The sequence below is a fragment of the Leuciscus leuciscus genome (genome assembly GCF_965113295.1).
Source record: "Leuciscus leuciscus genome assembly, chromosome: 11".
Lineage (NCBI taxonomy): Eukaryota > Metazoa > Chordata > Actinopteri > Cypriniformes > Leuciscidae > Leuciscus > Leuciscus leuciscus.
In genome coordinates, this window is record NC_138735.1 from 22475746 (window position 1) to 22547834 (window position 72089).

At 37.5% G+C, this 72089-nt stretch overlaps 3 protein-coding genes and 1 long non-coding RNA gene across 7 annotated transcripts; all 4 read right to left on the minus strand.

The window, feature by feature from the left end:
• Nucleotides 1–7742: 7742 nt before the first annotated feature.
• LOC309509993 (adhesion G-protein coupled receptor G6-like) lies at nt 7743–23153 on the minus strand. Of its 2 annotated transcripts, XR_014210144.1 has the most exons (5): nt 22862–23153; nt 19682–19782; nt 11297–11884; nt 8331–9405; nt 7743–8160 (listed from the first exon to the last, which is right to left on the minus strand). XR_014210144.1 is itself a non-coding variant. In XM_082185013.1 (4 exons), the coding sequence occupies exons 2-4, from the start codon at nt 19779–19781 to the stop codon at nt 9317–9319; spliced, it is 777 nt and encodes a 258-aa protein (XP_082041139.1). In that variant the 5' UTR covers nt 19782; nt 22862–23153; the 3' UTR covers nt 7743–9316. The 2 variants fall into 2 exon arrangements, 1 of the variants encoding a protein (XP_082041139.1); XM_082185013.1 differs by having other exon boundaries at nt 7743–9405.
• Nucleotides 12027–14119, minus strand: LOC309509994. Its single transcript, XR_014210145.1, has 2 exons — nt 13808–14119; nt 12027–13715 (listed from the first exon to the last, which is right to left on the minus strand). It is a non-coding gene; the product is annotated as an uncharacterized lncRNA (long non-coding RNA).
• Nucleotides 23154–26859: 3706 nt separating the features above from the next.
• Nucleotides 26860–38756, minus strand: ptchd1 (patched domain containing 1). Of its 3 annotated transcripts, XM_082183335.1 has the most exons (5): nt 38212–38756; nt 37071–37548; nt 34717–34974; nt 34311–34548; nt 26860–31305 (listed from the first exon to the last, which is right to left on the minus strand). In XM_082183335.1, exons 2-5 carry the CDS (start codon nt 37416–37418, stop codon nt 29654–29656), a joined length of 2496 nt encoding a protein of 831 aa, XP_082039461.1. In that variant the 5' UTR covers nt 37419–37548; nt 38212–38756; the 3' UTR covers nt 26860–29653. The 3 variants fall into 3 exon arrangements, with proteins under 3 accessions (XP_082039461.1, XP_082039460.1, XP_082039459.1); XM_082183334.1 differs by having other exon boundaries at nt 34311–34974; nt 37071–37545; XM_082183333.1 differs by having other exon boundaries at nt 34311–34974.
• A 20643-nt stretch (nt 38757–59399) lies between these two features.
• Nucleotides 59400–71841, minus strand: phex (phosphate regulating endopeptidase homolog, X-linked). Its single transcript, XM_082183348.1, has 22 exons — nt 71251–71841; nt 69394–69450; nt 69004–69165; nt 68838–68921; nt 67614–67840; nt 67442–67510; nt 67211–67327; nt 67009–67092; nt 65673–65815; nt 65363–65456; nt 65145–65273; nt 64668–64769; nt 64509–64586; nt 64294–64397; nt 64149–64207; nt 63409–63463; nt 63232–63299; nt 63017–63147; nt 62847–62912; nt 61833–61934; nt 60655–60731; nt 59400–60561 (listed from the first exon to the last, which is right to left on the minus strand). Exons 1-22 carry the CDS (start codon nt 71372–71374, stop codon nt 60459–60461), a joined length of 2235 nt encoding a protein of 744 aa, XP_082039474.1. The 5' UTR covers nt 71375–71841; the 3' UTR covers nt 59400–60458.
• Between the last annotated feature and the right edge of the window lie 248 nt (nt 71842–72089).

The window sequence follows — 72089 nt, forward strand, 5'->3', positions numbered from 1 at the left end:
TGAAGTTGTTATAGTGTGTGTTGTATCTGTTGCACTGACTAGTGAGGTTGTAATATCTTGTGTTGTATCTGTTGTACTGACTGGTGAAGTTGTTATAGTGTGTGTTGTATCTGTTGTACTGACTGGTGAAGTTGTTATAGAGTGTGTTGTATCTGTTGTACTGACTGGTGAAGTTGTTATATTGTGTGTTGTATCTGTTGTACTGACTGGTGAAGTTGTCATATCTTGTGTTGTATCTGTTGTACTGACTGGTGAATTTGTTATAGTGTGTGTTGTATCTGTTGTACTGACCGGTGAAGTTGTTATAGTGTGTGTTGTATCTGTTGTACTGACCGGTGAAGTTGTTATAGTGTGTGTTGTATCTGTTGTACTGACTGGTGAAGTTGTTATATTTTGTGTTGTATCTGTTGTACTGACCAGTGAGGTTGTTATATTTTGTGTTGTATCTGTTGTACTGATTGGTGAAGTTGTTATAGTGTGTGTTGTATCTGTTGTACTGACCAGTGAGGTTGTTATATTTTGTGTTGTATCTGTTGTACTGACCGGTGAAGTTGTTATAGTGTGTGTTGTATCTGTTGTACTGACCGGTGAAGTTGTTATAGTGTGTGTTGTATCTGTTGTACTGACTAGTGAGGTTGTCATATCTTGTGTTGTATCTGTTGTACTGACAGGTGAGGTTATTATATTGTGTGTTGTATCTATTGTATGGACCAGTGAAGTTATATTGTGTGATGTATCTGTTATACTGACTGGTGAGGTTATTATATTATGTGTGGTATCTCTTGTACTGACCAGTATGTTTGTTATATTGGGTGTCATTTCTGTTGTTTTGACTTGCAAGTTTGTCATATTGTCTGTTGTACCAACCATTGAAATTGTTATACTGTGTGGTGTAACTGCTGTATTGACCGGAGAGCTTGTTATATTGTGTGTTGTATCTGTTGTACTGACCAGTGAGGTTGTTATTTTGTGTGATGGACCTGCTGTACTGACCGGTGAGGTTGTTATATCAGGTGTTGTATCTGTTGTACTGACCGGAGATGATGTTACATTGTTTTGAGTACCTGTTGTATGGATCTGTGAAGTTGTTATATTATTTGGTGTATCTGTTGTAGCAACCGGTGAGGTTATTATATCCAGTGTTGTATCTATTGTACTGATTGGTGAGGTCGTTATATTGTGTGATGGACCTGCTGTACTGACCAGTGAGGTTGTTATTTTGTGTGATGGACCTGCTGTACTGACCAGTGAGGTTGTTATTTTGTGTGATGGACCTGCTGTACTGACCGGTGAGGTTGTTATATCGGGTGTTGTATCTGTTGTACTGACCGGAGATGATGTTACATTGTTTTGAGTACCTGTTGTATGGATCTGTGAAGTTGTTATATTATTTGGTGTATCTGTTGTAGCAACCGGTGAGGTTATTATATCCAGTGTTGTATCTATTGTACTGATTGGTGAGGTCGTTATATTGTGTGATGGACCTGCTGTACTGACCAGTGAGGTTGTTATTTTGTGTGATGGACCTGCTGTACTGACCGGTGAGGTTGTTATATCGGGTGTTGTATCTGTTGTACTGACCGGAGATGATGTTACATTGTTTTGAGTACCTGTTGTATGGATCTGTGAAGTTGTTATATTATTTGGTGTATCTGTTGTAGCAACCGGTGAGGTTATTATATCCAGTGTTGTATCTATTGTACTGATTGGTGAGGTCGTTATATTGTGTGTTGTACCAGCTGTATTGACCGTTTGAGTTGTTACATCATGTGTTGTATGTGTTGTACTGACTATTGAGGTTGTTATATTGTTTGGTGTACCTGCTGTATTGACTGGTTGGGTTGTTATATCAAGTGTTGGACTGAGTGGCAGGCTTGTCGTATTATGTGAAACAGTGTTTGATTGAGTGGCAGTACTGTTGATGGATGTATTAGATATTAGGACTGTAGGTGTATCAGAAGTGTTGATGATATTTCTGGACGGTGTGACTGCAGGGTGGGTTTGGTTGGTCAGTGACCAGTCTGTAGTTACTGATGGAGAAGAAGTCTCTGGAAATGTAGCACTGCTCTGAGAGATTGTTTTTGGAGTTGTGTAGGATACAGAAGGTGAGATCCCACAGCTCTCATTTAAAAGAACAGCAAACGTCTGACCCTGTGCACTGGAAAACAGAGCAGGATTGGAAAGTTTGTTTGGAAAGTGCTCTTGTTAGTAATGGGACAATATTCTTGTAAAACAAAAAATCCTAACCATTAAATACTGCTAAAATAAGGACGAAATGATAGGGTGATAAGAATGTTCAATTCACAAATCTAAGACCAACAAGGATGTTGATCTAGACACACCTACAGTACTTGGTGAAATCATGTTAAGTGGCTGTGTTCACACCGCCAACAATTCTTTCTTTTTTATTATTTTGAATAATTCTGTTTGGAATGTGATTTGAATGTTTAAGCATACAATTTGGTTTAAATTTGATATTCCGAAATTTAGTTTTACAGTGTGATTATAGCCCATTAGACATATACAGTATAATCAAATAATTGAAATTTTACACAAATGTGCACAGTGTAAAATCTGGACTGAATACAAGATTTACCATCTCAATTGATCTTTGATATCCTCGTTCTGGCTGGCACTGAGATTTACAGCAACCCATATAAATGTTGAGTTCAAAGGAATGGTTTCTGAAGCAGTGGGCGAACGACATATGGCTATATAGTAGAGAGATAGAAAAAAATAATTGTATGTTTAGTGTTTACACCACTTGGATAAGCTGTAAATGTGAAATACCAGTACATACAGTTCAACACTCACCTATTCTACTTAGAGGTCCATCGAAACTAATGTTGGTACTGTCCTTCATAAGAACGCCAATAGCAGTACTAACAGTACACACATCCAGCTGTTTTGACAGCTGCAGAATCAACATACATGTGTAGAGCCTGAGGAATAATAGATGTGTTAATCTGACATAAATGCATGCTGAGTCAAACACTCAAAAACACACACATGATAGCACAACTTACCTTGTTCCTTCTCCAAAACATTCCAAGTGTATTCCCTGTAAAGCATCAAACATAGCCTTTCAGAGCAGATACAGAAAACATGATGTGATGTAACAAGATTATTTTGATAAAGATGGAAAACAAATGGATGTTTACCTGATACAAATCAGATACTTCAGAAAAATTACACAGAGACCTATGAACATGGAACATCACCAACAATAAAGAAATTATATTCACCAACATATAATATTCATGAACTAATTCTAACATAATTCTAATATGCTGATTTGGTGCTCAAGAAACATTTCTCATTATTATCAATGTTGAAAACAGCTGTGCACCGTAATATTTTTGTGGAAAAATTCTTTATTGAATAGAAAGATCAACAGGACAAATATTTTGTAATATTATGAATGTCTTTACTGTCACTTTTGATCAATTTAATGCATCCCTGTACACACACACACACAATCACACGTATGTGTTATATTTGGAAATTGCAGACATACCTTGGCATTCTGGATTCGTTGCAGGGAATGCTCAACTGTACAACCTATTAGATGGAGCAAGAGAACTAATAAGACAATATCTATATTGTCACTTACTGTAAGTCACTTATGGTAAGCCATAGATGTACCTTGAAAATCTTTTCTAGATAGCAATGTTTTTAAACTTTCTATAGCCATTTTACCTGTTCACTAAAACCTTTTCTTTGAGACACTCACCAAGTTCTGTACGTCGGTGAAATTCACATCTGGGCTTGTAATATTTAGACGAACAGCATAATATGTCTCTAAAAGAGAGGTAGGGGAGAGAGCTTGGAGTCTGATTGGTCCACAACACATACTTGAACATACTCATACATGGATTCATTGTGTTTCACTCACCATTGTTGTTAGAGACGTGACACTCACAATGTTGTTGGTTCTCAACTAAAAAAGAACAACATTTCAGTTTTGAACATCATACTGGTATTAGTCAGAAAATGATGACCAAGAGTCCAAAGAGTTATAACACTCACCATTGCAGGACTGATTAGCAACCAAGTCTTTAGGAACAAAGCCATTCTCCGTATAAGAGCTAATGCAAGAAAGAGGGAACTTTAGGAAATTAATAATGCAATTTCAAATTTAAACAAATTGCACTATTATAGTCTATAATCAGTAGCATATTGTACCATGTGACATTTACAGGTCCCTGGTTCTTGCAGATACCATCGTAAGACATTGGAGATGTGCAGTACACAAAATCATCTCTAGGGGGCGTAGTACTGTTCTCTGGGCACAGGCCTATTCCTATGAACACAAGCCATTTTGTGAGATTTAAAAAATGATCAATTAATCTTGCATTATCTTTTAAACTGCTGTTTTTAGTTGTCACATTGACCACGTTTATGATGCTTTTAAGGTTATTTTTGAAATTTTGAAGCCTAACAGACCCATAACAGAATTCTTTGTTCTATATAGAAGTCACTATTTATGTCTATATTTTGATATATATTATATATTTTGTTTCACTCACCCACTCTTTCTACATCTCCCAGCAGCTGGATCTGGATTGATTGGTCCATAGTCCTGTTTTCCACCCGCTTGCGGAGGATGCATGTATTCACAGGCTGGCTCAGCTGTAAAAGCACAGTGCAGATTGTCCACCTGTAAGAAAGGGGGCAGTAGTTACTTGTTACTTAATGTTGAATTACAATGAGATCATGTTTTTCGTGTAGCTTAGAGATTTGGGATTGACTTACTGGATGTTCTGCTTCTCTTCACATCTAACCTCAGCAGTCTATATTAATGAAAAATACATTTTATAATGATGCAATGTTGGACAACATAAAAGTTCAGCCCTGGCCTTTGAATACAAATAATACTACTTACCACAAAGATTATGTCATTTTGACATGATGAAGTATTGATTTCTTTTGTTGACACTCCAGCAGAGCAGATGCTCATGTTAAAACGATCTGAAAACTGATTAAAATGGGGGGAAGCATCAGAAATACACACACACACACAAAATATTATTGTTATTATTTCTTAAATGGTTCCTTATGATACTAATACCTATTATTATTATTATTGATAGTACACATGAAATGTTTTTTAATAACTTTTATTATTATTTCTATGAAAGTATTATTAATTTAAAAAAAAACTGTTCATACCCAAATTTGAATATCTCCTTCAGTCATATTAGAGCCATCTACCTTCACAAGCATCCAGTAGTACGATGCTGTGATGTAAGAAGAGAGATATTATTACACATTCTCAGGAATCACCATATTGGATCTTAATTATGTCTTCAGAGAATAAAATAGGCTTCGTCTAAACATTCTTACATTCATTAGCGCAGTATTGGGAAAAGTTACACTGTACCACCAATGGCGCTGAAACAAATGAAAAGGCACATCAAAGAATTGAAACATTAAGAGTAATTTTATAATGTATAAATTATGTAATATGTGGCAGAATGAGAGAATGAGGGTAAGGAATTTGATTTAATATCCTGTAATTATCACCGAAATAGAAGCCATCTGTCTTTTTCCAAAAAAAAAAAAAAAAAAAGACAATCAGAACGCAGTGATAATAGCTGTACCTGTGAATAATGCATTGGACGTCGTTGTTCGTAGAACTGCTGTCTGATTGGTTACTTGAGTCATGACAGTTGGTTCAGTGGGAGAGCTTGCTGTCGTGTTATTGGCTGTTGTTTCAGACGTGCTGAAGCCACTGACTGGATGGCTAATGTGATTGCTTGAAAGTGTCTGGGCAGATATTGACGTGCTCTGGGTCGTTTGAGTGGTTACGTAAGACAAAGGTGAGGCCGGTGTTGAAGGCAATGTGTTTAAGCCATCAGTTTTTGACATAGTAGTTGTGTTATTAAGAGCTGATCCAGTCAGAGCTTGAGTGGGGGGTGTAACAGCGGTGTTTGATGTGGTAGTTGATGTGAGAGGAATTTGTGTTGGTATAGTTGTTGTAGCGAGTCCTGCAGGATTCGATGTGGTTCTGCCTTGAGAGGTTGAAGCAGAAACCTCACTCGAAGTTGGCAGGTTCTGTCCTGTGGGAAAGAAATTAAATGAATTAGTTTTGAGTAAGAGGAATGTTCAAAGGTAATGTAGCGGAAGTACCCACTTTTGGGCATTTTTTTAGCTAATTAATAATTAATAATTTAGTTATAGGAATGCCTTTTGGGGGAACTAAATTAGCTCCTACTTTAGAGTAGGGTCTAACCCAGGAACTACCAGTGACATATGCCATACGAAACACAGACACCACACAATTTACATATACTGTACTTGTACATATAGTTTATACTGTATCTACATAATGCGACCAGGAAAATAGAAAAAACTACCCAGTGCGAAAGCCCCTGTAATACTACAGATTATGCATAAAATTTTGAACATTGTGATTTTGAAATCCGACAAGTCTAATTGTCTTGAAATGTATTGTTGAAGGTGGTAAATGTAACACATTTTTTTGAGTTTTGATGACTGTAGCATTAGTACTTTAACAGGAATGAATTAATGCACATTTAAAACACGTGAAACCCCTCTCAGAGAATATCCATTTCTAGATTCATCCCCTTTTAGCATTATTGATAAAATCTGTGAACTAGTCAACCTCACTAATCTTGTTGGATGAATAGTCAACCATCCAACAGTAAATGGGTCACTGACTGAAGGCGCGTTGGCACTCTGATGCACACTCCAGCTTTTGATATTTAGCAGCATCTTCTAACATCTTTTTACTGACCTTGGGTTGTGGTTCTCTGTGCGCTGGTAAATATTGAATCCAAAACTGTGTAGAGCGGACCTTAGAGGGAGGAAGAGACAAACTGTCATTCAACGCAGCACCAAACAAATTCCATGTAAATCCAAAATGCAAACATACACAAAGTACAATGTTATTTATAAACTCTGGCGGTCAACAATAATTAAGGAATAATTAACTAATTGGAATAATTAAGACTTTTTATTGTTTTTGAAACAATTATATTCTACTCACCAAGGCTGAATGTATTTGATCATATGTATTAATATTGTGAAATATTACTACATTAAAAAATATATATTTTCTATTTTAATATATTATAAAATGTAATTTATTCCAGTGATGGCAAAGCAGAATTTTCAGCATCATTACTTCAGTCTTCAGTTTCACATCATCCTTCAGAAATCAATATGCTGATTTGGCGATCAATTATTATTGGTGATCAATTATTAATAATGGTTCTTATTATCAATGTTGAAAACAGTTTCTGCTGCTTACTATTTGTGTGTAAAACATTGTAATAATAATAATAAATATGTATTGAGCAGCAAATCAGTATTACAATATCAGATTTACTGTATTTTTCATCAAATGAATGCAGCCTTGGTGAGCATAAAATAATTTTTTTCAGCTAAAAAGTATTTTATGCAACAACAACAAAAAACAGTAAAAAAACCGTAATTATTCCAAACTTTTGACATCCAGTGTATATAATTCTTAAAATATTAATAATAATAAAAAATTTAATTATATGAAACACTGTGTGTGTGTGTGTGTGTGTGTGTGTGTGTGTGTGTGTGTATTATGATTAATCAGATACATAGGTCTATGTACAGTATGAATGAATTGAATGAAGTGAATTTTTTATATTATAATTAATCAAATGTATATGTGTGTATGGAACACTTACTTTGAGAAGTTGAACTAAACTCTCGGCCAGTGGCTGCACTTTGGGATGCTGTAAGGTGAAATATATATACATATATAATTATATATAATTTATATATATAATTTAACCTTTAAACCTTAAAATTCAGAATTGGTTCTAGGGTTTCTCAAAAGCACCTATGCATTTTATTCACTAGTGAAAGAAGAGGACACAAAAAACAAAGTTTAATTATAACCTATATACCTATATTTTTTTGTTGTTACACTTTGTAATTATTAAGCACTTTTTTCACAAAAGTTGTGTTTTTTAAATGTTTATTTTATAGGACTCTACATGACTACACATTTCAGTTCACTACATGTGCATGTGTCAGTTCATTTAATTTGAAAAAGTGAAATTGTGATTCTTTTCAGATGGACGTGTTTCCTAATCTTTGATGATTAAAAGATATTGATGTGCAGATCCAGTTGATTTACACTCAACAAAACCCTACCTTTCCAGTAGCTCAGTGGTAAGAGCATTGTGTTAACAATGCAAGGTTGTGGGTTCGATCTCAGGAGATTGCACATACCTATGTATAAATGTATAGGATAATGCAATGTAAGTCGCTTTGGATAAAAGCGTCTGCCAAATGCATAAATGTAAATGTAAATGTAAATGTACCTAACCCGCCTACTGTTCAAAACATTAGTTGGCGTCATGCATGCCTGGAACATGCGTGTCTATTTAGTGCAGCATTCCAATGAGATCGAGGACAAAGGAAGAGCTGCCTTTGCAGAGCAATGGAAATGACATATGACGTTAAGGATAAGCACCGTCATACATTCACTAGAAGTATTGCTTCCTGGAAACTATCCTAATTATGTCAATTTACTTGTAAACTATCAGCTTAATGATGCCTTCTAAATCTAAATATATAATACAGGTTTGGTTAATAACTTTCTGTTTAGAGATTTTTTTATTATTATAAATATTTCACAGTCATTCAGATATTTCATTCATTTTGTTTCTATGTGCCCTGTCTAGCTTATCCAAGCTGTTTTCTAAAGATGGAAATGTATGACGAATTACTGTTAAGCTCCAAGCACTTTTAAGGTAGTTCTCTTTGACTCGTGCTATATTCCAGATCTTATAAAGCTGTATAAATCCTTTGCGTGTGGACAATCCTGCAAATGTTCTCAAATCTCCACACATTCAGTGTGCAAATGAGGGGGAGCCCCAGGAAGGAACCATTTGTAAACCCCTGATGTAAATGAACTGATTCACTGTCTGATTCTTTTTCTTAGAAATTTTAAGTTAAATATGTTTTTCTAAGTCATATAATTAAAGGTGTATAATTTTTTTAATGGAATATGTACAGTATCTGTTAAGTTTTAGAGGCCCTGATACACTTCAAGCTAAATCATATAACGAATTACTGTGACGTCATTTCGAACTAAATCAGGCCAAAGTTCTTTTGGAGTTTGTCAGATGTCCGCAAATAAAAACATGAACATAAACTGGAGTGCTGCTTTATATTAAGTTGTAATTCTAATTGAGATTGGCACTGTTTTTGTGTTAGAAAATAGGCAACTTTAAATTATAAATAGCTTATAGCTTGGGAAGTAACTTACCCAAGACAGCTACCCACCACCAAACTACAATAGTACTCAGTGAAGTGAATTCACACTTGCACTGCACTTACTGATGTATACGGTTGCAGGATTTACATCACGTTTCATACGTAGATGCCTTAGGCCTAGAAGATGAAATATAGAAATAGAATTGGCATGCACAGATGATAGACAGTCAAAACTGAGCGAGTGTCGTTACTACAGTCTTTCTTGTACCCTGCATCAAAATCGGATCCAATCATTTCAATCAAGACATCCAAGGTTTTCAATCTAACCTTGGCATCTGGATGTGTTTTGAAATGTTTCAAATATCCTGTAGGATATTTGAAATTGATTTGACATCATAATTTCCTGTGGAGGAGAAAAGGCCTGTGTCTTACATGGTGAGCTCATTCACTTCTAGAACAGAGAAGCCAGATTTGATCTGATGTATATCGTTTTTTATTGATTTGGAAGTTGACCAAAGGCAAGTATAAATTCTTTATTCCAATGATACTTCTTTGAGAGATTGTTTACTGCAGTTAAAAAAAAAAACACACAATAAAATTAAGGAAGATTTCCTGTATGCATTATGCAGATTTCACACGAAAAATGGATACCTTCTGATGCAGGGAACAGGCAAGGCTTTTGATTCCCCTGTTGTGAAATCCATTCTTAAGCCAGTAACTGTGTTTCAGAACATGATAACTGGTTTCTAGCTGGTTCAATATGGTCATTAAGCTAGTCATTAGGTGGTCTAAATTGGTCATTAACTGGTCCAAGATGGTAATAAGCTGGGCTTGCTCATCCATTGCTGGTTCTCTTTAGCTGATCCTATAGTTATTGAGGATGTTCAAGACTATTCGACTAAACAATACTGCTGCTACTAGTCGCCATTGGAAATACTAGTCATTTAAAAAAAAATTTGCACAGTTATGTTTTGTTTAATATTTTTTACACATTTATTTGAGGAAATCTGTTTATAATATTGAGTTTGTACTTATTGGTCATGTATTGCCTATTAATTCAGTTGATTTTAATAGATATGTCTACATTGACTAATTAAACAATGGTCAATATAGTCATTATTGTCAAATTACAGTCAATATAATTGTTGACAGTAGCTATATGACCTGTTTTTCAGCGGCATTCAGTATGGAATTTGACTGTTTGATTCATAGATGAAGTAGCCTATTTGAAATGAATCACTTATACATATATTATATGTTTTTTGACCATTTTCTTGTGGTTTCTGGGACTAGTCGACAAGCCAGTTACAAAATTTCAGTTTAAACATTATAGAAATTAGTTGTGGTGCACATCTCTAGATGTTAGGGCGTCCAAAGTGGTAATTAAGTAGTCCTAGCTAGTCATTACTTGGTCATAAGCTGGTCATGGCTAGTTATTCTTCAAGTTTGTCATTAGCTACTAGTACAAGCTGGTACGTAGATCATCATGGACCAGCAACAAACTGGTTACCAGCTTTTCAAGCTGGTTTTTGGAACATTGCTAGTCAATCAGCTAATGACCACTTTAGACCAGCTAGAAACCAGCTACCATGTTCTAAAATACAACTACCAGCTAACGCTGGATTTTCCAACAAGATCATTATTTTATCTATAAATAATACTATACATGCATGAAAGTGAGTTTTCTTGAGGGGTTAAAGTAGTGAAATCATCATGCAACATCAAAGGATCATGCATCATTTTCATCATGCATGTATATGATGACACTACACAACCAAACATGTCCCAACTAATCCTCATGCTGTTCGTTACAAGCAAGACATTTGTTTGGATAGTTCAACATTAAGGCTTTAAATAGTTAAAGATGTTATACACACACAAAAAATAATACTGTGCATACTTTCATTTCAGAGAGAGAATGTGCTTCAGGCTGTTTACAGTTTGCCTAGTTGATCTAACGCTGGCTTTTACACAGTCATTAAGCAAATTTTCACTGCTATTTTCAACCCGCCTCTCGTATCCTTTACCGGTTAAACTGGCTCCCATCTTGCCAATCCCCTGTACTCACCACATTGAAGCGTATTATCTTGGACTCTGGCCTGGGCTCGTGTGAAGCCCCAATTTCGCGAGTCCCAGCCAATCACAGTCCCGTCCTCACATGTCCTGTGCTCTCCTACGTCGTCCCATATGCGGAAAAGGTAGAGCTCCACCGTAGCCATTTTTACCTTAGGTGAGGCCTCATTTGGTTGGCAACCCAGCAGAAGACGTCCAGAAGGGGGAATTGCTCGGGCAATGGCGGTCCGCTGATATACTTCCGAGCTCCCACCTATTGTCAGGCTGAAGATTTTCTGAGGGGCGTCCCACCGTAGACATATGTGGTACCAGCGACGAGCGGTCAGCTGGACAGTGAACTGGTGGCGGACGCCTAACAGCCAGGCGTACAGGTTGTTTTCATCACCTTGCAGGGCCAGTTCATAGCGGGGTGCGGGGGCCGAGACATAGCTAAATGCAGTCCACCCGCCTGGGGAAAGGACCTTTACGTCCACGCATACAGTCGTTTGAAAGAGCACAGGTATACGACCCTGCCCTTGGAAAGTCCAGTGGTCATCACATGCTTGCAGGACAGCCTTAGCATCCGACATAAAGAAGCCATTTACTTGGGAGAGAGAGAGAGAGATATTTTTTTTTGTAAATATTAGTCATTTTATGTTATTGGTATCAGGCCAATAAGTAAACAGGCTGATGTATTCAATAAATTATAAATTCTAGCCTACCTAATGTTAAATATAAATAAAATAAAATGTTTCTCTGAGCCACTAAGATTTTTTGGTAACACTTTACAATAAGGTTCATTAGTTAACATTAGTTAACTTCATTAGTTAGCATGAACTAATAATGAACTGACCTTATACAGCATTTATAAATCTTTCTTAATATTAATTTCAACATTTACTAATACTTTATTAAAATCCTGTTTACATTAGTTAATGCACTGTGAACTAACATGAACAAACAATGAACAGCTGTATTTTTTATTAACTAACAAAGATACAAATACAGTAACAAATGTACTGCTCATGGTTAGTTCATGTTAATACATTATGTTAACTATTGAACCTTATTGTAAAGTGTTACCGATTTTTTTAATCCATTGCACACATGCAGTTTCCAGTATACATGATGTTTGGTGTCATTTTATCTTCTAATCAGATTCACAAAATATTGACTGATACTGGCCGATATTATATTAATATAATTATTAATCATTGGTTATTGTGTTTGCCAAAATGTTCGTTTCGTGGATCCCTAGAAAATAACAATGTCCATAAGATAAAATTTAGATTTACATTTTATTTAAAATAAATGCAGCTGAGGATAATAAGAGTTATTGATGATATCCCTTAAAAAAAAAAAAAAGACTGATTTTGATTAAAAGACTTCTTTGGAAAAAAGGTGGAGTCATATTTACCATTGTACTGATGTTTGTAGGCAAAATCCAGTCATATAAATAGGCAATAGACAATGGACCTATTTTGCCAGCAAATTTTCGCTGGAATTTTGCTAATGCGACTGCACATTACCATGCACTACACATTGTTCACATTAAGACCTGGAACATGTACTAAGAAAGTAAATGGGGTCAATTGAGTTTAACTTGGTTATTTTTTAAGAGAAAAGGCTGTATGGCCACTAACATTTATATAACCTATTAAGACTCTGCTGCAAATTTATAAAGACAATGTAACCTTTGGTCTTTTCAAGACACTGAAAATATTCTGCTCTGTTAAATCTTCACAAAACTTGCACACCTTCACATAAACTTTTAACTCTAAATCCCTCAGGCCTGTCCAGTTTACTCATCACTTCCCATGTCAGTTTCACAATGCTTGTGTTTGGTGCTTTGACAAGCAAACAACCAGTTAAAACAGGCTGGCCCAGATTTGGCCTGAAAGAAACACCTTTAGCTCCACTGTGTCTTTTCAGTAACACTGAGAGTCACATGTTGATAATGTGTGTGTGCGCATTCCATGAATACTTTTAAAGGTGTGAGGTGCATCAAAATAATACTAGCTGTAGCTGATAACTCTGACTCTATTTAATTATATAGCCTAGATCTACATTCTGTTCTATATTTGTCTTAGGTCACATCTAAATTGTTTGTCTACTGTCAACTTTTTGTAAATCCTTATTTTCAGTGTTATTTCATCAACAAAAAAACGAAACAGATTATACTTAAAACCCTCTCATTTTTGTGTGTCAAATATGGCGTCTAACCTGTTCAGTCTTTACAATACTAAGCTTCTTTTATTCTGACAATGTTTTATCTTATCAGCATCAGTGCTGAGGAATAGCTAGCTAAAAGTACTGACGAAACTAACTAAACAACATTTTTTCATTGTATAGAATAGTTATTAGTAGGGTTTCTCTTTTTTTTATGGTCCCTTTAACACATTCTGTTGACTATAAGTAACGTTGCACCTACATGTCTACTAACTCTCATTAGAATGTTAGTAGATTATTGGTAGGGTTAGGGTTAGAATGAGTTAACATGTACAGTGCAAACTTACTTATAGTCAACACAGAATATTCAAAAGGACAATTAAAGTATACCATTAGTATAGTATGGCCTTTCCAGTCAACATACTTTTTCCAAACAAGCAGTGTAGTGTGAACACCATTACTGTTTTTAATGCTATAGCTAACCGCTTAGTGATGTGAAGGGGTGGAAAAAGCCTTCTATAGGGGAGAGCAGGGTACAACCTAACACTTTTTGACTTTCTCAATTTGTGTAAATTCACTTAGGGCTCAAGAGTATTTATTTCTTCCCACATTAATTTCACACGTCTAGTACATTTATGTAGTTTTGTGTCATTAATACTTTGCGTATACTTTTTTCACCTCATAAAACCTTTCTATGGAACAACTCTAATAAGGATTAGGAATAAATCTGTTTTTCTCTCTACATGGTTTAACAGGAATATAATTGGAATTCTCTAATTTTTTTATAAATCTGGTAATTTTTTATCTTATGAAGAATATGTCCATAATTTCCCTTTACCATTTAAAGAATATAATGCAGTGCTTAAAGCAATTCCTTCTGGTCTAAGTCAATTTGTTAAATGTCATCTAACCTTTCGTAAGAGTGTCACCAAAGAACATGCTTTGATCTTAGATGGTATAAATATATTTAGTAAGAAATGTAATAATAAGCATATTAGACACATTTTTCAGAGTAAAAAATATAATGTTGCTAAAGGCAAATTTTATTGGGCCTCTTTTATTGAACTTATAGACTGGGAGGAAGCCTGGTTGTTACCTCATAAGTATTGTATTTCAAATAAGACTAAGGAAGTTCATTTTAAGATCTTACATAAAATATACCCAGTGAATGATACTTTTGGAAAATATATAGATGTTGACAGTTCTTGCTCATTTTGTGGGAATAAGGATGAAACACTGATCCATTTATTTTTCCAACGTGAAAAAACTCAAAACTTCTGGAATAGGTTATATCTTCATATTGGCAAGCACCTTTATTCTTCCAAATCCTTTCAATTAAAGGATATAATCTGTTACTATAAAGAAGATAAAGCTAGTACTAATTTTTTTCATTTTGTTTGGAAAAATTTTTATTCACAAGCAAAAATTCTCTAAATCGCAGCCTACTTTTCTGCATTTCTTAATTGAAACTGATACATTTCTGAAGTCTCTGAGGTTGATTAAAAACAAGAAAAGTGACAGATTCTTGAAATATTATGATGATATTTTTGATAAAACACTGATGCATAATGTTTCCTCTGTGTATGTCTTTTTTTTTATGTGAAGCTTTACATATACTTGATATAATTTAATTCCAGTAGAAGTTCTATTTGTTCTGTCCTTTATATCTGCTTGTTATCTGATACATATTCAATAAAAATTTTGTATTTTTTTATTTATTTATTTATTTACCAAGCTGTGGCTTGGTGATGCTCACAAGGAAGGTAAATAAAACACCTGTAATGATGGTGATACATTATTTGTTATTAAACATTCACAAACCACTGTTAATTTAACAAGCAAGCATAGATTACTACGTGCATGGTTTGGCCTGACAGAAATAGCGCAAAGTGCGCTCCCTTAATAGTTCTTAAAAAGCTGACATCTCAGTTCATCGCGATCTCACAAAGCTCCATTATTATCAATGAAGCTGACTGCACAATACATCTTTCATAATGTCAACACTTCGTTTTTTATAATCAGGATTTGCCAGCATGCAGAATTCAGCACTGAACAAAAACTCAGTTTTCAGCGGTGAGTGGATTCTATCTTAAATGCATCTCATTGGCCAATGCGTTCAAGAAATCAACACATATGTCTGTGATTGGCTACATTGCTCATCGCTGCAAAAAAGTTATAAATAGAAACTCGTTCTGGCCTGTAAATCGTTTTTATTTAGTTTTGGTTATTCTTGTTGCTTTTGTTCATGCAACATATGAATAACAATTTTATTTTTATTTTTTAGATGTTTTATTTTTTAGGTATTTCTATTTTGCGGGAGTCCCGCGAATCGTTTTATTCTCCCGCAACCCGCACACACACGAGTAGCCTACCTTACGCAAACACATACAACTGTCATGAGATGAGGGGTAAGAGGAAGGAGAGGGGAGAAAGGACAGAGAAGGGAATAGAGAAATCTGGAATGAAGACCATACACCTCTCCTGTAACCTTCCTCTTCTATGCCTGTTTCTCTCGTACGTCTGACACATTAAATAATAAATAAGAGATCTCTTGGCAAAATAACTGTTGTTGCTTCCGTGATTCAACAATAACGGGGAAAAGCGTAATTTTCTAATCTACAGGCTGAATAACCATTAGAAATTATAAGTAGCTTCACTCAAATTCAAAAAGTTAGCTTGACAAGCAGTTTTTAGCTTGACAATCTAGTTTTAAAGTTGCTTCTCCAACTCTGTCATCCATTTCTGACTAAACATTTTGCAGCCTTTCTGTTTTTTCAGCCATTCTCTGTTTTCTCCCAGATGTCTGCTTATACAGTGTAACCGTGGAGGTTCTTCCCCATTTAGCACACTTCTGCACTATTCTGTATCTTGTAGTATATGCAGTGTAGTCATGCAGTGAGTGCACTGCGGCTACCAGCATGATCAACCTGATCTCACGACCAATTCGTAACAATTCAACAAGGTGGTTAATTCGTACAAATTCATACGACCTCACTCGTACGAATTAGTAGGATTTTTGCTAAATCGTACATATTTTACGAATTGCCCAATTCGTATGAATTCATACGAATGACCTACCCCTGACCCCGCCCCTAATCCTACCCATCACGTGGGTTTAGACAAATCGTACAAATTCGTACGAGTGAGGTCGTACGAATTCATACGAATTAGCCACATTTTTATCACTCGTACAAATTCGTACGAATTGGTCGTGAGATAGTGTTGGCATGATGCACGTTTTGAACCGGAAAAAAAAGGATGGAATGTTGCACTTTATTATTATAGCAGAAAGTGGAGTGACTAAACAAAACATACCATTGTGGCGTTACCATGTCATTGTGGGGGGTACAGAGAGCCAAGATAAATATGACATCAAATTCCATTCATAACATGCATTTGAAACTTAATTTCCTGGAAACAGTAAATGTGTGTATGTAATAAAAAAGACCTTCGAAAGAACAGCATTTATTTTGAAAAATAAATATTTTGTAACTTTTTTAGTGTCTTTACTGTCGCTTTTGATCATTTGAATGTGTCCTTGCTGAATAAAAGTATTAATTTCTTAATCTTACTGACATCAAACCTTTAAAAGGTAGTGTATCATTAGGGATTAGGCACTTTTCACCCTCTGGTCTGTGTTGTGTTGGTGGTTTCGCTAGTCTAGAGGAATGAGGCGTGAAATGCTCTAAATCCCTTTGTCTTCACTGTGAACGCTAATAATTAATGCATTAAGGTTAGGACCATCATGCTGTGGGCATCTGGACTCCTCCAAATTATTTCAACCAGTCTTTCTCTTGCTCTCCTTCAGCTAGACGCCCTCTGGGTGTGTGAATTCTCCTGGTAATATTAGTGATCAGATTTCATAATGTGATTAAAATACGCTGCCCCCTAAAAATGTTGCGAGTTTGTCTTCTGCATTGATTGACTCTACTACACAGCTGACTCAGTACTTCCCGTTCACAGTTTACAGCCTCTTTCCATTCTTATTAATCTTTACTGCTTGAAGCAGTTTTATAGACCTGTACGCGAGTGCTGGCAAGCAATTAAGCAAATGCTGTCTTAGGAGGATATTTGGACTTGATGCTCAGCCAAATTTTAGACTCTCTCTATCTCTGTACTTTGCTCATGTATACTGCCCTACAAAGGCAAAACGCCGTAACATCATGTTTGGTCAAAAATGAGTTAGTGTCATTTTTGTGGTATTTGAGACCTCCTTTATCATGTGAATAAATATCGTGAGTCAATTTGATTGTTTTAACGAGAAAATAAAGGGCCATGACAACCGTAACTTCCAAAACCATACGAGAAACCACAGCAGAACGCCGTAACAGTTGTTACGGCTCTTTGCCTTTGTTCCAGCACGCTGAAGTTGAGTTACGGTGTTCTGACTTTGTTTAGCCTGGCATCAAGAGAGATGTTACGGTGCCGCTGTGATGTTACTGTACTCTGGCTTTGTCATACTGTCAAAGTTTGCCGCTCTTTAATCGTCACCAAACCACGTAACATGCACACAATATATCTTTGGCCAGACAAACTGCTCCAAGTATGCAATCAGAAACAAAGCAAGGTGAACAAGCCATACTTAGATGGTATGCAAGCTAATAGGTTGTCATAAATGTTGTTATTTTCGTTCAGGGCGATATTTCAGATCTGTCAGTGACAGCCCGGAGCTAGCTAAATTTAATCTGTGTCACGTAACGTTAAGTTAGCGCTAACGTTGACGCTGACACTCGCCTCACATCAGACGCCGAAAACCAATTATTAAATACACAGGCATCCTACCTTTTCCATGCAATCCGATATAATCCATGGAAGATGCATAATCCATAATCCATAGCAATGCACGTCATCTGCTGTATCCACAACAATCCATACGTGTTTGAGGCTTTGAGCCATATTTCCTTCTTGCAGGTGTTCATGTCAGATCTCACACAAATCCATATAGCACTAAGCTAGTTATCGCTAACGTCCGTACAAAGTAGGCTAACCTAATGGTAAACGTAATTCCGACTTTTTTTCGGTTGACTCTGTCTATATTATCTCAGAATTAAAAAGCAGTAATCCAAGTCGAGTTCGTTGACTGTGCATCTTGAGCAGTTTGGTGGCCCTTAACCCTTTAACTAGCTGTCACCGTCATTTTAATTCAACCTCTAATAAACGCATAAAAAGAGCGCATATGTGCGTTATAGCTGGCAGCCGCATCACAAATCGAGAATCCATAATATTTTTGTTTATATATATTTTTTTTTAAATCTGACTTTTTTTTTTTAGATAATTTAATTGGTGTTTTTTTTTAACTCTTGGTATAAAAACAAACTGAGCTTTCTACCAATCTTTCATTATTTTTCATGTTTATTGCTATTTCAAAATAAAGGCCTAAACACGCCTAATGAATATGAAATATTATTGTTGCAAATTGATAAATTACTGCTCCTCTGTAATTTATTAAAAAAACAAACATTTGTATTCAATTATAATTAAATTATCTTTATTGTGAAAATATTTCTTGCATTTATTCATACTGTACTGTACTGCAAAGTAACTTATCTGTTTACGTTTTACTTATCTGTTTATCTGTAACTGTCATACTGTTTAACGTTGTTAGTGTTGCCGCACTATCCTGATCATTATAGCATTAAATAGGAACAACCAAAGGTCTTCTATATAATTTAAAACACATACCATGATGACTAGACCTTGCTTAGGTGTTCTTATAATGGATGTAAGTATGGGGGACAGCAAGAAAATATTGATTATATGTCAGTTACTGCCTTTTGCCTTTGCACGACTCCTTATTTTTGGCATATGATACAAAGGCAGAGTACAGTAACAGCCAAACAAGGGTCAAAGGTCAAGTTTGAGCTCAAGATTTTTTGCATACAAACATTTCTTCATTATAGCAACTAGTTGTTAAATTTTGGGAGTCCTACCTATAATACTTTTGTCTGGACAAAACACAAACTTTAAAGTCATTTTTCTCAGTTTCACACTCTAGCGAGTTAAGGTCTTTTGCCTTTGCAGGGCAGTATAAATACGGAAACAATACAAACAGCTTAGTATATGTTTACATCACCTGTCAAGATGAAATATAATAATTTTCATATCACCTTTTTCCATTTGTCTCTCCCCTAAATAGCATTTTTTGACTTTCGTAGCCTCATAAGTCCTGTTTTTCTATGTGTTTTCTAACAAATAAAGATTGGAAAAATTGCAGTAGCTATATTGTACTAACCTTGAGGCAGGAGTTGAACCCAAAGACAGAGAAGCCAGATAAAGTGATGTGCAGACTTCTTGTATCGTCCACTCAGGTGCTTGTTGTGCTTGTAAAGCATCCTTCAAAGTAAAACAAAGAAATGCTTTTGTTCAAAGAAAGAAAGGAAAAAGTGTTTTCATCTAACACAATAACAGGGTGTAACTGAGTGAAGCTTATTACTGCTATAAAGCTCTTCCAGTGTGTCAGTGGGCATTGAAATTAAAATGACCCTTATGTTCTGAACACACATTTACGTCATTAAAAGACTCAGAGTCTTTTATTAAAATAATAACAATTTATATATTAGGTTTTGCCGTTTTGTTTAGTTAAATATCCTGTTTCACAGAAGTTCAATGATTTTCACAGACATTCAATGATTTCACTTTTGTTGTGATATGTTTTGACATGTTGACTTTTTAATGCTTTATTTTGAACTTTAACAAGTTGTAATGTATATTATATAAAATCTGAAAGTTTTTGTGTTTGTATATGTTCTGTGTATCCAATATAGATTTTTTTATTTTTTAGTAACATCGGTATTTTAGGTTTATTCTTCATGAAAAAAGCAATGCTGGCTGTATCTTCTGCATTGTAAAAAAATAAATAAATAGGGTAACAGATATATTATATTGTATATTTCTTTAAAGGTCAGTCACAAAAAGATATTCAGGTTGGTAATTAAAGGTGCACTCATGCCCTGTCTAAAATGGTACTTCGGGTAGAAGTTCCCAAAAGTCTGTGGTGATTCACATCTCTATAAAAGGAGATAAAAGCCCAACTTGATTTAAAGATAGAAAAGACAGGAAACGGTAAATGTCTGCGGCTGGTTTACAGTAATAAGACAGACTGAGATATACTGAGAGTGATTGAATGGCTGTGTGGGGATGTTTGAATAAGACGGATGAAATACTCCTGGTTTACTGTCTGGACAAAAGCAGACAGGCATCACTATCTGTGTGCGAGAGGCAGTAATTCTGTCTAATGTAAAGTGGCAGTCAACTTTCAGCAGTCCCTTTCATCAAATCTGTCTGGCTGCTTATTCATTCAGCCACTCTCTTTCTCATGTCCTCTACCTCTATTTTCATTTTTTCTCTCTCTAAACATTAGCATTATAGTAGGCGTAATTTCCAATTTCCAGGTCTAATATACCTGGTTATGCATTAGCTTTCCCATTTACAGTATCTTAATGCAATTGCTCTGTTGCTGTATGCACACATGGAATTATTATGCACTTAGACATGGCTACTTTTGAATAACCGTCAATCAATGATTAAACATCTTTTTTGCCAACATAATGGTATAGTTATGGCGTTCCAGCAGTGACTAACCAGCAAAACCGATGATTTTGGCTTTGTTTAAACTTGTTTCGACACAAACTGTGAATTCGTTTAACATTTTGTGATACAATTCTATGTAGTTAAAAAAGGCAGAGGTTAAGAGGTTGTACCGTGTGCTCATTTAGTAAGCACTTGCATTCAGTAATTGTGATAACATCACAACCTGAGCTCAAATAAAAAAAAACATTTCTCAACATGAAAACAATAAACAGATCAAGTGTTCCCACTCCAATTAGAATCTCAGGATGTATAAAAGGGCCACAGATGAGGTAATTTGCAGTGGAACAATGAAACTGAACAACAAAGAAGAGAGTTGATCAAAGTTCAAGTTATATTCTTTATATACTAATCAGTTTTTGCCTCAGGGTTTTTTTTACACAAATATGTGGTGTGGAATGTTGCAACATTTATTCTATGCATTGCTGTTCATGAGTATCAGGATTTAGAGTTGTTAAAGTGTTAACGTTTGCTGATTTGTGATGGCCAAAGACCCTAAATTGCAAGCTTTTAAGCAGGTTTTTCACAGTCCTGGAAAACCTGGAAATAACAAATAAACATAAATGTGTCTGGATAAGATACAATCTGAAGCGTGTTATTGACATGAACTTCCTTGAAACTCACATGGATGTGTTATTTATTTGCATAAATTTGTTATTCAACATTAAGAAACATCTCTTTGTTTAGACGAGTAATAATAGGAGGGGAAATAACATGATCTATATGCTGTTTTGCCCGTGAAACATTTTGGTTATTGCAAGAGCTCTATGAAAAGCAATGCAAACGAGTAATTTTGAAAACCAGTACGCTTCATGCATAATGGTTCATGTTTATTGTGGATCAGAGAAGGACATTATTAATCAACAGGTTTAGACATTCTTTTATATTTTAAAATCTAGAAGTAAAACAAATCAGATTAAGGAGTCTGTTGGCCAAAGAAGTCAAATTAATACAGTGTGTTATTGTAATTTTTTTGGAATGCAAGCAGGTTAGACAGGATTTAAACGTGCTGATAATCTCCAGATATGTATTTGTTTCTTCAAAGGCAGTGGAAAGAAAATCTGGCCCAGACTTTTGATAATTTCCTGCCAATCTGGGGGGGTGTAGAGCCAAGATAAATATGACATCAAATTCCATTCATAGCTGAAAGAATAGTCTGGAATGCTTCACACCTGTCCCATAACCTCAGAAAAACCCACACATCATATCTATCCATCTATCTATTTATCCGTCTAAGCAAACTATTTGTCTGTCTGTCCAAAACAAAACAGTATAGTGCGGTTGAACTGTATGTAGGCTATAACTGTAGATTTATATAAACTCAGTAATGTCTAAAAGTCTAATTGTTGTCCATTGTCTCATTACCTGTACCAAAGTGACCCTCAATCTCTGCACCGTCAGCTAGCATATCCATTGACCATTTGATATTTAAATTTATACTGATGTATAAGGGACACTGTACAGTATATCTTAAGTAATCTGACGACCATTTTCCAATTTCATTTAATTTCCAATAGTAGAATTGAACAATTGAACTATTCATTCATTTAGTCTCCCAATTAATACGAGTTTATAGAGGATAGTAAATATAAATGTAAAAAAAAAAGCTAAACATTGTTTAAGATAATTTCAGACTGAGTAGCCTACTGACCAGAACATCACTGAACCCGTCAATCAATCACAAAGCGCATGGCTTTCTCCTTCTGACTTTGTTTTACTTCTTTTTGAGCTTAATTTATGAAATAGCATCTAAATACATTCATTTTTTATAGTCTGACTTGTGTAAGACAGCTGCCATGATTTGCTCATGAAGTCTCGCGCTCACCTGGTATTGTCACGCGTGATGCGCCTCGAGACATCCTAAATTCGCGGCACTTTTCCCGCTCTTAACTCCATCCAACCGTATCCGAGTGAATCAAATCCCACTGTTGGTCGACGTGGGCTTCTGTTGTCGAGAAACGAACAGGTAACAAAAAAATAACAAAGCAACGCAGTTTCAAGTGAAGAGAAAGTTAAAAAGACAGCTTCTTTGGTTGAACAAAAAATCTTGTGACACTCCCATTACTGAGAACTTAATGTTTCCAAAAAGAGGACGACACGCCTTCCTCTATTCTACACTGAGTGACTTTTCAGTCACCAACTTCAATACTGACGCTTTTCTATAGTTATGATGACATTATCTGACTTTTCTGTTATTATTATCTGACATTGTTGCTTAAGTAAATTATCTCATTATTACGGTTTTAAATCAACAATTCTAGGTTGTTTTCTCAATTCCATGATCAAATTAATTATGGCTATGAATGAAATTACTTGTATGAGTTAAATAATGTGAGATGATTTGTCTGTTTTTAAAAAGCACTCTTATTGTCTTTTACCATGGTTACTCCAGAAAAGTGATCTGGTGGCAACTGGTTCTTCTTTTAGGCACAGCGGGGACCAGGATGTGGACTCAGACATTTCCTGGACCATCGGCAGCCTGTCAGTGGAGGTAAAACATGACCATCTGTGCATGCCTTGTGTCGGCCCATCAGGGTTCTTCTCACTCTTTCTCAAGGGTCAGACACCCTTGCTGGTGTCTCAGGATTCCTTGTTGCGAGCGATGACAACGTCACACAGACAGCTCAAATATTCCATGACTTAGCTTTTGTCTTTGCATAGTGTGCCTTTCACCTGACTATGTGAAATGCGTCATATGTAAAGACAGAAAGTAATGATGTTTTTAAGCTGGAGAAATTTTATTTTAAAGTGGTAGTTCACCCAAAAAATATTATGTAGGCTACTTGCTCCATGCTGTATCATTTTATTTTCGATATCAAAAGAAAATCTCAGTAGTCTGTATGACATTTATATCTGCATAAGTCGTGATAAGCCACATGACATTTTTTTTTTTTGAAGAAGAAAATAACAAAAATTGTTGCTATGAAATTAGGTTAATGACACAATACAGGTATGTTTAATTTTCATCAATCTGAATGAATCCAATACTATTTTAGATTCTGAAAGTTCTGTTTATGAACCCTAAACTTTGCAATTAGATTCACAAATGCGTTTGCTCCATTGTATCGACTGAGTGGTTACGTGAAGGCTTTTCAGTCCGATTGAGGCATCAATCTGATTACTAGATTATTTGGTTGCAATGTAGCTAATGAGACCAAGGAATATTGGTATATTCCTTATAATTATTGTATTTGTATATAGTTATTTTATTGACCTTTACATTTATTCATTTAGCAGACGCTTTTATCCAAAGCGACTTACAATTGAGGAATACAAGTGATTCATCTAAAGATGCAATAAACACAAGAAGTGCTAATAATACAAAGTTTCAGACATCGCTCAGAATAGTATAAATTAAAATAGGTAGGGATTAAGAATTGTGAGAGCACAGGTGAGGAATGAGGAATTTTTTTCCCCCCAGCAGGATGAAGTTAAGTGCTCACGGAAGAGATGTGAAAATTGTCAGGGATTTGGCTGTCTGGATAGGGTTGGGAAGGTAATTTCACCAGCAAGGAACAGTGAATGAAAACATCCTTGAGACTATGTGCCTCTCTGTGATGGTACCACAAGACTTACAGACCGGAGGCTCCTTGAGGGCACATTTTTAAGAGAGAGTGGAGGTAGGAGGGTGCAGAGCCCATTGTTGTCCTGTAGGCAAACACCAATGTCTCGAAACTGATGCGAGACACAACCGGAAGCCAGTGCAGAGAGATAAACAGCCGTGTGACGTGGGCTCTCTTGGGTTCCTTGAAGACCATTTGAGTCACTGCATTGCGGATCATGATTTGATTGCACATGTTGGAAGTCCAGCCAGAAGAGCATTGCTGTAGTCCAGCCTAAATTACAAGGGGCCTGGATGAAAAGTTGTATTGCACGCTCAGTTAGGAAGGGCCTGATCTTTCTGATGTTGTATGGCATCACACAACTTAATGCATGAAAATGAGGTTGAGTAAATTATTACAGAACTTTCATTTTGCATGAACTACTCTTTAGATAAATATGACATTTTCACGTGAATAGAATGTGATGTGGGTTGGTTGAAAAAACGGACCTTGAAAATGTAGGAAACAATGGTGTTTATGTCTTTGTGGGTGAAAGTGACAGAGACAAATGAAGTACAGAGGAGCACAGAACGGTTTAACATCTATTTCTCTCTCCCCCTCAACTCTCCACTGTGTAGTAGCACACACACACACACACACACACACACACACACACACACACACACACACACACACACACACACACACACACACACACACACACACACACACACACACAGACAGACAAACAAAGAAACGTGTGAAAATAGCCCTCACACTTACAGCGGATCACCTTTTCAATTTCACAGGGTGTGGATCCCTGGGGCCCCTTTATCTCTTTTTACCTCTTTCTTTTGTCAAGTTTTGCAATAAGCTTAGCATTGTTAGTTGTGTAATAAGTTTACACTATTAAGTTTATTTTTATTGATTGATTCTCTTTTACATTGCTAATTTCTTTCTGGGTTTTTTATTTGTTTGCAGTATGGTTTTATGTAATTGTTCTAGTTAGCTTTCATTTATTTTTATTTCAGTTTTAATTTGAGTAATTGTACAGGTTTTCATTATAATTTTTTTATTTTGAATTTCGCTTAATAACAGTTAATAAGAACAATAGCTTTAGTTAACAATAACAAAATTGCCTGGAAACAATGAATCTTGAATATTTAACATTACACTTCTTTTCAAAATTTCTTGGTTTAAATATAATAAATTAATAACAAGTATGTAGGAAGTGGAATGTATCATCAACACGAAGTGTGCGTATTGAATAATGCCTTCCTTTTTATGACTTCCTCCTGATGGAGTTAAGCTTTTCAGCAGACCACGTTTCCATGGTTACGGTACGGATCACGCCTGAGAAAATGCAGAAACATAAAGAGTAGTGATGCAGCTCTATTGTCTCATACCTACCTGTCTGTTCTCGCTTTTTTATAGCTTTCTTTTGAAAAATAAATGGTTGAGTTAATTTTGCATATAACCACTTTTTTTAAATATACCACGCTATGAGAATATACTGTGGATGTTTCTCTTATCTTGATGCATTTTGTAAGCAGTGGTTGCATTACATGAGAATGGTATTGTGATGGAGACAAACTGACCTGCACAAAACAGTATTAGGTTACTTTGGTGAGGAGGCACGCCCTTCCAGAATGGTGTCCTCTTCTGTAATCTCTGCTCATGATCTGTGTCTGTGGGACTGATTGGATCCCACCCACAGCCAACTAGGATTTAAGTTTGGGAATGCCACAGCATCTGCGTGACTGCCAGTGGGGCTAGACTGAAGGAATTGGTGTCATGTGAAATGCAACACTCTTTGTGTAATATTTGTCTCAAAGAAGGGAAAACTCCCTTACCCTTGTGCCTTTTTTGCACATACACTCACACAGTCATACTGCTGCTCATATGGCTCTTGTTTCTGTAGTAATGAACCCTTTACTTGTGGGAATGACAGAGTAGCAATTTTCACAGCTCTCTATGCTAAAGAAGTCCTCTGAGAATCTGAGCACTTTCAATTTGTAGAGGTAATGTCACACTGTGAGTCATTCCCAATTATGTCTGTGGATTCCTTTGGTTATACTGTAACTCTATTAACCCTCATATAAAAGTTTCACATGGCATTGTCTTTCATGCACCTTTTTTTTTCCAACCAGTTAACAATATCTACAAGTGGCCACTAGATGGCAGCATGCTGCAAAACTGAAAATAGAGCAGAACAATTGATTCGATTTACTGTTTAATAAGGAATAAGACAAACAAATGATGCGTCATCGTTCACTTTTCATTTCAACCTCTTTTTATTTTTATTCTTCTGAAATTCATAGAAACATAAAAAAACAACAATCATCTCCAGAGGCATATCAGTCAGGTAGAATGCATGTACTCTAGGCTAAATTTGTGTGTGTATTTATGTGTGTGCAAGCCAGTGTGGGTGTACAGTAAATACTTTCCCCCCTCATTCTTCCCACTGGCTTTGACATCTTCAAAGGGCCTTGTGCCAATACTGCTTCAGAGCAATCATATTTGGGCTGAGTAAAATAATGGAGGTGTTGTACAAACAAAATGAAAGGATGTATGCCTGAGTGGATCTGTAAAGCAGAGGTATGTGAAGGACTGTGCATTGAATGTTCATATCCAGCAATTCTGACAGAGGAGGCAAATAAGAGATCGTAATGATCATGAACTTTTAAACTTCATTTATAAAATGAAGATCATTTTAAGTCCATGGTATTTCTCTTAAAGGGTACACGCTTTCAAGTACATTCAAGTACATATACATAACTGGACCATTGTACTCACATAAAACCACACTGCTGATCCTACAAAATGAAGGCTGATAGATAGATAGATAGATAGATAGATAGATAGATAGATAGATAGATAGATAGATAGATGGAAAATGATTACACTGCACACATTTTTTTCTTAATTTTGTTATTGGGTCTTAATTTTCTTAACCAAAATTGCACTACATAATTAAGATAAAACTACTATTGGTCAAAGAAATAAACTGAATGCAAGGTTTATTCTCTGAAAACGAGCCTTATTATTTTATGCAGTTTTGATAAACAAAAGTACTGATAAAAAAAAAAAAAAAGATTCAGTATAGGGCCTGTCAACAAAAGTGCTGAACAAACAGAATGTATTTGATGCATTTCAGTGCTTTTCAGAGACCAGTAAGTTTTATTTACAGTGCAGTTCTGAGATCAGTCAGAGTTGAGTGCTCCACTGAGATCAACAGCATGCTGAGATCAGTGAAAGCTGCAGTTGGGTTGCTGGTCTGAGATCACTCGGAGATCTTAGAACACTTTAATTAAATTGTTGAGAGAATCATTCAGAGCACTATACTTGGATTAGTCTGAGAGAGTATTGAATACTGGCTACTGCACTGAGATCAGTAAAATCCGCTGTGAGAGGCTCTAGAACTGAAAATATATAGGGGCAGATTAAATTAGCCATATGTGTATGTCTCATCCAAATGCTTGTGGGCTGTGCAGCGATTCAGAAGTACTACTTAGGAAGAGAATGGAGTAGGTGAGGACCGGTGGTCAAGTAGGTAGGGAATGGCCAAACTTTTTTTTTTACAGCCGCCACATTAAGTTTGAGTGCAAATGTGTCCAATCATGTACATGTCTAACTGTTTTTTTCCCTTTTCTTGTCCTTTATATGATTATCTGGTGCATGCTATTCAGCAACATTTCACAAGCTGCAACATAACCTTTCTATTCTGCCACAGACATAATAAATGTCATTGTCATAGCCAACGTCGGTGCTTGAGAAAGAGAGACTCGAAAAAATAAAAAACGATATGCCCCCCAGCTGCACTAAAGCTAAAGGGGATGCTGTTTTACCTCATGATTGATTTGACATCAGTTGCTTTTGGGACCAAGGGGAATTTGAAAAGTAAGTGGATTTGATTGGCCAGATGCTCCTTTCCTATGCTCTCTTTATGCCCCAGGTCTCTCTATATCTCTTTTTTTGAAGCCTCTCATACACAGAGGGCAAAGTAGGGTGAAAATGAAGGGACTCATGCATATTGATGAAGAGCGTTGTCTGTGACAAGGTGATTTTCAGCATTTTTAGAGGCAAACAAAATAAGCAAGGAGCAGCAGGGATAAATCCTTCATAGATTATACTCCCACTGCAGTGCAACTTAATTGGTAACCATTGCCCTTATTGAACTTAGGGGGTAGGGAATTATACAGACACTATGCAACTAAACTGTGCCCAGAGTTACCATGGAAGCAATGCACTGCATACCAACCTGTCAGCAGAGTCTTGCTTCTGTGTATCTCTCCGGCACATCCCCCTTCAGTCCTTCCCTTTTTCCCCACCCATTTTTCTTATCTCTTATAGATTCCTTTATACAAGATCAGCCTTAAATGCCTCTGAGACATTGGTTATGGTGGGGGAGGGGACTTTCACCATGGTCAGACGGTGAAAATATTACGAACCTTCTGATATTTTCAAATGCTTTGAATAACACTATATCCCGAAAATATGGTCTCACCAAAGGGGCACATTAAAGTCATGGCTATCAGCAGATATGAATATGGCTGCTTGGTCTTTAGCTTAGTGCCCTTGAAAGTCTTGTTATGGTTCTTGGGGCATCAGAAATATTCTAAGTCTCTATCTATGCTTTGTCAAAGCAATAGCTTGTTACTGTTTCCGCTCTACTGCTGCTGTAATGTTGCAGACCAGAGGAGCCCCCCTCTGTGATTATCTGCAACTGTGCAGCAGTGTGGTTCATCTGGCCTTCCTCGCTCTCATTGAGCTGCAGCAAACCTGCTTAGGGCTTTTACCATGAAAACGATACACATATTGTAGCACTAACGGCTTAACCTCAAACTCATCTACTGTTTTAACCATCAAACAAAAGCCATACTTGTTTATGCTAAAGTACACCCATAAAGTACTTAAAAGCCACCTCTGGCTTAATTAAGTATGGGAACTGGAAGCCCAGCTGCACAAAGGCTAACTCTCATATCTCAGGTCTCCCTCTGTCACCCCCTTGGGGTGTTTTTTTTTTCTTCTCTCTTGTACATCATCCAGCCTGCCTCTCTTTTTCGGGCATGTGGTCAGACAGTGGTAATCTGATCAACCACACGTGTGCTGTCCCCCATCTCTACGCACTCAATTTCTTCACTGTTCTCCGCAGCATCCTTTCTCTCATGTCGATTTTTCTTGGAGGGAGGAAGGAAGGTGAGCAGGACGGGGACAATGGCCAAACAGTGGAAGGCGGTGATGATGGCGGTGAGAAAGAGGCACCTGAAGAGTGTGCGGGTAAGGTTTGATGGCACAGCCGCAAGAGGGAGCAGAGCTGCCCCATAACACAAGTAGCTCTGAAGGGCAGGAACTCCATGTCGCTCCAGAGCCAGTTTCACCCAGCGTGTACGAGTGGATTCCCGGCCTAGAGCAAATGCAGATACTAGTGGAGCGCTGGAGTCCACAGCATAGTTCACCCCGTAGATCAGACACAGCACTGAGACGCAATCCAACTCTACCCGCCACAGAGTCATGAAACCCACCAGCCCGAACTCAACAGATGCTACCGTCACAGTCAACCAGGCGTTCACCAGTGGGTCAGCTGCCAAGAAGGTGGAAAAGAAAAGCAGAAAGAGAGCAGCGATGCAAGAGTTCTTCAGCGGTGCTCCAACCGATGAGGCATAGCGGTCCAAATACACAAAGGATGGATTGAAGATGATGAACTTCACCCTGGAGGTCAGCGACAACTTCCTTAGTGTGTCCAGAAGGATTGACATCTCTTCTCGTTTGTTTTCTGTTGTCTTGGCCACGAGAAACATACGCGAGGCCACCACATCAAATTCCCCATCCGCACGTTTGGCAAAGATGATATCGTCCGAGAAATGCACATAGCAGGGTTGGCTTAGAAAGCCAGACCGCAGGTGCTCTGTGAAGTTGCTGCGTGACAGGCTAGTGGTAATGTTCAGCCCGTGAAGGTAGTTTAGGTAACTCTCGAACCAGGAAATGCGTTCAAAACCTTTGGTGTACTCTAGTAGATCCTCTTGCACGCTGGTGTTCCAGTACTCAATGGACTCATAGATGTAGAAGCCAATCACGGGGCTATAACTGCTGAAATACCGCTGTTGGGCACGGGTGTATGCTATAGTGCTTGTTTCTGTGGCAACCACATTACTAAGATCGGACCCTTCACTGACCTGAAGGTAGCCCATGAGGGCGAAGGAAACATAGACCAAGTAGAAAAGAACCACAAATGGTTTGACATAGGTGTTGGTGATCCAGTCACAGTAGTACCGTTTCATAAAGGCTAGCAGCAGGTGACTCTCGTAAGCACGCAGGGGTCCTGCATCTGTGGCCTCCTCATTGTAATGTGTGTACATGAGGAAGCGGTACCATGCTGGCTTCTGCTGCAGCAACTCAGGCTTCGGTACGCGCCTGCAGAATAGACTGTGACGGTAGTTGTTTTCCAGGTAGCCGGCAAACACCAGGTTGGAGCCATAGAAGGTGAGGATGTAGAGGTAGTTGAAGATAACTGAGATACAGGCGTTCTGACAGAAGAGACGCACGGCCTCAATGTTTGTGAACGGACTTGCCCCAATGCCGAAGGTTACCACGTGCAAGGCCGTGCTAGCTGTGAAGGGCAGCATACAGTCTGAGAATACAGCAGCAACCCGCTCCTTCACATGCTGGTCCTCGCGTGTCCGTCGCCAAGACGACAGCATCTCAAATGTGCCAAACAAGCCATGACCTGGAAGAGATGAAGAGAGAAAATATGTCTTTCAGCGATTTATAAACCTTTATATATAAAACGTGAAGTGGAATGGTCTAAGCGACGCTTGGAATGATTTTAGCAGGCAGCTCTTTCAAGTGACATAAATGGCTGCTGGGAAAAGAGGAGACGTAAATAATTGAACAAAACGGTGACAAGACAGTCACTCTGCAGCTGCATCGCAACAATGGATATCTAAGAAAAAAACAGATGCTCTCTTTCTTCTGTTCTGGCACTGCTGTCAAAAAGTGTTTAGCATACATGTGTAGCATTTGCACATTCATCAATGAAATCAAATTCAATTCAATCTAATATATAGGCTTTTCAGCCAAAGGAAAAACACCATTTCTAATTTATTGCTCATCATCATCACCACTAGTGAAATTTAAAGGAAAATCCATCAAAATAAAGAAAGGATCCAGTCTTGAAAGCAGAGGGAAGGAAGCCTCTTGGCCATCACCACCTTTATTTACAGAGCATGATCTAACTATAGCCCACTCTGTCCTCCTCCATCTTCACAGCTAATGAATTTGTAGCTAAATAAATCTCAGTCACACTCCCACATGATAGCCACATGCCATGCAAAATTGATCTGATGTAAGGAGAAAGCCTTACGGATGTGAGGAAGGCTGACAGCCCCTGTAGCCTTGGGACTTCATAGAAGCACAGAAGCCCAAGACATTAGACAAACTGGGTCAGCCTACTTTTAGAAATTGACATAAAGGAACCCAGGGTCCTACGATTGAACATAAAGTCTGTATCATGATTTATTTATTTCCTACAACATTTATTTCCACGTTTAACTCAAGCATTCACATTTTTTTATACGTTTTTTGCTTCCGTGTTTTTAGCTTTCTACATCACTCGCTCGTGCAGGCAGAGTGAGCAGATGGCTCTCACCTACAGTTTTGCCACGGCATCAGTGACTCATCATTCATGACGGAGGTTCCCTCAGTCAGATATTACCAGTACTGCCTCTCTCACAAAGACCTGGGATGTGTGCCTGGCACAAAATCTAGCAGTCACCAGACAGTGCTGACTTGAGGTCGTGGCCTTTACGATTGGACTCTAGTGTACTGATTTCCGGCAGAGCTAAAGATCTCAACTTAAATTAATACGTACGTGTAGATGGTTGCTAAACTACACAATCAAGATCTGTCAGTAAGAGTAAACAAAGTGAAAGAGAGAATGAATTCCTATTCTCATGCTGGTTTTTCCTGTTTTCTAACACTTTTGCCTTCGATCTCTCTCTCTCTCTCTTTTAGTCGGTTTCCTCCATACTAAAAGAACCAACAATTTCATTTCCACTCATCTCAAAAGAAAATAAAAAATACCAATGTGACACACAGACTGATTCTCAATATGCAAGTCCTTTATCTCCTGAACATCTTCGCTCATCTCCCCCTTTTCCTCTTAATAAACATGACAATCTTAGCAATTATGGCCTATGATATCTCCTCCTTCCATCTTTCCATTATCATCAGAGGACTGTCAGATGATTCCAGTTGACAGCTAATATCCTTGTAATGGAATTTGTTTTAAATAAAAGGCCGGTGGCTTACAGAGATAAGGGCTATTGTTTTGTCAGACATCCGTTACGATGTAATTATTACATATATCCCTGCTTTTCTTTGAACCTTATTCAATCCAGTAAGAGCAGCCTGGAATGACATTTATATGCAGCGACACTGGGCGGCTCTAGCAAGTTCTGTTTTTACACTAAGAAAGTGCTCTGCAGGAGAACTCTGCAAGGAGACGCTGTCACTCCCAGGCTGCAATTGGAAACCAGCGGGGCGAATTCTGAGATTGCTGACGTGGATTGGCACAATTGCCAAGGTTAGGATTGAACTGTTTGAGTGTTATAAGAAGGACACAGATGTCAGTCGTCTTGAGATAGAAATGCATTATTAATTTTTTGGAGTGGGTGGCACAGGGTCAATCCAAACGCATAGTCTCATCTCAGCCTTCGTCTATTTTTCCAAGCCTTCGTTTTTCTTTTCCATTTTTTTCTTTTCATTTCTCTGTCTTTTGCCCCAGCCTGTTATTTTCTCAACAGAAGCCTCCTCCCACATGTGGCACTAATTGCTGTGTAAGAGATGGCCAACAAGAGCAAGCGAGATGGATGTGATCTGTCAGGATGCATGTATGCGTGTTGGTAATTATCGCAAGATATCTGCTTGTGTGAATCTGTTCCACAAGCACACAGTTGATTCACCCAGAATGGCTCATGGACAGAAGACAAAATAAGGGGTTGGAATTCCTCTAAAGGTTGTCTGTTGGGCTCTATTAGGAATTCCTTTGATGTGGAGCGTTTCATTTTTAATGATACACCTCGACAAAAGAGCAGTGCAGAGCTTTGCGGTCAGTCAGAAGGTGTACTCGTTTAACCTGACAGTCACAGTAAGTAAATGGAAGATCAAAAGAACGGAGCGAACATGCAAACCGCAAAGACGACTAGCAACTAAAGAGAAAAGAGCACACATCACTGGGATGATTAATATACCATTAAAAAATATTGGAGGATGCTTTAAATTGATGAACATTAAAGACTTTTACACTGTTACAAAATCTATTTCAAATACACGCTTCTCTTTTGAACATTCTATTTATCAAGGAATCCTGTAAAAAAAAAAAAAAAAAAAAGTTTCCTCCGAAATATTAAACAGCATACCTGTGTTCAATATTAGTAATAAGAAGAAACTTTTCTTAAGCACCAAATCAGCAAATTAGGATGTTTTCTGACGGATAATGTGACACTGAATACTGGAGTGATGGCTACAGAAAATTCAGCTTTGCAATCACAGGAATAAATTACATTTTAAATATATTAAAATAGAAAACAGTTATTTTAAATTGTAATCCAATTTCACAGTATTGCTGTTTTAATGTATTCCTGATCAAATAAATGCAGCCTTGGTGAGCGTAAGAGACTTATTTTAAAGCTTTAAAAATTTGCATAACAGGGAGAAATAATATAATCTCACCTAACATGACAAAAGGGATTCCCAGGTATGTTGAATTGTATTTCCCTCCTGTGAGGTTGAAGATGCCCGCAGAGGTGAGTGTAGCAAGGCTGACGGTCACCAGAGCCAGAAGGCCCAGCCAGGGCTTCGTACGCACACAGTCTCGCATTGAGCAGCACAGCATGGCCAGAGTGAGACACGCGGCCAGGCTAAAGAGCAGCGGGCGCTCTGATACACGACTGGTCCTTTGGAAGTCCCTCTGAAGAGAAGAAGAGGTAAAGGGGTTTAGACTAAGCTCCGGATGAGCCTCTCCAAAGTTCTCCAGCTCCCTGCAGAACAGCAGCTCCCAGCTGGCCGCCACCACTTCGTTCAGTGGGCTGGCCGCTTGCAGGTAGTACGTGAGTTGAAGGGCTCGAGCAGAACGCACCCCGTCTCTCCCTCCACCTGCCAGGACTCCGCCCAGTTGGTGCCCAATGTAGGCCTCCCGCCCATCTTTGAGTTTGGTGATGGGATAACGCAGAGGGGCTACTGAATGGTTGGATGCACGTGCCGATCTCATCTCTTCCAGAACCCGCAGGATGTCGTCCACGATGCAGCTCTTGCTATCATCCAGCAGGCAGAGGTGGGCAAAAGTGTAGTTGAATCCCAGCATAGGAACCTGGATCTGAGTGATTGTGTTGTGTAGCTTGAGGTGGAAAAAGAGAAGGATAAAATGTTTTACTAATACAGACAGGTAATAGATAAAAGTTTTTTTTTTAATGTTTTTGTAAGAAGTCTACTATGCTCAACAAGGCAGAATTTATTTGATCAAATGTTAAATGTAATTCATTACTGTGATGACAAAGCTGAATTTTACGCCAGTCTTCAGTGTCACATAGTCCCTCAAAATCTTTATAATATGCTGATTTGGTGCTCAAGAAACATGTATTATTATCAACGTTGAAAACAGTTGTGCTGCTTAATATTTTTATGGAAACCGTGATGCATTTTTGATGAATAGAAAGTTCAAAAGAACAACATTTATTTGAAATTATTTGTTTTGTAACAAGGTTAAAGTCTTTACTGTCATTGATCAAATGAATGTGTCCTTGCTGAATAAAAGTATTATTTTCTTCTTTTTTTTTTTTTACAAAAAGTTTTGAATGGCAGTGTATGTTCATGCACACATTAGGAATAAATTAAAAATAAAACCTTTAATACTCAAGAGTAAACTTTAAGTATTTGATTATGTCACATTTCATCGCATTCAGTTGCTACTATCTTGTTGCCAGGCAACAAAAAAGCATGTTGCTGCAGGAAGAGTGTGCCAACAAGAAAAACAGAACATAAAAGAAAAACTTTTTAGACTTTCTTCAACAGGAATCCATGTGAGAAGCGGATTTATTGTCCTCTGAGGTCAGGGTATCTGCGTTGTTAATGTCAGACTGATTAGACTGTGTCAGACTCAGATCACCGGGGGAGGCTACCTCCTTCAATCCTCCGGCCTCCTCGAGCAGCAAAGAAATGTCAGACACACACCGATCAGGCCTCTAATTGCTCAAGCTTGATAATTAACCCTCAGTTGGAGACTAAAGCATGACATTGCATGCCCACAGTCTTTATGCATATCAACAGAAAAAAAAAAAAAAAAAAACTATATATTGCACAGAATATAATCACCTCAAATCCTTTGAACCATGATTTTTCCCTCTTTCAGAATCAGATCAGATCTTGACATACACAACTGACACTCTTTTAAATCGTGGATCAGCAGAGGAGAGCTCACCAACTGTGGTCTATGATACAGTGAACAAGGTAATACTGAGACCTGTTGTGTTGTGTGTGTGCAGGGAGAATATAAAGAAGGTTTTATTTCTGGAAAATGCAATGCTGTGTGCATTTTAAAACGTTCTAAAGATGTGGTTGCTGCTCACGGCTCAGGCTTAGTTCAATTAGCTTAAATTGAAATTAATGTTTTGAGTTAGAAAGGATGAGCCTAAATGCACAAGAAGTGATTACTTTGCATTAAATAATAAAGACTCTATGCTAGCAAAATGTCACTTTATATAAAGCCACAATTTCAAAATTTCACAAAAAGAGGTCAAGTGCTCACTTGGTTTTTTCCTGAAGTTAAGATCTCTTGCCAGTACAGTATAAGCATAAGTTGCTAGCATCATATTTCATGTTGGGGACTGAATTTGGGATCTGAATTGGGAAGCTGTGTTACAGGAAGAAAAAGTAGGCCACAAAATAAAACTCTGACTGACACATTGCATTAAATATTTCTAATATTATATATATATATATCTGCTGGAGAGCTGTGGGAAGACATTTTTTATTTGAAATCCAGTTAATATGATAGCACCCGTTCCACAGAAGAGTTAAAATTACAGATTTGTTCAATTTTGAAATGCAGACTTTTGTCAGTTATTCTCCCACTGATTCCTGAAAAAAGGGACACATCAAAATAAGTCAAGCAATTTTCAGCTTTTTTATAAGATATACAAGATTTTGTTTTCTAAGTAATTTTTATATAATTTAAGTTAAAATGACTTAAACATCCAAGTTGATTGTAGCCTACTTAAAAAATTAAGACAGAATTATAATTCCTTTTTTTAAGTGTATCCACTTGATTTCCTTTACATATTTTACCTCTGAAATATGAGAAAGACTAACAAGCTTCAAAGAAAAATGTTGTTGGAGGTGCCAAAAAGTAGCCAAATCAACAAAATGTTGATTCATGGAGTTTTGACAAAACTGTAGCCGTTCAAACGTGTGAAACAAAGCAAATTTGTTGCTCACCTTCAGGACTGTGTTGACGTGGTGAGGGTCCAACACGCTCCCCCTGCGCGAAGTCACGATGACCCGGCCATATCTCCCGGGTGTTTGCAAGTCCGAGTACAGCGTGTGTTTGGACCGGTTCACGGGGAACAAACTATCCACCAAGTTCCCCTCGATCTTCGCCAGGCTGTGTTTGGGGGCTAACAGGTACTCCACGTTTTCCTCTATGCGGTATCTGCTGAAGCTCGCGCCCAGCAGGATAGAGATCAGCACGGGCGCGGAGGCGAAAAACACCGGGTGATTGGCGACAAAGTGGCCCAGTTTGTGGAATGATGTCCTAAGCCCTTCGTGCAACACTTGTCGCAACATCCTAGAATGCAGCAACAGCGCAAGGGCGATGAACCAGCATCAGCATCAGAGATCCGGAGCATCAGTGTTCAACCCACGCAGCTGGATCACTGAAATGATGAAGCGTTGCGTTGAATATCATCAGGTCCTGCTGGGTCAGAGACATCTTGTTAGTACTGCTTTGTTATTTACTTCAAAAAGAGAATTCAGAATCAAAATGCATTCGAAACTCCTAGTAGCCTAGAGGCATGTGGCAACATCAGTGTGCGAATTAGCCTAATCAGTGACTTTCAAAGCTGACGACTTTTCTTTCAGTATTCTGTCAGTTCATTTTGGGGCGCAGTCGGCTGAGGTTCGTCTCACGCAACCCAAATGGTCTTTTGCGCCGCCAGTACAGTAGCTCAATTATAGCCTACCTCAAAGACATTTTAAACAAAACGTTAAAACGGTTTGGGATATGTAAAACTACAACGAAACGATACATAATGGAACTATTATGATTTAGCATCCCACAGCGATCGAGTAGTGAAACATATATACATAACGTAAGTTTAAGACCCTTCAATTAATTTGTTTTGACGTCCTTTGGGGTTCAAGCCTTGGGGGTCAACATCCAGTCTCCATCCCCACCCCATAATTCGCACTCATGGGCAGTAGTGGTCACTTTCTAAGGGAGTGACAGGTTATATTCCTAGACAAGTGAAAAAAAGAAAAACCCTTAAACCAGCCTGGCGAGCTGAAAAGTGGCCAAAACCTGGCTGGTTTAATTGTTTTTTTTTTCGACAGGGAAATAAATGTGGTTCTGAATTATTACCAGTCACGTCTTGCAGTTTCATGCCATCTGAGAGACCCAATTTCCATAACTGCGTCGTTGATCCGAGTGCCAGAGGTGATATGCTCAATTCTCGTAGACTAATAGAAACGAATCACTTTTCTCTTTGAATATGTCCACGGCGTCTTGGAAAGGATGAATCCTGTACGGTACCTATAACAGTGAACTGGTCATGCAGCCTACTTACAAACAGTTTCAAATGCGCAAATACAGTTTTGTATATTCCATTATCTATGAGGTGCGTGTCATTGATCCATATTAATCCCGTACCGCGCCCAGCACAACCGCTATCCGCTGTTACCAGTCTGAAAACACGAATCTCCACCACCGACCCGCGGCGCAGAATGCGTGCGAGCTCCGCGCAGATCCAGCTCGGCCACTTGTGTGCATTTCCTTACCGACTTAAGACATTCGTTACTGCGCTGAACACAAGACAGGTCCGCACAAAAAATATTCACGAACGAACGAGATGCGGCACTTAAATGCTCAGTTACGGAGCTGATTCAGAAGTTCCAGTTTCCCGAAGAGCCGACCGGTAAATGCCGCCGGTGCCCCCACCCCCATTACACTTAATCACGGGAAGCCGTTTGTGGAAAGGAAAGCTTTTCTGATTGGTCTGTAAACGTTAGACCATACAACACGCATAGAGATAACGATTATGTGACGGAATTGTATTTTGTGTGACAGCCTGTTATAGAAACGGTTTGCAATTACCCCACTACTATAGGCTACTGATTTACACGTACAATTATTGTCTCAGTACGCACATACTTTAACTGATCATCTGATGAGCGCTTTACACTCTAAAAATAAAGGTTTCTAAAAGAGGCTTTTCACAGCGATGCAACAGAAGAACCATTTTGGCTTCCCCAAAGAATCTTTCAGTGAAAAGTTCTTAAGTGCAAAGAACAATTTAGAAAAGCTAAAATAATCATTTGTGCAATACAAAGGTTCCATTTATTTTTAAGAGTGTGTGAAAGACATAACACATCTTTATACCATGCGAAAACAGTTTGCCATAAGTAAAAACATTTAGCATTTCCCCTCTATACTTTTTGTCAACACCCAGAAAAGTATTACAGATGCAACAGACTTTGTACCAATATTTGCATACAGAGGAGAAAAAAAGTGCTCATAAATGAAAGCCAGTCATAGGCTTGATTCAGCACCATGGACAGAGACGATTACAGTACCAGTATTAGTTTGGTCTTTTTGGATCTAGAATTGAAGATGAAATTGAGGCCCATTACGTCAATACACTTGAGAGTTTACAATAATCTTTTCCTTCTGACGTATTATTCCAACAATCACCCATGTTCTCACAAAAATTTTCGACCATTTTTACAGATTGTATTTTTATTTATCCAGAGGAAGTTCAATCACGGCCAGGGTTAAACTGTCCCAGCTCTCTCTGAATTCCTCAGACAGACAGACAGTCTCTGGCCAACAGATCATTTAATAACAGTGGAACAGACTGCTGAAGTGCAGGGGCACGGCTCTGGATTTACCCATGCATGTCTAATCAAGTACTGAGCCCGTGATTCAGCATGGCTCCCCTACCTGGACCGCTCCAGTGCCTTTTGCTCTCCTCTGAGAGTTATTTGATATTGAACATATCCATTTTACACTTCCAAACAATGCCATAGAAGAACCATTTTGGGTTCCCCAAAGAACCTTTCAGTCAAACAGTTCTCAAAAGAACCATTTTTTCTTAGAGTGAAGAACATTAGAAAATTCCCCCCAAAAAACTTTTACCACTATTAAGAACCTTTTGTGCAATGGAATGTTTTCATAGATGTTAAAGGTGTTGGAACCATCGATGCCAATATAGAACCTTTGTAGCACAACTATATTTTGTATGTGGTTTATTTTAATCCACAGTGAGATTGCTCAAATAGAAATATGTTTTTATCTTCCCGCATCTAACCTTTGACCATGCTGTAGACATAAAAGCAGGGCTTGTAATGTTCATCACTGTTTTATATGGTTATTGCCATGGCAACGATGCCTCCTGTAGCCCATGCTTTGCCATAACGTTCCAGCAAACTGACAAAGAGTGGTTTCCATGGTTACAGCTTTAGGGCACCATTGTGACTTCACAGCTGAAAGTGCTGGTTGTGTTTAATGTCTGTAATACCTGTCTGAGTAAATATTTTGACTCATATTGTATTATTGCTTCTACAATATATTGTGCTGGCCGGGCATTATATGGACTAGCAACATCAAAGGTTTGATTCCTAGGGAAAACAGATACAGATTACTGAATAAATGTAAATCTATAAATGTTCCTGTAAATGTAAATTGACTAACACACACACACAAAAAGCTGAGTTTATTTTAGGAGGCAAGAGAAGAAGTGAAGTTTGTTACCATAAAAATATTCCGTTTTCAGAGAGAGGTGGGAGTTTGGTCTCCTGCAGTAGAACTTTACAATAGGTTCTGGAAAGAGTCAAAGATCAGAGCTCAAATCTCACTTGAGCTGTACGATGTTCAGAGAAAACCTGAACTGAGTAAAGCTCTGTTTGCTTGCTGTGCAGTGGAGTCTGGGGAAAAGTTGATGTGAGAGGAAGGAGGAGACCTGGATTGAGAGAAGAGGAGAAATAGAGACAGAGTTAGTGGGAAAGAGAGTAAGAGTGATGGAAGGGAGAGGGAGAATGAGAGAGGTGCAGAGAAAGGAAGGGAGGAGAGAAAATGTGAGCTGAATGTCAATGATGTAATTTTCCTTCCCGTAATCTTTATCCTCATTTTACCTCAAACTTTTTGGAATCATTTTCTTAAATCAGACATGTTTTCTTAGATTCTTAGATACATTCACATTTGATCAAAACTGTAAAAGATAAAAACAGTTTTGTCAGATAATGTCTTTGATTCTATGTTTAAGCTTGGTTTAAATTGTTTTCCCCTTTTTAAGCATAAACTTAACCAAATGTTGTAAATACAAACAAACACATAAACAAACATTAAAGGGATAGTTCACTTTGAAATTAAATTTTGGTATGTTTTAGCTTACCTCAAGGGCATCCAAGATGTAGGTGTCTTTTTTTCCGCAGTAGTTTCAATTTTTATATTTTTAGGTCAAACCGTTCTTGTCTGTCAGTCATATAATGCAGGTCGATGGTCATTATCTCAAAGAGCATGCACAGAGTCCAAATTAAAACAATTCCCCATCGTCCAAATTAAACAATTCCCCATCGTAAGTACACATTGATGGCCTAAGACACGAAACGAGCGGTTTGTGTGAGAAAACGAACAGTATTTATATAATTTTTACCTCTTGTACACAGCCACGTCCAAGTGATCTGAGAGCGCGGGCGGGTATAGATACAGTATATACACTAGATGTCGCCTTGGCTACGGTTTCGTTCTTAGGCCATCAATGTGTACTTACGATGGGGAATTGTTTAATTTGGACGATGGGGAATTGTTTTAATTTGGACTCTATGCATGCTCTTTGAGACAGTGACCATCGACCTGCATTATATGACTGACAGACAAGAACGGTTTGACCTAAAAATATCCAAATTGAAACTACTGCGGAAAAAAAGACACCTACATCTTGGATGCCCTTGAGGTAAGCTAAAACATGCCAAAATTTAATTTCAAAGTGAACTATCCCTTTAAGATTTAATCCCTGAAAACAAGTCTTAAAGGCACAGTTCACCCAAAAATGAGAACTCTGACATAATTGACTAACCTTCACATCATTTCAAACCTGTATGACTTTCTCTCTTCTGCAGAACACAAAAGAAGATATTTTAAAGAATATTGGTGACTAAACAGTTGACGGTAGCCATTGACTTCCATAGTAGGGGAAAAATACTATGGAAGTCAATGGTTGCCGTCAACTGTCTGGTTACCAACATTCTTTAAAATATCTTCTTTTGTGTCCTGCAGAAGAAAGAAACTCATACAGGCTCGGAACAAAATGAGGGTGAGTAAATTCTGTCAGAATTTTCATTTTTGGGTGAACTATCCCTTTAAAGACCTTACATTGTAACTTTGTAGTTTATTTTGAGCATTTTTCTTTCTCTGAACAGATTTAATTGTCTTACTGTAGCTCTTGCTCTATCTGCCAGGATCTCTGTTCCCATAAACCATAAGTGTTGCTAGACCCTAGTGAAAACAGCAGTTGCTGTAAGCTATTTGTGTTTTTTCACTGTGATTTACCCCTTACTATAGTCACTAAATCTGTATGGTTCTGATATACTGTACATCTACTGACACATATTTCATTCAGCCACAGCAGCTCCTGTTTAAGTAGGGGGGTGAATGTAATTAATAAACAATCTCTCCACTAATACATCTCTCCATCTGTCTGGCCTTATGACGATTTCATCCCAAGACGACCAACACAAATGAGAGATGGAGGGTTATGTGGATTTACAGTGTGGGCACTTCATGTCTGATGGCAGTAGCCTATAAAATCCCCTATTTGTCTCTCTGTTTTTCTCTGAAGGTGAACAAGTCAAGATAAATGATAACCAACAATAAAAGGAAAAATCTGCATAGAGACAGAACAGGAAAGGATGCACACAATGAGAGAGAAATTACCTTTCTGACAATTTGAATCCTGAAGCTTATTCGTTCATCGCATCCTGCTGACTCAAACTGGGCACAAGAATTGCATGGTAATCCCCACCACATGCTCACAGGAAACGCTAAACATATTTACAACAAATGAGTCAATTCAGGAATAAACACACAAACACACAATGACATGTTCCTATAAACCAGTCAACTCTCTCGTCAGGGAAAAAAAAATGGTTTTAGAATTTGGGATAATACAGTGAAAATGTTGTATTAAATTAAATTACATTACAATTAAAAAAAAAAAAAAATCTCACTATTGATATCAGCTTTTTGTACCCCAATGTATATATCGAACAATTCATATCCATTTATATTATTCTACAGCCATTGCATTTTTGTATCATTACAGGTGAGTTTAGAGTTAAGATTGGAGTTAAGTGTAATACAAATAAATTATACATTGTGCATTGACATGCTATTGATCACTTGTATGCACCATTCCAAGAACTAGCATTTTCACAACAATATTTATGAATTTTTATGCTTCTGTCTTCAGGTTACCATGTTGAAATGAACAATGAGTGCACTATGTACCCACTCAAAGCAATAGTACATTCAGCACATCTTCTCTTTCTTTACACTGAATTTTTCATCTCCCTTAACAATAATCCTTACAAAATAGGCAGAAGATTTATATTCCCAATAGTTGTTTTCCTGGCTTTGCAGTTTAAAGCAAACAGCAGAGGAACAGTTTGAAAAGGTGTTTATAACAAGAGCCCCACTTTCATTGGCCTGGCAGTTAGATTGAGCTCAGTGGAGGCCAAATTGGAGAGAGAGAGAGAGAGAGAGAGAGAGAGAGAGAGAGAGAGAGAGAGAGAGAGAGAGAGAGAGAGAGAGAGAGAGAGAGAGAGAGAGAGAGAGAGAGAGAGAGATTGAGACATCTGTGCAAGCAGCACTGGGAACACTGAACCAATGAGCCAAGGAATGTCTTTAACTTCCCTGGGCTTCTCTCTATTTTCTTAATTACTGTTTATAAGAAGATAGCTTAGATATATATAAAAAAAGACTTGGCCAAAATATGTGGACACCTGAACACCACATCCATAAGTGCTATATACTTCCACATTTAATGTCAAAACCATGGCCATTAATAGGGATTTTGTCCTCTCTTTGCTTTGGAGTTCCAATTCGTTAATTAGAAGCAGTGTCCTCATTGCTTGGCTCTTTTGTGCAAGGAATGAATGATAAAACATTGACAGTCAATGAGAATCCATCCTGCTTTAAGACATGTTTAAACCAAGGACAATATAACTATAACAATTAAGATATAGTTCTTAATATCATTCTAAATATAAAAGAATAGCAGAGACCACACCACAACTATAACGGCAACTACAAACTATATATTGTTGGAATCACTGTCAGAACAAGTTTTTTCCAGCTGATGAACAATAAAAACAGTGACAGCCAATCAGAATCCATCCTGCTTTAAAGAGCAGAATTTAAAGCGGCAGACGACAAAACTGCAGTGTGTGCTTATAATAAACAGAACAATATTATGCATAGGTGAAGATGCTAATATAGTTATCGTTAAAGATATCTTTATAGTTATCGTTCTTGGTGTGAACAGGCCTCTAGAAATGATGTTTTCAAACTGACTGAAACTGTGTTTAATTCTTGCATATCAATGGGTGAGTTTTGGGAGAATGCTTGTTACTGTGTTAATGGTTTTACCACAGTGACCCCTGGTTTCACAGACATACTTATCTTAAAATATGTCAGTGTCATTGTTTTGTCTCATGATGCACACCAGTAATGTTTTTTTCTAAGGAACGTTTATAAAAGCTACTAAAATGTCCTAATTTAAATAAGGCCTAATCCTGGCTTAATCTAAGCCCTGTCTGTGAAACCAGGCCTGAATGTGTCAGGAAGGTTAACAAAAAGGTTACTCATAAATGTGTAAAATTGACACATTATGGCTGCTCTTGGCTAAACAGGTTGTGTTAGATGCTGTGAACAACAAATCCGCAGGTTGAGTTCATTTTATAACTATGTGTGAAAACAGCTGAATTCGTCCAACACAGTTTTATGTAATATAGGCCTACACATCATTTGTGTAATTTTTCAATAAATATTTTAAGACTCCCGTTCTAAGCAATTTACCTTCCTGTAGCAAGACGTCTTACCACTCAGCATCTAACGTGCAAATTGCCCTAAGCTAATTTGGTTGAGGAATTATAAACGTTATCTAATTCGAATGAGTCGCTCTCCAGCTCATTGAGAAAGTTGATGTTCTTGTTTGACGTGTCACATTTGTAAAAGAACGAGCGGGGAGCATGAAAAGGTAATCCACTGTCCCAGGAGGGGCCGGAAATCAGGGTCCATTAAGAGAAGGCAATTAATGATTAATTAGTTAATAAGCAAGATAACAGGCAGTGCATGATTGTATGGGATATTGCAGATTATGTACCATTTAGTTTATTGCATAGGGATGAAGACTGTGTGTGCAGCCATTCAGGTTGAGCTACAATAAGACAGATCGAAATAAGCCATTCATCACTGTAATTCAGTTTCTATGCAGACCCTTTAAGTCAGGATAATAATTCACTGTCTTATTGTCCTATGATTAATTCATGTTTGTTTAGAAGACAGCATACCCAAAGGGACTGTCGGAGTGAGTCGATGAACATGAGCATTAAAGAGGGAAAGTGAGAGGATAGATGGATGAAAAGATGGATGGTTGCGTGGAAAAGCTCTAGGGCTTTTCTGAGAGGAGACATTGCTGTTACTTGATCCCAATCCAGCCAGAAGCACACACGAAGGGGTATTTCACACAAAAAAATTCATAATTTACTCACTCTTATGTTGCCTCGAACCCATATGCGGTTGTTTTTTCTGTGGAACACAAGAGTAGACATTTTATTAGATTCGTGGCAGTTTATAGTCAACAAAAAGGACAGAAACACATTAAAGCACCATAGAAGTATTATAAAAGTTGTCATGCACTGTGTTTCAAGCCTTCTGAAGCCATATGATAACATTATGTAATAAAAATACAGAAATGCAAGTAATTTTTTACTGATAATCTTGGTCTTCCTGGTCACAAAATTATGACAGAATTAACAAACCCTTTAATTCTCAACCAATGGCCTTTTATCTTATGCATACTGGCACAAACACTGGAGAATGTGCTAGTGGGTGTCAGTCATGAGTAAGTCTAGTATTTACTGTTCTTATTGGCTGAAAGTTTAATAAGTAAATGATTCAACTATGTTGTTTCATCACACCCACCTAATACACAAATGCACAAAACTAATTATAAACTATTTGAATCATACTTTTATACATAATGTGCCTGTCGCTTCTGCATTAGTCACCATTACTTCAAACTGTCATTTTTTAATGGAGAAAAACTACAACTGAAGCAGAGAGAGAGAGAGAAATAGAGAGAGAGAGAGCTATTCTTACACAATGACTCAGCACATCCAGTCGTACACACATACACACTGACGCAATATACTGCACTTGTACCTTACAATTTCTCTGTCTGTCTTTGTATGTTTGTGTCTGTCTCTTGGAAAGGTTTGGGTGTCAGGTTTGGGAGAGAATTGCTCTAAAAGCATTTTTGGGTGCTCATAATCGGTGGATTATTATCTCTGTATCAGTTGGTGCCGTTTACTACCACAAAGAAAAAGTAAAAAAATCAGAAATAGTCACATCGTGAGATATATAGTCAGTTGCAAGATACTTTATAAAAATGCAATTGTTAGATATAAAGTCATAATCACAAGAAATAAAGTTGCAATTACACAAAAGTACGGCAAATAAAGTCACACTATGAGGTATAAAGTAAAAATTGTGAGATCACATTATTATAAAGTCATAATTGTGTGAAAAATGTTGCAATAAAAATTTTTTTGTAAATGCAAAGAAATACATTGAGAAATATAGGCACAATTACGAGAAAGAAATAGCAAGATATAGGTGCATTGTGAGATACAAATTTTGTCTAATGTTATATTACAATAAAATTAATTGAGAAATATAAAGTCACAATTACCTTCTTTTTTTTTTTCTTTTTTTTGTGGCGGAAATGTGCTTCCATACAAATTGCTTTGCTAATAATATCACTAGTGGAGTCAAATTTGTTGTTGTGTGTGTGTGTGTGTGTGTGTGTGTTCATTTTGTTAAATTGGTTATCTAAACTGATCTCATTCACTGTTGCATTAGTATTTTTTAAGATGAAGCACTGGCTTTTCTGGCTCAGCTGACTGTATAAATCTCTAAAACTGACATAATCCAGATAATGTAAGTCATTAGTATTTCTCAGCATGAAAATAACTGTGGTTTGGGGAGTCTGGCACACTGCAGAACTGCTTCATATGAAAGAAAGAAAAAGAGAGAGAGATGTTCTTCTGTTGTGCCTCTTCTTTCAAGTGGGTGGGCACACGCTCGGCCCCATCGCCCACCGCCTGCCACATTATTTCACACCATTCGCACACACTGCCAAGGCTGAGGTCACCAGGCTTTTCATTTTGAAATTCCTGTGCGTCGTCACACCAGTGGATGTCTTTGTGGGTCTGTGTGTAGGTGTTTGATTCTATGGAACGGTGTGACTCATATGCTTTCATAGAAGCTTCTACTTGCCTCATAGCTCAGCTCTGCCTTCAAAGCACATGATAATCAAGATCTCAAGGCTTTCTGCCTGTGACAATGCTCAAAAGCACAGACAAAGACACAGAACAACAACAAAAACAAATGGAACTCGGTTATGGGTGTTGAGTTTGATGAATTTTAATGGTTCTATAAGATAGTTGGGAAGGTTGTGATCAGCAGATAAGAGGCGAACTGGGAGAAAGTGAATTGCTGAGGCTTGAAATGTAACGTTTAACACCTTTTCTTCTTCTGATGGAAGAGGACTGTAAACAGCAACAATTGTTACAGAAGATCTGTCTGTCTGTATAAGAGGTCTCTTTAATATCGTACTTGATTCTTTAGACAACAATCAGAGGATTGAGATTTGATTGAGCAATGAGAGAAATTGAGAACAAATGAAGATGCTTCCATTTAGATTAGCCAAGATATCAAAGTCAACAATGCCAATTTGAAAATTATGGAAGCTTGTTTCCGCCACTGAATAAAGAATAAAAAATAAAAAAGGTAACTTTTTATCTCACAATTCCTGATTCCTTTTTTCTTACAATTATAAGTTTATATCATGCAATTCTGAGAAAAAAAAACAAAAAGTTTGAATTGTGAGAAAAGTTGCAATTACCTTTTTTCTCCCACAATCCCGAGAAAAATATCACGCAATTATGAAATTTTTGTCTCGCAATTGCACGTTCATATCTCGCAATTATGATTTTTTTCTCTCGCACTTATGTCTTTTTTTCTCGCAATTGCGAGTTTATATTTCACAATTCTGAGAGAAAAAAAGCTGAATTGTGAGATAAAAATTCACAATCTTTTTCACATTTTTATTTTGTAGCGGAAGCAAGCTTCCATTAAAAAAAGAAACATCTGAGACTAAGCTAATATTTAAACTCCAAATATTTCAATTAACATTTCAATCTTTGAGTCATACAATGTTCTTCTGTGAGCCTGAACCTGAAGCCGATCCACACATACATTCGGCAGAGAAGCCACTATGCCTTTAAAGGGATAGTTCACTCAAAAATGAAAATTGTGTCATCACTTATGACGCATTTCCACTGCATGGTACGGTACGGTACGGCTCCCTTCGGCTCGCTTTAAATGGTACCACCTCTGTTGAGGTTCCAAGCGTACCGTACCGATACTAAAATGTGACGTGCAAACACTGCAGATCACTGATTGGTCAGACAGAATCATCACTACCAGCGTCATTATATTTACAACACGAGACACTAAACCCGCTAGATTTAAATAGCCAGTAGACAACAGCCAACACTGTAGCGCCTGTTTTAAAAGTATTTGCTTCAAAAAAAGAGTATCAACTTTAAAAAAAGAAATGGCTGAATCGTGGTCAGTGGACGAGGTGCAGACGTTCCTCTCGTTGGTTGCAGAGGAGCGGATGGGGAAACACGGAATGAAAAATTCGTATTTAATATGATGATGTCATGGCAGTAGAGACGGCAACTATAACGATCAGTCCCACCCACTTTGAAGCGGTACTAACTGCAGTGGAAAAGCAACCGAGCTAAAGCGAACTGAACCGTGCCGTGCCGAGTCGAGTCGTACCACGCAGTGGAAAAGCGAAGCGAGCCGAACCGTTCCGTGCCGAGTCGAACCGTACCGAGCCGAACCGAGCCGTACCATGCAGTGGAAAAGCGCCATAACTTAACCTTGTGTTGTTCTAAACCTGTATGGGTTTCTCTGTTCTGTTGAACACAAAAGAAGATATTTTGAAGAATGTCGGTAACCAAACAGTTGATGGACCCCATTGACTTCCATAGTATTATTTTTCCCCACTATGGAAGTCAATGGGGTCCATCAACTGTTTGGATACCGACATTCTTCAAAATATCTTCTTTTGTGTTTAACAGAACAGAGAAACCCTTACAGGTTTAGAACAAGGTTGAGTAAGTGATGACACAATTCCACCAAAGGAGGGAGAGCATTTTCACATTTGGCTCCAAAACTCTGGAATAGTCTTCCTGATACTGTTCGTTGCTCAGACTCGCTCTCCCAGTTTAAAACTAGATTAAAGTCGCATCTCTTCAGCCAGGCATTCATATAATCCCACAGTTCAAACTACAATCCGGCCTCTAGCTCATAAATGCCAGAGGAGAACTGGCCCCCGACTGAGCCTGGGTTCTCCCAAGGTTTTTTTTTCTCCATTAGGTCACCTGATGGAGTTTTAGGACACCATTAGGTCACTTGATGGAGTTTTTCGGTTCCTTGCCACTGTTGCCTTTGGCTTGCTCAGTTGGGGATATTTTGGGGATATTTAATTTAATTTTATCAATCAATAAATTCCTCTTGAAATAAACTTTGTTGTATTATTTAAATTTAATACTGTGAAGCTGCTTTGATACAATCTGTATTGTGAAAAGCGCTATACAAATAAACTTGACTTGACTTGACAATTTTCATTTTTGAGTGAACTATCCCTTTAAGTCATCAAGAGTTAGAAACTACAACAAATTATTGAGTGAGGTGTTCCAGTTTAATTCTCGCTGTTGTGTGTTTGTGTTTTGTACTTTGTGGGAACACAGTGACCAGTCCTGTCAACATGATCAACAGTTTCACGTCTCAACAAGTGTGTCCGTGAGCACCATGTTTGTAGTGTGTGTAGCAATTGTGTAATGGAGGGTGGGCATACGGCCACTGAGAGGAGAAAAACATCATTATCGCAGCTAATGGGAAGGCCTCCTAACACGAGCCCTTCGTGGGGGACCGGACACGGTCACCACAGCAACCATCGCCACAGCAACCACCATTACAACCCTCATATATTTCCACTAGCTGCAGTAAACCACCGAGACCATTATGTTCCTGATGTTAATACTCTCACTTTACGTTTCACAACTGAGATTTCCTTAACATCTTTTTTTGTTTCTTCTGTGGTCAGATTTGCAATTAAAAGTCTGAAATCTCTCACCAAATATTTCCAAAACCAAATCACACTTGTCTAATTTTTTACTTTTTATTTCTCTCCGGGACTTTTAAAAGAAGGATCTTTATTTCCTGAGAACTCGGTATAACTGAGGATCATGAGCTATAATAGTGAAACCTCTGAGCGATAACGTTTGATTTTGGGGACGGCAATGAAAAGGGCAGTGAAAGATGAAGGAAATGTGGACAGGTTAGGAGATGAGACTCGGTCTTAGAGATTCTTGTCACGCTCCCTGTCAAATCAGATTGGAACAAATCACTCAAAAGAAAATCATATTTTCCAGCTTGTTACTGTGGCTATGCTGCCTGAATCAGCTGATGCATTCTCCCATCAATCATCTCTCTGTTATGCGTAACCACCTGTCTCTACCTATACAAGCACTAAATATTTCTCCAAGTGCATACAGTTAAAGCACTTTTGGTCAGACTTCTTCTGAAGTTAACAATGACAGTATAAAAGAGCTGCCAGGAGTAATGCAATATGACTTATATAGCCTAACCCACACCTTTTCATCTTGCAGGTGAATAGACCTATATCAGATTCAGTCTGTCTATTTCTGCCAAGGTGATAAAATTGTTCTGAATTTCTCCATGTCCAGGATCTTGATCTGATATATTTTACCTGAAGATAGAGCTTGGCATTTGACATGGCTCCTTTTTGAGTCTTTCTTCAAATAGGCATTTTTCACTCTCTCTCACTCACACTTTTCACACTCTCTTGTTAATTTAATCTGTCTAGCAGTGTACATAAATGCATCACAGGAGAATTCAATTTTTTTTTTCTCTAAAAGCCATGCACTTTTTCCACACAATGTCATTTATATCTCATCTCAAATAATGTATTGTGTTTAATAGCATTCTGTGGTAGAAATGATGGTGATGGATTGAAATAAAAAAATGAATAAAATGTCTGTCTTGCTGAGGGTAATTTCTTGGATAGGATTTTGTGTATCCATAAAAGGAGCTATATGGGGATATTTTGGGGATATTTAATTTAATTTTATCAATCAATAAATTCCTCTTGAAAAAAACTTTGTTGTATTATTTTAATTTAATACTGTGAAGCTGCTTTGATACAATCTGTATTGTGAAAAGCGCTATACAAATAAACTTGACTTGACTTGACTATATGTAGAATTCAAAACCCCCTGTGGCCGTTAAGTGAACTGCAGCCAGCAACTTACTGCTCGTGCACATGTAACATACAGTACAAGAGACTAATCATGATTCAAGGTCCCGATATACTCATGGTGAAGTTCTTTTTCGTTTTTCTTTGCTTAGAGTTAAATAGAAGTTGGAATTAGCTCAGCAGCGATATACTTTAAAGTGCCGCTATTATGCTATTTTAAAGTTCCCAATGTTGTTTTGGAGTCTCCTACAACATGCATCAAAGGTCAATTTTTTTTTCATTTTCTCATAATATATATTTGCACATCACCACATTTTCAATGATTCTCAAACGACTCGTCAGATGAATCAATCTCTCTAAATCCCTCCTTTCCGCGAGCTACTACGCGTGTACAGTGCGCGTCGAAAACATAAACGCCCATTGCCATAACAACGTCAGCTCTGCTTGTCCTGAGGCTTCCTACACCATAAACTAAACACAGTAACGAACAATGACTACGATTTTACCATATCAATCCGAGCGAGAGTCCGATGATGAAACATTGGAAGAACTATTCATTCAACCCGAACCTCCATCTCAAGGATGACTCGAGCAGGATGTTTCTCAGTGATACAATACTCAGGTGCATTATGAGATGTTGCAACTGTAATTCCTCACCATCAGCATTAACAAGTGCATGTCCATCAACAAACCAATTATTTTACTTGTACTTATTTATTTACAGAGTATTTTTCTAATTTATTGTAGTGAACATGTGGAAACTGTATCAATAACTGCATACATTAGCCGAGCTCTAGCGTGAATGACTGATGTAACATAAACGTTACACAAAACATTACAAAAACAAATCTTGGTCCATGCTTAATCTTTCCTCAAAGTAGTGAGAACGACAGACAGACAGTCTGCATTAATAGACACTAATAATAATAGTCACCATTAATAGTTTTAGGTAATAGTGGTCCACAACTGATTAGCAGAAGTATTTCAGTAAGACAGTAATAATGTGAGTTAGCCAGTTAGCAGGATACCAACACAATATAAAACTCAAAACTAAGTATTTTGAACACCATTTTTCAAGAGCAAACAATTTGCGAATCCTGCATTGAACTTTGAGAAGTTCAACTTCGAGATTTGAGAAGCAGTATTCAGTAGTATAAAGGGAACACAGCAACATTTTAGGATTATACTGCTGTGGTATTGTGGTAAAGATGAACTTTAACCACTGATTCTTCACATGCTCATTCCTTGGGCAGTGTAAAAAAAAACTGGCTTTACCTTCACATTGTAGAGCACATTCTCGACATGATGCTATCCAGTATCCACAGGAATCAGCTGCCGGTTTGAGGTTCAAGTTTTCCCTGGTGTCTGCACGCGCAATAAGTGGGCGGGCAATATGCTAATGTTTTGTTTTGACGTCACAACGAAACGACTTATCACTCGTTTGAAAAACGATTCATTTCATTTTACTCATTTTCGACTCTTACTTGTGAAAGATAATAACTTTATATATGGTGCACTTTCAGATTTAAAACTTTGTAGGATGTTTTCATTCACTTAGAGCTATCTGTTAGGCCTACATACTACATGAAAGGTCATTTTCAAAAATCCATAATTGGGGCACTTTAACCAAGTTTAGACAAATAAAATAAGATAAATATAGGCATTTAGATAAATATGCAGATGTGTGCTTTCCTCTCAATAACAAAAAATACAGCGGTAAAAAAAAAGCAGCAGTTAATAAAACATAATCATAGTGTTGTGGATATATGCATCAGCTCTGCGATCCACCGGCATCATGTTGACAGATGAGGTAATTAAAATTACACTGTTATTAACCTATAGCTTGATTATAAAGTATATTTGAGACTATAGATAGACTATATCTGACTTGTGGTTGTATTTTGAATTCATTTTGAGGAGAGATGTGCTATATCTTTTATAACCGATCAGCCATAGACTGTAAAAAAAAGATGGATGACGCCCATTCACTCTCTTCCATTGGTGAAAAGTGAAGCCGCCAAAGTCCTAATATTGCGCTGACATCTTGCGCTGATTTGGGACCTGATTCTGATAGTGAGCAGGAAGTAAAGCCGCGATATCAAGGTCCCGCCCTCACTCCCGCAGAAACGGTTAGTACAATGTTTACTGCATTGTCAGTGTAAAATAAACAGTTATGGACATGTAGAAATTAAAGTTGAAGCTCCAATCTCCTCTCGAAAATCCCCCCAAAAGTCTGTTGGTGTCTCAGTGACTACTTTGTGTGGAGAAGCTGTCAATCACAGCTGTCAATCATGACGTCACATTCCCGTTTTTATAGCATCAAATAACTAACTAAGACCAAACTTATTTCAAAATTTGAAACATTTGAAGTGTAATTTGATTGTTTCGTTTCCATCGCGTCCCATTAGACTTCATGGGGAGGGCGGGGTTAATAACCTATACTGGGACCACCCCCCTGGGGGCGATTGAGACGCTTTGGCTTCACTTTTCAGCACTTGTGTGGCAAGCTTGGATCGGACCTACAATGTTCGCACAGCAGATGAAAAAGCGGGCGAAAAAATCCCATAGACTTACAATGGCAGAATCTTCGTGTTTTTGAATCCCAACTGACATTTTCACACACACGCACACTCAGGGCCTTAGACAAGAGGGATATAAATGAATCAGAGCATCATAGAGATACGTGAGTTTGGCTCTTTTGATTTGGGCAGTCATCCAGACTATTGGTTGAACCCTGCTAACTGTCTGGTCTGGCCACGCCCTAGCAACTATTTAGAGCACCCTAGCAACCCAAACCCAAAGTGAGATATCTTTAAGTCTAAATGTCATAGATGCATTGTGGTTGGTTTATATAATTTAAACTGGCAAGCAGCCTTTGGAGTATCATCATTGGCAACTCCCTAGCAACTAAACAGAGTACCCTAGCAACCATTCAGCAAGACCTATATCTATGGATGTATTGTGTTTTGCCACTGCAAGCACCATTCACATTTTCTTCAGGAAATGTACATTCTAGTTTAAGATTGAAAGTCAGAGAGCGAAAAGAATACATGAGCAAAGAACTAAACCTACATAAAAGACATAAAAGACATTTGAAAAGTAGCAAAAAGAAATTATAAATGCAATGTAAAATAAAATTCCAAGACAGTTTTATAGCAAAAAAAAAAAAAAAAATCTGAAGTTTTAAGAATAAATAAACCCCTAGGACACAAAAAACCATTTACCTTTCCCTTCTAATCGCTTTCTCTGTTTTCCATTCTCCTTTTTTTCTTATTTTCACCTCATTTATCTACCTCTCTCAGCCTCTCTGTGTCTTTTCAGTGGGAACAGCAGAGTAATGGTGGCATGCTTTTAGCTGCAAAACCATGATGGATAAGATCCTTTAAAAAAAAAGGTCTGATCTAGTTAGACACTGAGTCTTTTGGCTTTTCTTCCCAAATCTACTTATTTTGCCTGAAGGCCAGAGCGACTACAACCCTTTTAGAAATGTACTTTCTGTTTTCAGAGCTACAAATGGCAGCGGAGCCTGTGAATGCTGCTCGGCAGGGAAGTCTTGCTGAGGGCGTTGTGTTTTGGATTTATATTCTGTGAGAGCAGGTGATTAGAGCGGGCTTTTATAGAATCATGAATCATCTGTGTCTTTCAGCTTGTCAAGGCAGCGAGATGAAGTGATGTCAGAACGCCTGACGGATATGTAATGGTTCAGTCCACCAGACCCTGAGGCAATGTTCTTGTCAATGACTGATCCAAGTTATCCCACTGACAATGGAACATTGCGCAAATGTGAAGTGTAAGAAAGAAGTGAATTCTACAGAATAGATTTGCATCAAGGACATTTGTAGTCGTCATTTGACAGATGGTATTGTCAGTCGGTGTTACATCACTCATCTGTTGTAACTATGGTGTAATACTAGACAGTCTCATTCAGAGTCTCGGCTGCATAAGGGTCAGTGACATATAAGAGTGACCAAGGTGACAAAAATCTTTTAAAAGTATAGTTTAAAACATATGCACAAAGTTCTTTGAAATTCATCTGGGTTTAAAATCGTTTTGAAAAGCTTTTTGAAATTATCATGTGAAAATAAATATTGCATCATGTGGTGCAATCTGTCTAAAAATACTTTTCACCTTGAAAAAGTATTTTAAAATAAATAATTAAATAAAGGTGTGTACAATCAAAAGTATGTTTAAATGTGACCTTGTAAAAGTAATAAAAATATTTTCCTTATGTAAGAGTACTTAAAAATAATCTTAAAAGATTTTTTTTCAAGGGCATTTTTGGGGGCAGGCATTTAAGGACATTTTTAGTTTTAGTTTTAATATTTAATATTTTTTCAAAATTTGCAAACCCAAATGACCTTTCTAAGACCTTGGCACATATTTTAAACTAGACTTTTAAAAGATTTTTCCTTGCATTGACTCTTATGTAGCAGAGACTCATAATTGAGATCATAGTTACATCAGATGAGCATTCTATAAAATATCAAAATTATTTAAATTTGGACTTCATTAAAAATATGCTGATCGTGGAAGAGATAGTCAGGTCACTGAATGGATGAACTGCATTTTTATTAAATTGGTGAATAAATGAACAGATCCCTCCGCCTGCAAAACAGCACCATAAACCATGATATTCATATAGAGGAGCATATGTCCATACATTTTACTACCACCTAGACCGATCGAATGTGATTTAAGTGTGTCAGCATGTTCCACTCCAGATGGTATTTTTTTCATGAGAGGCGGAGGCAATCATTTAGTTCTCCTGGATTGCCGTTCATAAATCATACTTGAGATCTCTCACATTCGTTCCCACCTGACAGCTCATGTGCCTTTTACTCTGATTACCCCCATAATCATTCCCGCCTCTGAGTCCATTCTCCATCATTACCACCACCAACAGACACGTGAACATTTCTTCAAGATCAGACTAGAAGACAGGCGATTTTCAGCAACCTTTCACAGAAAAGAATCTGATCTCCAGAACAGCTCCTTAGAAGGTGGTCTTAAATGACAGAGTACTAAGAAACAGATGTTTTCTTTCCTTGTGAACTTTCTCAAAGTAAATTATTAAACCGTATTGACAGGTGCATTATTGATGAGGAGTTTTGTTGTGAGAAAGTGGCAACCAGGCTTTCTTTCTATTTCAAGGAAAACGATTGGCTCCTGAATTCCCTAGGCTCATCTCCTGCTGCATTTTAACCATACACGTCTATAAATAATTCCTCCATTTCTTGGCCGTTCCGCTTTTTCAGCGTGTCTCCTAGTGTATTTATTTTGGATAAGCCCTTGAGGAGAATCTGGCAACCTGACCTCTCAACGGTGCCGTCCCGGCTTAGCTCTTAGACAGAATATTAACGGTGAATCTGTCTTCTGCACTCTACTGGGCACTGATGGAAAACATAATGTTTACAAAAACCTGTGGGCAGATAAACTGTCTGACCCAAATGTTCCTCTTGTCATATTTTACGGCTTGAATTCCTGCAGTTCTGTGGTTCATAACCTGGACCACCTGGGAAGGATAATGTCAATTCTCTGCCACTTAAATGTCATCCGTAAGCACTGTTCATTTAAAAAATGGCTGCAGTTTGTTATTCAAGCAATACCTCTCTCTCCAGATGGATAGGGTTTCATTACACATGTAGATAGATAGATGATTTTCACTTACCTTTCATTTTCATGCATCTTTTAGATTCCCCCATCCTAATACAATTTTTTTCAGTAAACACATGATAGATAGATAGATAGATAGATAGATAGATAGATAGATAGATAGATAGATAGATAGATAGATAGATATTTACTTACCTTTAATTATGTTATTTTTCATTCTCTCCATCGGATGAAATTAATTCACAAAGTGATTCAGTAAACAGACACGTGGTCTGGGTGTTTAAAAAGTTGTGTGCTCTTCAGGCTCATCCAGCTTTGTTTAAGGCTTTCGAAAAGCTCTTAGTACCCCTGTTTCTATCTCTGTACCCTGCCTATCAGAATGGCACTCAAGCCGAACGTAATTAAACTCCCGAGACCAGACCAAAGTGAACCTATCTTACCCTCAACAGGTAATATCTAAAAAAAAGCAAAGCACGGGTAGCTATTTTTATTTATATAAACTACTCTTTAACCGATGCAGCATCCAGTGTGATGCGTCTGTTTAAATATGCAAACATACAAATCCCCTTTTAGGGTAAAATACAAAGAAATATAGGCCTATAAAAACAATCAAGGTTAAATCTCCCTCTAGTGGCTAACCTATGGAAAAACACTCAACCTGGTTTTAACTTTATGTATCTCTCTCACAAACAAAATCTAGTACTGTAATTGCCTACAATATCTACCGCAGAGATTCTAATACACAGAGACAAAGGCTAAGTTAATGCAATCAGATTTTAATTGCTATGGGAGTGATCGTTTAAAGATTGATAGGCCTATTAACCACTGAATTGATTATTGCTCTTTTAGCTCTGAGATTGTCCCGCTTCCTCATTAGCTCAAGCCACCAGTTGTAGTGCATTATGGGGAGTGTATGTGATCCGTTTGAGTAAAGATGATGCTTGCACTGATAATATTATAATTACATTTTTGGTCTCTTACAGACAGTGCGGCCCCTCTACAAACTGCAGGTTCCAATGCACCCATAGGGTTCTGTGTTACCATAGGAACAGTATACATAAATGCTCATAATTGCGTTATTGTCTCTGTCTCAAAGACAGCCAGGGAGAGGGAGAGCGAGAGATAAAGAGGCCAAGAGAAGCGAAGGAAACAGTTAATTGAGGCACTGTCTTTCTCTTTCATTATAACATATGCATGAGCTATGAGCCTTGATTTCTTACGTATCAAACTGTCGATGAATTTGAAGTATTCTATGCATTGTTAATGAATGGACTTTTATGTGCTGCCAGGCTAGATGGCAAAAAAAAAAAGAGAAGCTTGCCGTTTGGGGTAATGAGCAACAGAAATCAATTGGAATATAATATGAATGTGTTAGAGTATTATAGGTACTGTGTTTGTCAATGCGTTTAGTAAAAACTCCATGCATTCTACACTGTATGAAAAAGTTGCTGCCTTAAATTTTTAAGTACAATCAACCTGGATGTTTAAGTCATTTCAACTTAAATTACATTACAGTGCATTTATAAAAAAACAAACATTTTAAAAATTATTTTATATGAAGTATAGCATGTGACACTACAGGGCACAGTTGTTTTCTCACATTCACAAGCCTCATGCTTCAGTGGATGAATTGACCGCCTCTGGCATTGTTCTGCAAAACTCACTCTCGCCACCTCCAGCTTTCTCTCGCTCTTTCATATCCAGTTTCCTCTGGGCAGAATGAAGATTTGGCCCCCTGGACATTTGAACCCATTATACTTTGTCACTCTCTTTCTCTCGCTCCTCAGAATGACAGCAAACACTACAAACACACAGACTGACGGATGCATCTCCTCAGGAACTCTGGGTTATTTTTAGACCTTTCCTTTTTAGCACACCAATCAATGAAATTCTGTTTTTCACCGTTTGGTCCCCACAAGACTTCCACTATTCCTGCATAAATGGAGGTCAAAGCTATTGATTTCGGTTCACATCCTATCTGCATTATTGGACTGCTGCAGTGTCTGTGCTTTGAGTTTATGTTAAATGAGCTGCCTCCATTTGTCATTCATCCAATTTGCCCCTGTGCTTGGTTAGACTGTTATTCAGACATTTTACCTGATCGGTCATGTGAAAAAAAGAACATTTGCATTGATGTCCTCTCCCTGCACTCACAGCATTTATAGTTCCATGAGGAACTTTTAACATCCATGGAACCTTTTCAATGCACAAATGTTCTTTATAGCGGAAAAGTGTTCTTCTTTATTCTTCTTCTGATTTAAAAAAAAAAAAAAAAGAAAAAAAAAAAAGTTATTCGATGGGATCGCTGTGAAATGCCCGTTTGTAACCTTTATTTTTAAAAGTGTAGACACATGCAATCATACACAAATTTATAAAAAAAATCAGTCTCAGTGTTTCATGAATGTCTGGATTATTTTGCAAAGACATGTACATTTGTTGATGTTAAAATTGGACCTGATCACCCTGTCTGTCCCATTTATTTTTCTACAATACCAGGCTGACTATATTTTATCCTGCTTATTACATGGCCAAATAAATTCAAAAATAAACTAAATTCAAACTAAATTCGTCTTTTTGTAAATGCATGTTGCAGATCTTTTTGTGAACAACTGTATACACTTCATTTTTTATTTCTTGGACCTTGTAACATTTAATCAAAATGTCATAATTTGATCTTTTGGTCTTTGGTGACGTATTCCGGACTCCTCCAATTATTAATTCACTTAAACGCTGCCTTTTTCATACAATCAAGCTTGCATTAAATTTTGAGTGCAACACCCACATCTCAAAATATCCCATCCTACATTTTTTTATTCTTCGATAATTACACTCATATGAGTCACATTACTGAATAAAGTTCTGTCGCTACTTCCGTTTCATCATGAACATGTAAAATACACCAAAACAGATTTGTTTTTCTGCAAAAAAAACAAAAAAACATCACACAGTTCGAAAACCTCAGGAAAACAATAATTATTTACTTACGTGTTCAATAAAATAAAACGACAGACAGTGCTAACTGTTATCAACAACGACAAAAATGACAATAATAATTTATAGCACTCTTAAAGCAACAGTGCGACCTAATTTGTTTGAGAAAAAAACAGTGACGAACCAAAGGAAGGCCTCAAGGGAATTTGTGTGGTCCGTTTTGCACATTATAATTGAGGTCAGACAGTAAAACGCAGATCTGGCCGAAAGCTCTCAGGAGTGTAAAGTATTCCAGTGGCTGAAGGAGGGCCAGGCGCTGCAGTGGTCAGTGTTAGTAACCGCTGTTTCTCTATAGAAACCAGTGAACGGGACAAAATATGGAGGTTTGGGTTGTGCTGTGATTGAATTCTTCACAGGGTCCTTACTTTCATTACCACACTCGACAGGACTCCGCCCCTCTGTTCATGGCTGACGTCTCGGGGCAGTTAAAAGCTTTACGGAACTCTTCATAGTTGCTCATAGCCCCGATAACCCTTCATCATAGCAACGAGAGTAAAGTGAGTGACATTGAAGAATAGGGGATGTAATATAGATGTAAATGAGCTGTATATATTACTGCACCTTACCTATATTTAGAAGGGCTGTGAGCTCCACTTTGGATCTGATCACGTGCTGCCTCTGGTCTGTAGGCATTACAGCGAACCTAGCACATAACAATATATACACAAACAAATCAATAACAGTCCCATTTAAGGCAAGACACTACAGGCAAAAACAGAGATTTTTTAATGCATTGGTCAATTTTGAGATTTTGGGCTGTTTGGCTAGTGGAAAGAAAATATCCAAAATACACTTTTAAGTGTTTATTTTATTGCACTTCATCTATAGATTTGTAGGGGTTGGGCATTATTTAATTAGATGATGCCTTTTTTTGCATATCTGAAACATAACATTAATCAATCAACTGAGGTAGTATGGTGATATCTGTAAGTTAAATGTTTTACCCTATTCACCTGTAGTATCTTTCCTTAAAGGTGCAGTAAGTGATTTCGGAGAAACACTGTTGATATTTAAAAATCAACCCAAACAAACAAACACACCCCTACCTTCATTGCTCCACCCCCAAAATCTTTTATCTTCTGAAGCAAAGCAAAATAATGCTTTGCGAAAAATAAAGCAAAGATGACAAAACGGCAAGGCAGAACAAAAAGTGAATATACAGTACACAAGACTATATTCAGGCAAGAGTTTGTTGTTGACACTCAAACAATGACACTCCAAACTGTGCTGTTACTATTGCTAACATTATAACAAAAGCATATATTGGTTCTGTGAATCATAGCAAAACAATATAACTCTTGTATGAAGCAGAAACAACATCCGTTTTCAGGCCTTCCCGGCTTTTCTATCAGCTTTGCCTGATCATAACCCTTCTTTTCCCAGTGATATTCCTCTAATCTTTTCTCTTTTGTAATGTCTCTCAGCCACCTCTCTTTCTACAGTCTTTGCTCACTCCCTCCTCCCACATCATGAGTGGACACGCCCCTACTGCTGATTGGCTACAAGTGTGTTGTGGTGCTCGATCCGATCGACTTTCAACAGTGTTTCTGAGAAATCGCTTACTGCACCTTAAAACTCAATTTGCATATATTATGTACTTAAAAGTATTTACTTTAATAGTAATGGGAAAGTGCATACTTTTGAGGGCGTAACCAACCAAGTCCAAATTATTAAGATAAAAAAATAATATCCGTGACATCTGACATTTAGGCCCAAATATGTATATGAAATACTGAATACTGACATGGGCATAACTGAGGAAGAACAGCTGGTTATTGGTCAGACCCACACCAGGTAGGAGAGGCTCCTCGACTCCTCTCTCTTTCTCGATCCATCTCCTGTAGGCCTGCAGACACGTTCACATGTACATGGATACACAGAATTATAATTGTACACACCACAACCTGGAATATTAAAAGGTATAGTTTAAAAATTCACCCTCATGTAATTCCATACTTTCTATCTTCCATGGAACACAGGCTGGAATTTTTTTCTATGCAATTAAAATGAATTGTCAGTGGAGCTTTCAAGCTTCAGAAAGGATAAAAAAAGACCCATTAAAGTATGATAAAAGTGTTTCAAATGAATCTTTAGCCATTTAGCTGTATGATATATTTAATAATTTATTCACTGAATATCTTAACTCTCCAGGAGAAGCAGTCACAGCAGACTTTGAGTATGCGAAATTTTCACGGACACTGCGGCACTCTACGGCGTCTTTAAAAAAACACATAATTCGCCATTTTCACAATTCTCTCACATTTACATAAGTATAAATGGATGTCAATGGAAAGAAAAATGGGTTACACTTTATTTTAAGGTGTCGCTGTTACAGTGTAATTATATATTTAAGTACTGAGTAATATAAAGCAACTACATGTACTTACTATAGGGATAGGGTAGGATTAGGGTTTGGTTGAGGGTTAGTTGCATGTAATTATGCATCATTTACTGTTATTACTATGGTAAGTACATGTAACAAATGTAACAAGGACACTGTAAAATAAAGTGTTACTGAAAAATGTAGTGTGACTGTGACTGTCTCATGAGAGAAGTAGCAATGTCTGACTTGTGAATGAATCATTCTTTTGTGTCACATTTTTCTATGAATCAGTTGATCCGGGTCAGAAAAGTAGTCTCGATGTGTTCACAAATTGTAAGAAATTCTCTAAATTTTTCCTCCTGTGATCCATCAAAGAAAGTCTTACAGGTATGGAATGAGACAAGTTGATAATTCTAATGGAAAATGCTGTAATACCCTGAAAGATTCTCTCATGCCTCCGTTGTCAGCAATGTTCTCTCCCAGTGTCCTCTTCCCCTTGACCTTGAGAGGGGATTGTGGGTATTAAGTATTAGGTTGGTAGCTCTGCTACATTTTGATGAAGTGTTCAAAAATAAATGCATTGAAAATGCTGGTTCCTACTGTACATTTAGTCCTGCCTCCTTCCAGTAGTATCTGTCGTACTGGTCAATCATGCATTTTGCCTTTTCGGTGAAGAGGTTGATGGAGGAGTTGCTCCACCATTGGTCCAAGTTCCCATCTTTGTCATATTTCCTACCTAGATGAACACAAATACACACAGATGTCCTTGAGAATCAGGCAACGCATGTGTTGAGACTCATTATAAATCAAATGGCCTCACCATTGTTATCAAATCCATGGGTCAGTTCATGCCCCACAATTACACCAATCGCTCCATAGCTCAGTGATCTGACACAAGAACACATTTCACAAATTAGCTTTCCAAGAAATCTTCATGATCTTAAAATATAATATGTGCTGGGGAAATCTGAACATCTGAAATCTGTCTATGTCTCACCGAGGATAGTCTAGTCCCCAGAAAAATGGCTTTTGAAGTTCCCCTGCAGGGAATCCTGGGTAAAAGTGGAAGAATATGATCCAGTATATCTAAACAAACATCAAACATCTAAAAACATCCAAAACTCTGCTTTTGTACCAGATACCAAGCAGAAATGTGTTCTTGGTAACACACATTATACTGGATAATATTACAGTAATAATAATAACAATAATAAAAAAAAAAACAGTTTTCTATTTATATACATATATTTTAAAATGTAATTCATTTCTGTGATGGCAAATCTGAATTTTCAGCATCATTACTCCAGTCTTCATTGTCACATGATCCTTCAGAAATCATTCTAATATACAGATTTGCTGCTCAAGAAACATTTCTTATTATTATCAATGTTGAAAATATTTGTGCTGCTTAATATTTGTTAAACTGTGATACATTTTCTTCAGGATTCTTTGAAAAATAGAAAGTTCAAAAGCACAGTATAGAAATCTTTTGTAACATTATAAATGTCTTTACTGCCACTTTCGATCAATTTAATGCATCCTTACTGAATAAAAGTAGGCCATTCATTCCTTTAATTTTCATTTATTTTATGTAGTTTTCTTTGCTTCCAGAAAAATGTCATTTTAATTGATTGACTGTCTTAAATTTTGAAGGCGAAACTTCTGTTTTATAAAAATATATTGTGATCACGGAATGCTGTGATCGACTAAGCTGTGTATTCGAAATACATAACTCACTGATCTGGTTGGTAGAGGAGCTGTAGAATGCATTTACTGTAGTTGGGTTGGTGAACCACCTAAGCGAAATAAAAAGTGATGTTTCATCTTGTTCAAAGACAGATTCATCTCATTTGAACAGGCTTTGAAAATGCTGACAACTTACTCCTTGCGTGGGACTTTTTTCCTCAGCCAGCCGATGTCAGACTGAGCTATGAACTTCAGGGTCTGCATGACATTCCCAAAGTAGTCTGTCTTAGTGAATGACAACTGTGTATAAACATAAAACCTCAATGACTTTGAGTTGTACTGACATCTGCCAAACACAATTAAAACTGGAATATCATCATCTGACAAAATCTGAGAAGAATGCAAACATACTCGTTTGATGTCCTCATTAATATAGGTGTCATTTAGGATGAAGTCTGGGTAACCCACTTTCGCCAAGACTGCGTGAGCCTAAAGTGATATATAAACAGTAATGATATGGAAAAGAACATGCTGTGTATTCATAGCCATCACAGATACACTGGTACGCACCTTTTCTGTTGCTTTTCTCTTTGTTTCTTCATCCATCCATTCATTCTCCTTCTCTAGCATGTCGATAAACGCCCACCGGATACCATTTATCAATTCCTCCATCTTCATAAAGGACAAAAACATTAGTCATATGAGCGTTCAAAGTAATGTTTAGCAGTTTTACAGTAAACCGAGTTCCAGTTTTATGCTGTTATTCATGATTAGTGCCACTAGATGGGGACAAAAAAAAAAAAAAAATGTTTTGTGTTTGTGTGTGTGTGTGTGTGTGTGTGTGTATGTGTGTAGAGAGAATAGTTTTAATATATGAATAGTTGTGTATAGAACTTATGTATGTACAGTAAAAACAGAAATATTACTACAATTTAAAATAACTTTTTTTTCTATTTTTCTATATTTTAAGATGTAACTTATTCCTGTAATGGCAAAGCTGAATTTTAATTTAAAAAAATTCCATATCTAAAAACTTAAAAGTCTTACCATGTGTTTCTTGTCCTCCTGGAAATGCTTATCGACAAAGAGCCTACCGGTGGCATAGATGAGTGTGTTTTCTACATAATTTACGCACTTGTCCCAGCGAGGGGTCAGAGAGGTGGTCCCCGTGGTAACCTGAGAAGAGACGGATATTTTTAACCTCAGCAAATCTATTTTTATTCAAAGATTGGAGGAGGGTTAAAATGAGGAGGTGGTTCACTAACCCGAGCAAAGTCCAGGTATCTGTAGAGAAAGCGTCGGCTCAAGGTGGTGATTCGGGAAAATACTGATCTCCATATGACGTAATTGGCAACTGTCCTGGGGCGAGGTTGGAAGTACAACATTTGAAGCAGCTTAATTACAAAGTAATCTTGACTCTGTTATTGAGCAGAGCAGGTAATAAATGTAGGATGCATAAACAGCACACACAAAAACAGTGATCACACAACTGACACTGTCCAGATCAACACAGGCACAGCCTCAGGGCTCTGATGTTTTAATAGGGTTTTGCTCCTTACAGAGCTGTCTGGATACCTGTTTTCTGTGGCGTTGATGAGTTTGAAGAGGTCTTTAAAGTGTTGTGGGGCACGTACGATCACCTGCTCTGAAGAGGAGATTTTCAGGTCTGGGTAAAGCTCAGTGTCAATCACTGCTCGGACAAAACCCAGCCAGTTAAACTGCAAAAAGAACACAATAATAGTATGACCTGGGTAAACTGTGGTGTAGTGTGACTATGTGTTTAGAAATATATTTATATTTGTACCAGGTAAATAGAATTTTATGTCAAAGCTATTTTTTTTCAGGTCACTACAGTAACATTTTTACAAAAAAGTTTTAATTCGTTAACATTAGTTAATGCATTAGGTATCATGAACTAACAATGATCAATTATTTTTTTAGAGCATTTATTAATTTAAGGTTATTGTTCAATTCTACATATTTTAAGATATGGGACTTACATTGCTTTATCAAAATAAGTTAAGCAATTTTAAGCTTTTTTATAAGTTAAAACAACTTTTAAAAATTTTTTTTAATTTTAATTTAATTTAATTTTTAATTTATTTTCATTTCAAAGTTGAAATGACTTAAACATCCAAGATGATTGTACTTAAACATTGAAGGCAGCAAATGTTTTATTATATTGTTATAATGAAATGCAAATTTTTATGTAAATAAAAAGGCTGCCACGTTTCTCACTGACACGCCAAGTTTCCCACTTGTATTTTTGACTTTGTGGTGGCATTCGTGTGCGATCATAAATGTGACCCTGGACCACAAAAGCACTCACATGGGTACATTTTTTTAAATTGAGATTTATACATAATCTGAAAGATGAATAAATAAGCTTTCCATTGATGTATGGTTTGTTAGGATAGGAGAAAAAAAAAAAATAGGGTGTAATCGCCTTTAAAGTTCTACATTTATGTTCGCGATTGTGCTGCATTCACTCACAAAAATATATTTTTTTATATATTTAAGGTAGGAAATTTTCTAAATATCTTCATGGAACATGATCTTTACTTAATATCCTAATGACTTTTGGCATAAAAGAAAAATCGATAATTTTGACCCATACAATGTATTGTTGGCTATTGCCACAAACATACCCGTGCTAATTCTGACTGCTTTTGTCATCCAGGGTCACAAATATGATCTTTCCGACATGACTTGAACGTGACCCCAGTATCGTAAATAGCTTTTTTTTAGGGCTAGGAAAAACACAGCATCCTTGTTTTGTTCAACTGTTACCAACCAACACTGTGCAACTAATCAGCCTGGCTCATTTTGTCTTCCACTAATTATGTATGTGTATACAAGTATGAGTGACATGGCATAAAATATACATTTCATTGAATTATAATGAACTTACATCTGGAACAGTGCGCTGCAGTTTAGACAAACTGTACTTGTTGTACATGTTCTCACTGGTGCGGTTTTCATAGGGGATCACGATCTACAGAAGAGCACACACTCCATTAAAGCATCAAGTACCCTGACAGTCCTGTTGTCTTTCTCAATTCCAGTGATTTGAAGGAATTTGGCCTCAGATTTCCCAGTGTTTTGCTTCTCACCTTTGCAAGTTCCATCTCAAAATCAAGTACCAGTTTCATCTGAGCCTCAGCTGCCTGCTCATCGGCTCCAAGCATGACAGAAACGTCAACCATCAACCTTAAAAGAGCTTCTCGATACTGCAGAGAGGCATGAAAACAATGGGTTGAGAAAGCAGAGATAAAACCAGGCCTGACTGTGATTGCATGCATTGGATATATAGGCTAAGCAGGTTGACAGATGTACCGATGTACCATTTGTGCCTCAGTTGTGTTGGTGATGTAATCTTCTCTGGATGACAGTGACAAAGAGGCCTGATCCAGCTAGGAAAAAAAATAAAAAAATAATTGCTATGTATTTTTCCGCCCCAACTCACGCAATGGGTTGAGTCAGAGGTTGACATTTGACAATGTAGGTCGGTCTAACCTTGATGATGTACTGGTTGGAGTTCTTGTCATCAGGAGAGACATAAAGCCGGATAAGGACAGACTTGCTGTGCTGACTGCGTATCTGTGCCAGTGTCTCCAGCAGGCTAAACTGAGACTCCACCCACCGCGAGGAAGAGCCCAACGCGTCGCCTAGAACCGGCCAGCGGAACGCTTTCTGCTTCAGATTCTTCAGCAGAGGTTTGGCATCCTCAATCTCCAGGACAGCTGTCAGGTGGAGAGATGGAGAAGAAGAATTTACATTTATTCACCTGACACCCCTGATGTATAAGATCACGTAAAGTCTCAATTCCAGTCCCAAACGGTTTATGAAATTACAGTTTTTTGTACTTCACTGCCGTTCAAAAGTTTTGGATCGGTAAGATTTTTTATGTTTTTAAAAGAAGTCTCTTCTGCTCACCAAGGCTGCATTTATTTGATTAAAAATACACTAAAACCCAGTAATATTGTTAAATATTATGACAATTTAAAATAACTGTTTAATATTTAAAAATGTAATTTATTCCCGTGATCAAAGCTGAATTTTCAGCATCATTACTCCAGTCCTCAGTGTCACATGATCTTTCAGAAATCATTCTAATATGCGGATTTGATGCTCAATGTTGAAAACAGTTGTGTAATTTTTTTTTCAGGATTCTTTGATGAATAGAAAGTTCAAAAGAACAGCATTTATTTGAAATAGAATATTTTGCAACATTATAAATGTCTTTACTGTAACTTTTGATCAATTTTATTCATCCTTAATGAATAAAAGTATTGATTTATTCAATTTATTTCCCCCAAAAAATAAAATAAAAATTATTACTGACCCCAAACTTTTGAACGGTAGTGATAAATGCTGTTCTATTCATCAAAGAATCTTGAAATAAAAATGTAAATAATGTTTTTCAACATTGATAATAATGAATGTTTTTTGAGCATCAAATCATCATATTAGAATGATTTCTGAAGGATCATGTGACACTGAAGACTGGAGTAATGATGCTGAAAATTCAGCTTAGATCACAGGAATAAATTACACTTTACTATATATTTACATAGAAATAAGCTGTTTTAAATTGTAATAATATTTCACAACATAAAAAAACATTAAAAATCTTACCCATCCAAAACTTTTGACTGGTATTGTATGTTAAAAATAACAAAGAAATAATCTTGTCTGAATAGTGCTGTATGGAAGTGCAAAGAGCTCTCCGGTTCTTACATTCATTCATGCAGGATGTGTAGAGGATTTTGGCCTTCTTCACCGCCTCGATGTCATCACCTTGGATGGGCTGCTCTAACAACTCTGTGGCACAAAGATTCAATATTGAATCACCTTATTTGGGCTGCAGGTTTTATTCAGTTGAGAATCATGTGGATAAGTGCACCTTTCAGCTTGAGGTCTACATTCTGTCTGAGCCATGGGTAAATCCCATAGCTGGATAAATCTTCCGGAATGGGGTTATCCCGGAGCCAGCCTCCGCACGCGTACTGGTAGAAGTCATCACATGGTTCTACAGTCGGATCCATCTTACTCAGGATAGAACCGGCTAGAGATGACACATCATCAAACACAGATTCAGCATTACAGTAATCTCAAACAAGTAAAAACAGTGTTTGAACTCTTTTTCTGAATCATAATGTCTGCTGGTTATGTTTAAAGTAAAAGCGAGTGTATAGTTTAGGGAATTGCTAGGTAGGTGCCTACTGGCGCCAAGTTTAAGAAAAAAAGTCCACATGACATTCTAGCCCCTATATCACTGATAAACGTGGTTTACCTGCTTCAATACAATGGGGGGTAAGGCAAACGTCTTCATCGCTTGCTTTGTGTGAAACTACAGGGGGAGAGAAAAAAAAAATCTGTCAAGCAGACCAATCAAGACAACTATGCCCTGAAATGACTGCCAAACATTGCGCTACACACACACACACACACACACCCCCCACTGTGCTCAGGCTTCAGCTGTCCATGCTCTGGATGTCACAGGACAAAAACATAGTGCATGCTCTACTACACACATTCCAAAGAAGCTGCACATCTATAAACAGGGCAGGGGAAAAGTAACATGTTACATTAGTGTTACTTCTTAAAAAAGCAGCTAATTAGGTTACATTGTTCATTTTTATGGAAAATAAAATGTTCGTTACTTTCGAGTTACTTTTGCTCTTTCTTGCTTGTTTGTTTGACCTGTTTATTCAACTGTGCTTGGTTTTTAAATTAAATCAAAGTAAACAAAAATGAAATAATATTATATTAATATATTAATTTATTTTTGCATTTAATGTAACTATCTTTTTTACAGAATTTAATTTTATTTAATTTTATTAAATTGTATTAAATTTAAATAAACTATATCCCTGTGCACTGCTTGCAATGTATACATCTTCGTTTAAGGATGGGAACTAGTTCCTTTACATTGTCATTTACATGGAATTTTAAATTAAATAGAAAAAATAGTAATTATTTTGTGTATTTGTTTTCTTTAATTTAATACATTTTGCTTTTTTACAGTGTTTAATGTAATTTATTTGAACTTAATTGAGGTAGGAAATTGAGTTAATGATGCAAAATAATGAATACATTTTTTGCAATATCAATTTCAACGTACTGAAACACGATCAGTGTAAACTCTCCATGCAGAGGTCAGTGAAGCTGTGTGAATTTGTGTCAGTGAGTTTGAGTGAGCGCAAAACTGTATGTATGTTGTGAAATCAGACAAGCATTGCTTTTAAAGGCCTGTGTTTATGGTTCAGTCCACAACTGGACAGCAGATGACCACAGCAGGATCCAGCACCCGGCCCCGTGGGACTGAGCCTCATTATCCTCAGAACCAACACACACAGCCGCGTGTGTGAGACTAGATTATGTACAGACAGAAATGAGCATAATTACACTCTAGTCTCACCACAAATACGCAGGAAGCCCTCAAAAACTGAGAACAATAAGAACATCATTTATTTGCTGTCTCAACAGATACTTGTGTATACCCAAATACTGTACATCCACACACTCATACAGCATGTCATGAGATGTACATTCACAATGTCTCAGGTCCCATTCACATTCAGCACTCTTAAAGGGACAGTTCACTTAAAAATGAAAGTCCTGTCCTCATTTACTCACCTTCATGTCATTCAACAAATCTCGTAGCACTTTTATGGTGCTTTTTTGAGCATAACAAACCTGGTCATTTACATTTTTAGAGAAAAGAGCAACTTGAATACTCATAATATCTTCTTTTATGTTCAACAGAAGAAAGTAAGTCATAGTTTGGAACGAAATGAGAGGGCGAGTAAATGACAGAATTTTCATTTTTAGGTCAACTATCCCTTTAAAAACACACTCTTTCTTAAACACCCACTTTCCCTAAACGACTCACGGCCCTCTAGCCTCAAAACTTTAAAGACACATATATGTGTTTCCCAACCAGAGCTCCTACTTACTGTGCTAATTACAGCCTTCAAAGACACGCTGTGTGTGTAACAGAATACACTCCTAAAATAATCTCATACACAAACACACAACTGACCGAAGAGCACAAATCTATCTGTCTATCTGTCTGTCTATCTATCTATCTTATGTGCAATACATCACATTAGTAGTAAGTAGGTAATTGTGCATGCAAACGACTCACCCGTGATGACGGCTATCAGTAGTGCAATGCAGACACACACACACACTGCCAGCGCAGCTTTCAGGAGAGTGTTGGGGCCCGCGCTCGGTTTGGTTCCTCCTCTCCCCAGCCTCTCCATTTCCATACTGCCACTGAGTTGAGCGTGTTCCCTCTCTTTCTATTCCTCCCTCTATCCTTCTCACCCGGTTTTCACTCCGCCTGGCCTGGAGATGTGCACTTTTAAGTCCTGGTCCCAGGGTGCCGTGGTCCCTTTTGGATCACTGTGGGGCCGTGTGGAGGTGGTCTCGCCTCACAGGTCTCAGATCAGTGACAGATGCACAGCATGGAGAGTCATGCTCTACTTGCCAAAGAGAGAGGATAAGAGAGGAAGGAGGGGAAAGACAGAGTGAAGGAGTGAAGGAGAGAGAGTTAGGAGATCCAGGGGTAGGAGGAACTCTCCTCCTTCGAGCCAACTGGAGCACCTTACTTACAGGAGTAATTATACGGCGTCCTGCAGGAAGGGTGGGATGACTGTATTTGTGTCTGTGTGTGTGGATCTACGCTCATATAGTCTGTGTTTGGGCTCCAGGTGTGTGTTTCTGAATCCCTGAGATGATAAACCCTCTGGTTAAATGTAGCCACTTCTGTATTTATTCTCAGTATGTCCCACAGCATAAAATAGAATGAGGAACACTGTGTGATGATTTGTCTGTTCCAGGACACTATCTACTGCAGACACAAAGTTTCCTAGACAATGTTTTATCATGAGGGTTTGTTTCTGATCTGCTCTGCTCATTGTCGAATATATCAATGTCAGGATGATTTATCAGTCTAATTGCAAACTTGAGGTGCTCCTTATG

Coding starts and splice junctions, on each gene's coding strand:
- LOC309509993 (XM_082185013.1), bottom strand. CDS start 19,781: ATGCTTTACAAGCACAACAAGCACCTGAGTGGACGATACAAGAAGTCT. Junction 11,885..19,681: donor GGTTCAACTCCTGCCTCAAG/GTTAGTACAATA, acceptor CTCTCTCCCAAG/TAAATGGCTTCTTTATGTCG. Junction 9,406..11,296: donor AGATAATACGCTTCAATGTG/GTGAGTACAGGG, acceptor TTCATCTTCTAG/GCCTAAGGCATCTACGTATG.
- phex (XM_082183348.1), bottom strand. CDS start 71,374: ATGGAAATGGAGAGGCTGGGGAGAGGAGGAACCAAACCGAGCGCGGGC. Junction 67,841..68,837: donor CACATCCTGCATGAATGAAT/GTAAGAACCGGA, acceptor TCCACCTGACAG/CTGTCCTGGAGATTGAGGAT. Junction 60,562..60,654: donor CACAGCCCTTCTAAATATAG/GTAAGGTGCAGT, acceptor GCTATGATGAAG/GGTTATCGGGGCTATGAGCA.
- ptchd1 (XM_082183334.1), bottom strand. CDS start 37,418: ATGTTGCGACAAGTGTTGCACGAAGGGCTTAGGACATCATTCCACAAA. Junction 34,975..37,070: donor ACGTCAACACAGTCCTGAAG/GTGAGCAACAAA, acceptor TTCCACCTCAAG/CTACACAACACAATCACTCA. Junction 31,306..34,310: donor AATCCCTTTTGTCATGTTAG/GTGAGATTATAT, acceptor CATCTCTTCCAG/GTCATGGCTTGTTTGGCACA.